The sequence below is a fragment of the Antrostomus carolinensis genome, unplaced genomic scaffold (genome assembly GCF_000700745.2).
Source record: "Antrostomus carolinensis isolate BGI_N321 unplaced genomic scaffold, ASM70074v2 scaffold20444, whole genome shotgun sequence".
Lineage (NCBI taxonomy): Eukaryota > Metazoa > Chordata > Aves > Caprimulgiformes > Caprimulgidae > Antrostomus > Antrostomus carolinensis.
In genome coordinates, this window is record NW_010313080.1 from 1 (window position 1) to 56,700 (window position 56,700).

The 56,700-nt window shown below is 40.2% G+C and overlaps 2 protein-coding genes across 2 annotated transcripts in view; both read right to left on the reverse strand.

Annotated features, from left to right (window-relative positions):
• Positions 1-7,581: 7,581 nt before the first annotated feature.
• Positions 7,582-46,332, reverse strand: CERS3 (ceramide synthase 3). Its single transcript, XM_010167237.1, is given in 11 exon segments — positions 7,582-7,917; positions 23,200-23,356; positions 25,255-25,361; positions 27,065-27,193; positions 27,474-27,566; positions 28,761-28,811; positions 29,655-29,712; positions 33,828-33,946; positions 35,938-36,055; positions 37,644-37,826; positions 46,304-46,332. Coding segments are annotated over 11 exon segments (1,176 nt in total). The 3' UTR covers positions 7,582-7,785.
• Positions 46,333-54,132: 7,800 nt separating this feature from the next.
• LINS1 (lines homolog 1) overlaps positions 54,133-56,700 on the reverse strand; it is a 7,433-nt gene continuing 4,865 nt past the window's right edge. Inside the window, exons 5-6 of the mRNA XM_010167238.1 lie at positions 56,088-56,268; positions 54,133-55,033 (exon numbers count right to left, since the gene is read on the reverse strand). Coding sequence (XP_010165540.1) covers positions 54,133-55,033; positions 56,088-56,268 — 1,082 coding nt within the window. The remainder of the gene's footprint in view (positions 55,034-56,087; positions 56,269-56,700) is intronic.

Sequence of the window (56,700 nt, forward strand, 5' to 3'; positions counted from 1 at the left end):
TTCTGAGTTCAATAAATGCTGCGCGTGCCCTGCGGTGTAGTGTGGGTTAAAGACATGTGTCACTTCTTTTTGGGGGGGCTTTTGCTACAGTGTCCTGTTCTCTGCTCAAGCACCATCCTTGCAAGATCCAAAGGATTCGAAGGGAAAAAAAATAAATCTCCAAACATACAAATGCTATCTGACCTCACTGCCCTGTGAAACACATGAAACATTCTTTGGTTGCTGAATAATTCCTCCTTTAAAATAGCAAAGGAACTAGGTAGGGTTGGTGTAGCCTGATAAGATTTAGCACAACCTGATAAGATTTAGCTCCTGCTTCCCACAGATTCTTCTCTTGAAACACAAGGACTTCTGCATTGTGTGCAGCCTACAACATAACCAAGGAACTTCACCGTATGTCCGAGCACTAGAAAGTCCTTCCAGCAGCTTTCTTCTGCTGTCCATTGTAGAAAGCAAACACACAAATCTCCTAGGAGCTCGTCTAGGACTCTCAGGAGTCTCAATCCACCAGGAAAAGCACAAAACCAGCGCTGAGATGGAAGGGGAGTCAGGCTTGTCCAGCAGCTGCAGGTGAACCATGGGGTCATTGCCACAGCTGCAGGTCTGCTGGCCCCCACTGGTGGCTACCCTGGCCCAGCCCCAGCTGAGTCCCTCCCCGTCCCCTCACTCACAGACTGGGAACTTTCTAAAGGAGCGTTTCCCAGATCCTGCCTTGGGAACTCATCGGCTGGGCTCAGTCTGAAACCGCTGGCGCTGAGGGAACAGGAGTTGTCCTGGCTACAGAGCTCATCTCGGAGTCCAGGCGAAGCTGGCTTCCACCGCTTGGAAAGAGCTGATCCTCGGTATTAACTGAACTACTGGCTTTTTCCTCCTCCTCTTTCTCTTGGGGCTTTCTTTTTTTTCTTCCCAACCTTGTTACTGCTTTGCTTTGTGATTCTTGGTGATGTCAGTTCTGTGTTTAAACTGTTGCTGTGTTGCCCCAGCCGTTTTTCTCCTGTTTCTGTCTCTCTCTGCTCCCTTTTCTCCTCCGGCTCAGCAGCCCTCTCATGCACTAAGGTGGTTGTAATAACCACAGCTCATCATCTGCCTCTTCCTGGTAAATCTGGCCTTGGATCGCAGGGTTTGGCATCAGTGAGCCAGTCTTTGCTGAGATTTTGAGGAGCGCAGGGGACGGGAGGCAGGCTGCTCGCTGTGAGTGAAGTTTCTGGCTTGAAACGGGAGGAATTGCTTTCCCACTGATGTCTGTCAAGAGATACACGCCCAGTCTGGGCAGAGGCAAAGGCAGAGCTGTGTTCAGGTGAGTGTCCTACAGACAGAGGATCTCAGCTTCCAGGGAGGATTCTGCCCTGGGCTCTAGGAAGAGGAAACACTGTGCCCTGCTCCTGCTGGCTGGAGAAGGCAGTGCCATGCTGCCCTCATCACTTTATCTGGTGGCTTGAAGTCTGGATCCAGTTCTCATCAGCATCATGGGAAAAGCTCCTATGAATTTCAGTGGGAATTTAATAATCTCTTTCACTGCTTAACTCTTATTTTTTTTTAGAGCAGCTTCTTTTGTGGTAGGAAAAATATGGACTTTTCAGCACCTGAAACAACTGCCTGGGAGCTGTTTCTTCCCACCCTGGCTCAAAGCAGAGTAATATTCTATGGCTACAAGGACATGCTTCTTGCACTTCAAAGTCACTGTGGATAGAGCTTACACTTGTTATTCTACTTAATGTTTCTGACTTTGAAATGATTATGGGGTCTCCTCTGAATGCTTTATGGGGTAACAAAACTCCAGAAGAACAGGGCTCTTTCCAGCTGAGTAAATAGAAGATATTTTCATAAATCTTCAGATTATTGGAACATCAACAACATTATCCTACATGGGTTGTTATGACTTTGTATTTGCAGAGTCACACGTTGAAGCTGAGACCTGTGCTTTCAGCCTTGTCTTCTATTAAGCCAGAAACTTGAAGTAATCCCACAGAGGGTACTTCAGTTAAATCAACTCTCCGAGCCCCACTTGAAGGTCTCTGTAGTCAGCCAGGGTGAAGATTACATGGCTTTGATCACCTCCACTTCCTCGATTGGGAATCCCATCCTTTGATAAGGGATTAATGGGAATCCTCGCTGCTGCTTCAGATCTTAACACATGTGGATGACAGGACAGAAAGTGAAACTAGGTGGGTTTTTTTCCCTGCAGGAGTCCTAGTTTTCTGGCCAGCCATTTCCCCTCTCCCCCCATTATGTCCCAGTTTACACTTCAGCTGGCAAACGTGCAGTTAGTGCAACACTGCTGCTCCTACAGGTTGGAGCAGAGATGGGGCATGGAGGAATCCCTGCTGATGAGGTGAAGCAGCAATGCAGGTGACCAAAGACCTGAGTGGCAGGATGGCAAACACGAGCTGGGCAATGGGAATTCAAAGAAATGATCTGAGGTCGAACTAAGTAAGTTCCTCACTCAAGGTGTGACCAACCCCTGCAGCACAGAGCAGCTGGTTGTTGTCCACATGAGTGGCAAGAACATCTAGAACTGCAACTGGTCATGGTAACACCCTTCCTCCCCTAAAACACGTTTCAGAGCACAAACCTATCCCTGCCTCGTGGAAGAGGGATTACCCTGGGTGCTGGTTTGGGATCCACCTCTGAAGATTTTGGTGATGACTGCTCTGACCTTGTTTGGAAACTTCTATAAACCAAGTAGCATCATGTGGAAATATGGAGAGAGAGAGTGAGAGAAAATGCCCCCCACAGAAGAGCTGGAGAAAGCAGCCTTTAGATGAGAAATGAGTCTTCCATGCCTACATCTGTAAGAAAAACCTGTGTGATGAGTTGGCTGACTTTTCTTCTCCTTATTCACAAAGCTCTGCTCAGGAAATGTCATCTCCCTCTCTGTGGTGCTGGTTACTCACAGTGCCACCTCGCTGTCTGACACACGTGGGTTACTCTCCGTCTCTAAACCATGGGCATCAGGTAGATTTCATAGATTTCGGAAGCAGAAATCATGTTCTCAGTGGGAACACAGATGTCCTGTGTGACCTTCAACAAGTCAGAAGGGTTTATCTTCCTCCAGGTCCACACCTCGGGCAGCCAAAGCTCAAACTCCAAGAAGCAAACCCCTGGCTCCAGAGGGCACGAACAGAGTGGGAGGGAGCCCATAAAACTGGCTGGGAAATGGGAACAGACGTTGTGCAGTGGGTTTGGACATGACCAGTGGAGCCAGCTCAGAGGTACGTTCTGGGCTCATTTGGTGCTCCACACAGAAAGGCTCCTGGCTCCTGGGCAGCTGATAGCCATCAAACCAACTCTCTTTGGCGTTTTCACAACCGTGTTCTCAGTCTCAGCGTGGGCATTCGTGTCTGCCCACTGGTTAGCTCTTGTTCTTCAAACCCACAGCTGGGGGAAGTGCCTGTGGAGATGGTGGTTTTCTTTCTAAATCAGCAAGTTGGGTTTTTTTTATTCTTCACAGTTTGCAAGTTGTTTGTAGCCAAAACTCACATATCCCTGTTCAATTTGTTTTCCATCTACTTTATTCTTACTCATGAGCTTAAAAAAAAAATATAAATCAGATAATAAAACCAAAATATTCTGCTACAGTTCATTATTTGGGCTGAAACACCTTCCCTTATGTTTGTTTGCCCACAGGAAGAGATGGTAAGTCAGAACCTCTGTGATCTTCCTGACTAGGGAGGCAGAAATGGAAAGAATAAGAAATATGGAACAGCTTTTCAGCTGATACAAATCAGCACAGCTCCCTTGTCTTCAGCAGAGTTCTGCTGCTTTTGCCAGCTTAAGATCCACATCTGAGTTGTCTCAAGTGTGTTTACGATGAGCCCTTGAGGTATTAACCCTGCAACTGGGTGACAGCACCTCAGTCTCTGTATAAACATAAGCACTCCTGGGGGGGGGAAAAATAGAATTATTTCTGTATTTGCATATTATTCTAACTTTTCTCAAATCCACTTCATAAGCAGCCCTAATGCACACAACAAAAAAACAAGTAAAGACACAAAAATGTGCTGGCATTCTCCAGTGAGTAGTTCCTAGTGTACACAGAACGACTGTCAAGTGCTCCAGTCAAAGCATAAATCTTGAATAATGCAAATGATGGATGATCTACTCATTAATTTTGCTTCCTCTCCATTCATTAATTGTCCAGAAAAAACAAGTTAATCTACAGGAATTGCTGTTACCTCTTCAGGAGGCTGTGGGTCATCCAGCCTTTTCCAGGCAAGGGAAAAACTTGAAAGAGTAAGGAATTAGTTCCTGAACAGGCCGTCATCGGAAAGCGGAGAGGAGGACACTGCAAGGTGGGGAAAACAGGGAAATCCTTACAGAGATACCTATTTTTAAAAAATATTTATTTATAGTGTGTAGCATAACTGAATAGAAAAATTCAGTGGTATTAAGAACAAAAAAAAAGATAATTATACTGAATGATACGAACTGACAAAATGAGTTTTGTGGAGTAAAGGAGATCTGTAAATCCAATCCAGAGTAGGTTGGGAACTCGATGTAGTACAGAGAGAGTATCTGGTATACATGGACAGGAGGAGCTGAACAAAATTCAGAGAAATTACATGGAACAGAAGAGTTTCCGCTGAGTCTAATGGACTAAGATTTCATTTTCGATCTATAATTTTATCATAAATATTTTTTTAATTTATTTTGCATGGTCAAAGTGACACAGCAAAACCAGATGCACAGTGCCCAAGCATTAAACCAGGACCCATTTTGTGAAATGGTAAAAACGATGTGTCAGAGTCCATCATCTGTGCCTGCAGACGTCACCTACAGCTGTCCTGCACTTGCATTTTGAGACTCCGCACAATAAGATCAAAAAAAATGTTAAGGGCACTGAATAGACCACAAATCTCCAAGCACCATGACATGGATTTCTTGAGCACAAATTGTGTTCCCCATGACCTCAGCTTCTCGTTGCTGAGTTTCTACCAGTAAAAAGTGGAAAAGGAAACATACAAAACTTCAGGAATGACAAATGTGATGTTAACACAGGACACGTGTCCAGTCCCACTCCTCTCTGTGCTGCAGGTATTCACCCCCAGGACCTCGTGGTTCACGTTCAGAATTTTTAGGTCTCATCACTTTGGTTGGCCATGACAGCAACCCCATGGAAGGGCCCCATGATGTAGGTATTTGCTTGTTTATTGTGCTTGGATTTAATCTTCACCTTCCAGATGTTATTTTCTTCCATATTCTTCTGTACTCACCCAAAACTTGCCTCAACATTTTATGCTTGAATGTATTTATCTGCCTTTTACTCTTCCTTTAAGACTCCAGTTTCACATCAATTTAAAACAACAGGTCTGGTAATCAAGTTGGATAACTGCAATCCAAAATTTTTCTTAGGCAAAACTCCAATAGAGTTAATTGGCTTCAGTGGGAGACTTGTCCGAGTAGGAAGGGCAAGATTTGGCCTCAACAAGACTATAAATTCCAGTTTAAAACTCAGTAGTTGTTCAGAGGCTCGCTCCCGTGACAACATCATTCTTCGTGTTTCCTTTCCTGAATTCCTTTCTTAGTCAGAGCAGGAAAGCTTTCTGGCACCAGAATCAAATGATAAAACCCTGGCCACCTCCCAAAACCCCGTTATGTCTTGTAGAAACCATCGTTGTCTCCACTGCTCTCAAAGGGAGCGTAAAGCCTCCAAGACATCAGGGCTCTACGTTTTGTTAGGCAAGGCCAATTCTTTCCATGTCGGCAATAAACAGGCCCTGATAAAAACTCTCCAGTTGCTTTAGATGGTGCAATAAGTACTTACACTTCCAACAAACCCACCCTGCAGTATTGAAGGTGTTCTCCACAGCTCCATAAGGAAGCACACTGCTACACAACAACTCCTGAGGGAATTCTGCCCTCCCAGCACTACTGAACTACAACCACGGGGTCAGGAGTCCTGTCCCACCACTGCATGTTTCCCATTCTTCTCAGAAGCTGTAGGTCATACTCCTTTCTCAGTCTAATTCTCTTTGTGGTAAAACATAAACATTTGGGGTGTTACATGGTCCAAAATATAAGTTAAAAAAATCAAACACAGCCCAGTAGAACAGAGCACAGGTAGGTATGTTCACACTGCCAGCCTCTGGAACAAAGCACTCCTGCATTTTCTTGCAAATACACAGAAAACACTTCTTTCTTCATATCTGAGATCCCAAACATTTCCCATTCTTTCAAAATGCTTCAGTCACTAAATTACATCCTTCTTTGCCAAGGAAACCTTGAGAAAACAAGTCAGTCATATAGTGCTTCCCGTAGGTCACCAAGTTCCTGCCTCAGCAGCCTGAAGGGGAAAAGAGCCTTTCCGAACCAAAAGCTCCACGCTGAGGCTCTTGTAGCCGTGGTCCCCCTGGTCTCTATCAAGCTACTGGATTTAGTTCATCAGATGATCTCAGCTACTGTAGAACCACATGGAGAGTTTCTCACCTCTGAAACTTATGACACAAATCATTTATGACCCTGTGAGCTAATGCATCTGGAAACAAGACTGGTACCACCCTGTTGAAAAGGCCCAGGCTCTCCTTGGAAAGCCCCGGGACTCGTAACGCGGCTGCACTCTGCGCTAGCGTTAGAACAAAAGTGCAAACTTCGGATAGAGGCACTTCTGGTAAGAGGAGCTGATAAAACATCCACTGTTCCTCCGCTCCTTACAGCATAAACAACAGTACGTGGCCTAAGTCACGTACTCACATCCCAGTCTGGCTCTAGCTGATGTGATTCCCCATTTTCCAAAAGAGCAGAGATGGAAATACAGATCCTGCTATCACACGAACACACAGTGTGACATTCCTTGCTGGCCCCACGCTCCCCAAAGCCCAGATACACGCGGTGAACACACAGGATCCACAAAACACAACTGAGCAGACTCGCTCCTGAGAAGACAGTCATCCAACGCTGCTGTGTGAGACAAGCTCACGAGAAAGGAATGGCTGAGGTTTATTTTTAACCTTCTGGGCTGTAGATTTGTCAGGAGCAGGGAGCGTTCAGCAGTTTTGAAGACAAGAAGTGCAAAAAAACCTGGGAGGAGACTCAATTTCCATTCAGTATCTTCCCTCCCCACTGCACCTTCTGTTCTAACACTGGGCCAAAATTACTTAAACCTGGAGCTCGCTGGAGAATTGAGTGAGTTTTGCTATTTTAACAGTGACTTTCTTGACAGATAAATCTTAGAACACACTATTTGAGCCATCCATCACACAGCATATTTTGGAGAAAGACTATCCTTCTACAGTGAAGTCAGCTCTTCACAAGCAAATAGTTTTACTTCCTCCATGTTATCTTCCACTGGCCTCCAGGAAACAAAATCTAACTCACAAAAAAAATATACCCATCTTAATGAGAGTTTAAACTGAAAAGTAAAGACTAAAACATTAGTCACTGTACACCACCGTCAAATTTTTCCCACACTGAGTAATTTTGGTTCCTAATGGAGTTCGTGCTACTTACCTACCACAAAACATCTGTGAATTAAACTGCTTGGTGAAATATATCAGACTGAAAACAATGTTAGAATCGATGGGACACTAAGAGATCTGATCCTCTTGAGCTTTGACCTGAGCACTGTCAGGGTGGAAGAGTGTGTCCAAATACTTAACAACGATTCAGAACGTGGGTCATTAACACATTTTGTCACATTATGTAATTATCCCCTCCCCTCTAAACTGGGCTTTTCTCCAGGTCCAGTAGCCAACAATAAATCAATCACAGTCTCTCCTAAGCCTTGTGACTTAAATTCTATCCTGTATGTTGGGTTAAAAACAGAGCAGAAACCACTGCAGGAGGGGGCTAGTGGTGACTGCTGTTTAGGAGATGTTTGCTTGACCCACAGCCATTCTTGTTGCCATTCTTTGTGGACTCCTCTTCATTATCTGTGACAGAATCTTCCTCCTCTTCATCGCTCCGCTCATCTTTCAAGTCCTAGGGAGAAGAAAGCACCGTGAGCATATTCCATACTTGCTGTTTTCTGTCAGGTAAGTTACCAGACTGCTGTTATCAGTGCAGTACAAACCTTCCACAAAGGCCTACGGGTGTCAGACAAGCAAGTCGTTTATTTTAAACATGAACTGAGTATCTGGATCTTTGCAATGATTTTTTAAAAATAGCCAATTAGTTTCATTTGTCAGGTGCTTCCATTTGTAATCGCAAAATGAAAAGAAGGTGCAGAAAAGTTCCAGAACATGAGACATCCTCCCCACTTGGAAATTCTCCATCATCCTCTGAAGACAAAACTCCTCTGTCCTTCATTTGCCTTAGCAAAAAAAAAAAAGGGCTAAAGGTAACGAATGAAAGGGGAGCTCCAAATACACTAGAAAGTATCCAAACTGCCCCCTAGAAATATTCTCTCCCCCCAAATGGAGGCTGAAATCTGAGGAGAGACCAGTTAACAACACTTAATCTTGCAGAACCTAATGTTCTTTAGACAAAATTTCTTCCATGACCTTGGCTCAGTCATTTGACCTCTTCTTGCTTGTTTCCACTTTCCCTTGTAAAACATTACTAGTAATCCCTGGGTGCTGTGGGATTAATTAACAATTGTGAAGTGCGGGGAAGATGAAAAGAATATTGTATAAAAGCTAAATATGATGAATACACTTGCCCAAACATAGGAGTTGAGAGGCTGCCTGCTTCTGACAGGTGTAAACTAAACAGTGACTAGTTGTGCCAGCATCTCCTGGTATTAACTTTGCTTTAAGAGACTTACTGACCCTAAAATATTTTTCCCTGCTTGATGGTGTACACATCACGTCAACATTTGCAAAGGGGAGGCCACGTCTCTATAGAGCTATCACAGACATGTTGGGTACATCATCCTGCTCAGAAAATTGCCAGGGAGGAGGGGATGGCTCCTCCATTAGCAGGGATGAAAGGGGGTCAGTGAACAGTCTGCCCTTATGAAAATCCCTTCCCAGCTCTATAGCAACAGCTTCTAACCTTTGGCCATCATGCTTTAACCCCAGACAGTCAAACATGGCACTTGCTAATGAATGTTTCCACCACAGAGAGAAAAGACATCATGTCTACCCAGTATTTCACAGCAAAGGTTATGGAGAGGTATGACAATTCCATGCTTTTTGGCATGGTACATAAAATATACGATTACTCTTACTTCTCAGCTCCTAGCATAACCCAGGACCCTACAATGTGTTCAGAAGCTTGGTTCAAACAATTGAGGCTTTGGTATTAAAACCAAACATCTGTATTTCCCTTTCAGTGCAACAGCCTTACAAAAGCAGTACCTGCCTCCCCAGAAGGACCTTCCATACCAACTGATGACCTGTTTTTCAGACTCAGGGTAGGATGTTCTACTTAAAGATGCCGTAAATCAAGTAAAAACTTCCTTCTGTCTAAGCAGGTGACTGAGAACAGAAATGAGATCAAAGCAGGTACCTAAGAAACTTTTCTGACTTCAGCAGTTCGCTGTGCAACTAGGAGCTGCCACTGGTTCTCTCTTCCAGTTATTTGGAAGGTGCCTGGTAGACCTGATACCCTCTGGTTCTTGTGTTGGAAGAGATGGGTAATACTCATAGTGCATCAGTCCACCTCTCACTTAAACCAGGAGCCTTCCTGGTGTCTGGGGATCACAGGCTGAGCCCTCACACTGTGGCTGACACCCATTAGCACCAGGGCATCCCCAGCCACACTGGGGACTGCTCCATCACAAATATTCGATCTCTTTGTCACCTGTCTGGACCTCAATTAAACAGGCACAGGCTGCACGTTCTCACTGCTCCTGGAGTGATGTGCCAAGGTCAGAGATGAGGCACAGAAAGGAAAAACACATGTTGTTCCTGCCCATCCTGTATCTGCTCTTGGAATGAACTAACAATTCCACTTAACCTGCTGCTCTGAGGTCTTTCTTAAGCACCAAATTCATACAGAGAAACTCAAGGACAGCTCAGTAATAACTCCGCCAATTGCAATCTTGTATCTCTTTATATATTACACTTGTAGTAAAATGTATGGGACTAGAAAGAAAACTAAAGCTTAAACTCTGTCTCATCAGAAACTATAAACTTCCTGGAGAGTTTCTTTTGCCTTTTCCCTAACAACACACAAAGGGTATCAAAACAAACAAATCTTACTGTAAATACTGTAAAATAAACTTGGCATGCCATCAGTTAGAGAAAAGGAAAGACAGCCTTTCCCACACAAACAATTTATGAGGTTCTGCCTCTTTCAGATCACCTCTCTCACTCCTGGTAGTTTTGCAATTTGCATTTGCAGTAAAAGACAAATGTTGAGGGTGTGAGGGGAGGCTCGTGACTTTTTTTGCCACCATAAATGTTTCAGCAAATAAAAAAATGCAAAGTAAAGCTCAGTACAGTGTCTGATGCAGAATCTGCTGGACTCACTGGAATGACTCTTCATCTTCCTGAGCAGCCTGTGGCTGAGGCTGTGAACGTGGGGAGGGACAGGGGAGGAGCACTTTGGTGCTCTTTCTGAACAGATTTGAGTCACGAGAGGTGGTGAGTGCAGATTTCACTCCGAGTACCTCACTGTGGGCCACAGAAGTTGCTGGTCCTCAAGCACAGACTCCAGAATAGCTGGCAATCTGCTTTGCTTTGAATGATAGCTGATACACGACATCAATTCCTGTTTCCTATAGGAATGAGCTGGTGTTTCCAGCATGGAACTGGAAACTCAGATAGGATTTGCTTCCCAGTTTTAATGCTGTCAAGCTGGATGCTCTGATTAAAAGCACTATATGTAGTAATTAAAAACAATCTAAATATTTTTTCCAGCACACTGGAAATCCCTGCGTTTGAGATAATGTCTTACATATTTCAAAGCAGAGGGAATTAATTTTCTTTGTATTCTGAAGCAAACATTGCAAATTTACCTAATTCCAGGAAAGAGTGCTGCTTCTGAAATCCTAATATTAACCAAGAAAAAAATGCTGCTAAATCAAATCTAAATTTTTATTATATTTTTAATCACAAACCAAGTGCCTCTACAAATTCTTGCTTTAAAAGAGTCTGGCCATTTTTGCCTAGCTTGTTTAAGTGAGAGAAACACAACAGAAGTCATGACAGAACAGAACTTTAAATAGCAATAGCTTTGTCTATAACTAGAAAACCAAACAAACTTGTCTTTGCAAACTGTTTAACAGACTGCTATAAAATATATTAAGATATCTTAAGTGAAGTTTGTGCCTCTTGACTTTGACCTTCTGAGAATAACAAAAAATAGAACATTTCTAGGATTTGCCCTGCTTTAATACCAAGATGTTTTCTCTGAGCCCCTCACATCATATATTACAGTTGTGTTTTCCAACTCAAAGACTCTGCTCTTACTGTCCCTGAGCAACAACAGATGAATATACTATCAGAAACACAAGAGCTGGCAAACTGTGAATCCCACAACTGAGGCCATCATTAATACTCAATACTTTGCTTTAATGGCATCAACTGCATTTATTATCTTTCAGATGGTTTAGGGTAACAGACAAAATGGATGTGTATATTTTACGTTCTGGATGACTAACCAATTTAATCTTTCTAAATGGATGAATGGTTTCAAGGTTTATGAGAAGCAACACTAATGCTATAAAGTCTGCAAAAGAGCCATTTGTAGTGAAGCCAAAGCCGCAAACTGTTATAATCTTTTTTCCTTTTGTTTTAACCCTTCCACCTGCTGCTCAGTCTGCCTCTTGTAGTTAAATGAACCCTATTTGTTAAGGTAGTTTTGGCTTCTTGCATTTCACATTTAGAATGTGTATCATTCCAGTCATTGGCACCACATCTTATTACATGAACAGAGACTTCATCAAAGAAAGAGACTTCTTGAGATTAAGAGATGAGCAAACTTCATAGGCCACTTCCCAGCCTCTTTATAAGCAGAAAGACATTGGCCAAATCTCCACCTAAACTAACCAAGAGTTTTCTCCAAATTGTGCAAGCATGTCCCTCAGTAAAGCCCTCAGAAATCACCTCCCTCGTGACAAGCTCTTGGCGCCGCGCTCTTTCTGCTACAGCTGATGAGAGCATTGGGAGGAGGACACGGCTGTGCTAGAAGACAGATGGAAGCGTGGGTTTCCTGTTCCTACACGCTGGTGAGACCATCTGAAGCTCACTGGTAGAGAAGTGGGACTGGGCAGACACGACCCTTCTCTCCTGCTCCCCTTTACCGGGCACATGGAATCTGTGTCCACGTGCGTGTTGAACTCACAACAGAGCCGTGGCTTCGTACCTGCTATGCAGCAGTTAAAGTGGAAAGTGTAAGAGCAGAGGGAAAGACAGTGCCAAGCAACATAAAAAAGCGGCAAAAATATATTGTAGCAACGTGGATTGATCCTATAAACAGTGAGGAAGCCTTAGCAACGTGCCTTCTGATCTCTCAGAAGGGGAAGGGCACTTGCTAGCAAACGCATCGTCAGGTCAATGTGGCTCACTGCAGATTGTCAAGTCAAGGTCTCAGAACAGCAGCTGTGGCTATAATGACACGCGCTGAAACAGAAACAGCCACCAAGGCAGCATGGAGAAAAAGAATCTGGCTGAGAGGCACCTGAGCAGAAGATGTTTCTGTGGTGAAGTTCAGTCACTACAACATTTTTTTCACAAATCAGCTTCCAGCCCAGCTTTGCCCGGGTTGTCCCTGACGAATGCACACACTTTTTCAGAGGCAGGCAGTACCTCCAGTTGGCATTACGAAGGGCATAGTGCAGTGTCTTGTCTCCTTCCCTAATTCGTGGCGTGAGTTTGGGAGCACAGAGCTGGGAGGATGTTTGTTTGTGAGCTTTCTCAGCTAAGCAGCTGAATGCAAGAGGAGGATGCAGGCTTGCTGTGCCTTACCGCGGGCATGGTCCGTCCGTAGGGGTTCAAGCTCCCTCTCAGCGGTGTAACTGTGTCTGTGGGGGGCGAGAGATGTCCCAGGCCTGACTCATCTGCTGGGATCAACACTGACTCAAGGTGTCTCAGCAGCGTAAGGACATTTCAATTTTGCCCCTAAATTAACCAATTAATCTTTTTGGTTAAGCGTAATTTATGTCCACAGAGCTAACTGGATTTCTTCTCCCAGCTACAGATATATAAAAGCAATTCCTAGCTGATTCTGGAATTTTAATTATGTGTTTTCTGATTTAGTGAAATTTAGATTTTTGGATTTTCTGATATTTATTCTTATCCTTCAGTTGGAGTTTCCTGACTCTGAAACATATCATACCGAAATAAAAATATCCTAAATCTTATACCTTAATTCTACCTTAAGAATATTTTCATTTAAATATCTACAAACATATTGACTAGATCTTGATTTTTCAGTGTAAAAGACAATGCATTTCACAGCACCTGCACATATGGAAACAGCTTGTGCTACAAAGATGAAAGATATTAGTCAGGTCAGCAACCACTGACTCAAATAAAAGACATAATAAACAAGAGAGATAATAAAAAGTCAGTCCAAATAGATAGAAGGGGTACTTTTCTAACAAATAATACTATAAAGTTGGTGAATCTCTGAGTTCAACATGTTTAATTCAACATCAATAATTCAACTCAGCTGACATATGACTTAATATGTCTTTACTTTCCTGTGGAGACTAAGCAATATACATTTGGATTCAAGCAAAATGTTCTGTATTTCCAACCTGGAAGATTTTATTGGAAAATATATTTCCCTTTTCAGCTTATACACACACTAGGCAACATGAAATAATGTTGATCTTCAGTGGAAGATGCGCTGTTGGACTCTGCTTTCTGCAGTTTTTAAATGAAGATGCAGACTTTCTAGATTAATTGTATTAGACATCTTGTGGCCAAAACTCCTCTTATTTAATCTCTCTTTCTTCTATGCAATACCCATTCCCTGAGCTTTCCACTGGGAGTTTTCAAAGGGAACTCAAACAAGACATGTGAAAAACAAATTAAAAGAAAAGTTACTGTGTAATTCCACAAATATTGAAAAGAATGGTATCATAAAACTAGCTGTTACTATTAGAACATGTCCCTGATTTTGACTGAAGGAATAAATTTAACCTCAGAAAATTTCTGTTGTCACTCAGCATGACACACCTGTAACCGGGGCTATAATACCCTGACTGTTCAGAAGAAATAAATCATTGTTTACAGTTAATCAGGTACTCGGTGGTTTCAATAAAGTCTGCTAGCTGTGTTATTGAAATCCACTAACTAAACCTTGCACTCAAGTGTATGTGGCTTTACGATAATGTCAAAAGCCCAGGAGGTACCGAGTGAGTCATAACGTCCCACTGCTTTCTGAATTATTCCAATTTTAAATCCACAGTTGGCAAAGAAACAAAGAACAACATAATAGGCATTTGATGCTGTTCTCCAGAGTGAACTTTTTTTTACCCTAGGACAGAACTCGTGTTAAGCCAAGGAGTTCAGTGGTATGAACTCCTATCAGAACATGCACTTTTATTCCTTATAAATGCTTTTTTGGCTACAAAACAGCTGATCAGACACTCGCACTTTTCTCAGGGAGGTATGATACTGCACTTCAGATGAATGTTTTGAAACAACACAGCTGCTAAAGAATATTCCTACAGAAGCCTTATAGCACTATTAAATTAACCTGAAACCACAAAGTACACAACCATGTAAATGAGAGGCACTTCTATCTAATGTGTCCATTAAGGCGCTCATTTTTCTGTTTTAATTGTGAGGAGGCATTCCATTCTTTATGTTATGTATCTTAAGGTTACCCCTGTACTTAAATATTATAAATAGAATTTTCAAGTCACATACCTAACAAGTAATGTCTTTTCCTTTGACATTCACATCACAATACTTAAAATAATTTCAGTATTTCTAAACATGCTGACACTGAGGTTGGATCTAGAATACTTTAATTAGTACCTAACGGACAAAGTGTCTAAAATAGCATTAGAAGTCCCCAAGATTTGCGTGCTTAAATCACTTGGTGGGGGATTTATTTCACTGAAGTTCAGAGTTCTGAAAGTCAGGTATCTACTCAGAGACTGTTACCTGGGGCTGCTCTGTAAGCAGCAGAAAGAGAAATGAGTGTCCCCAGAGGGTGACAACTGTGCCTGGTCAAAAGTTATTAGAATTGTGTTACAGAGAGACTGCTCCTTCTGAGATTTCCTCCCTTCTTCACATACAACAAGGATTATGGAGCCCTCCCAGGTCGTCCTAGGGAAACATATTTTCTTTACATACAAGATAGGACAATTTCCTTTCTCAATTGATATTAATCTATCATTAGCTACCTTTATTTCAAGCTTCTTTTTTTCTTTTAAATCAATTCAACAAACCGCAGTACTGAGAACCTCTCTGAAAGTGTGAGAATTACTCACCCTGTAACAAAGTCACAATTCAAACCTCTGCAGCATATATTAAAAATAGTAAATGAAGGCATCAAAAGTTCTGCAGAAGGCCTAGGGTTTGCTCTGTGAATTGATTTTTGGCAATTGAAAAAATAAATACATATGCACACTATTATACATATATCTATTTTATAGATGCATATATAAAACTAGCAACAAATGGAACATTTCATAAATACCCTGCTAGAAAATTAAAAGATATCAGCAGTTAACAAGGGAAGCCAGAAAAAACTGTCAGCAAATGCCTCTCAGTGAACAGGAAGGTAAATCAATGAATAACAAAGTAAAAACTTTACCAATGTTTGTCTTTTACCTGAATTGGGAACTTTCATACAAAAAGAGTCATTTAGATCAGGGATTTACTAAAAGCAGAGTTGTCTTGTGCCAGATATACATACAGAGAGAGGGGTGGGAGTGTTTGGTCAGATCCACTGCTGGTAAAAACTAACCCAACCCCACTGACTTTAAGTCAAGCCATGCTCATTTATCCCAGCCCTGTGTCAGCCCTGCAGACTTCAGCCGCACCAGCCGGGGCAGGAAGCTTTGCCTTCAGAATTACAGAGAGCTTTGATTTTCTCTTCTTAGAGGCAGTGGTCACCTGTAGCTCCTGCTGAAGTCAAACTCAGCACCTCTGGAAACAGTAGATTTTTATTGCAGCACGTAAGAGAGCTGCACAGCCCCACTGACAGCACAGCTAACAGAAGAGAGGCACGAGGAGCACCCACACCCCCAGTTTGTGGGGCTAAGGCTGGAGAACTGAGTCTGCTCTTGCACAGTCTTGTGTGTGCATGACAGGGCTGAGGAAGGGTGCTTTGTCCTGACGCTGCCACCCCAGCATACCTTCTCCAGTGTACAAGCCCACCTATTCCAATCAAATGCTCAGAAATTATTTTCTGCAGGTTCTCATTAGTTCATTCCTCCATAATGGTCATAACAGTCCTTAAGTTTTCTAAACCTAACTTGTTTTTTTATATTTTTTTTTTCAAGTGAAAGGAGGTGTAGAATTATGGGCATTCTAAACAGAGTTTGTTAAAAAAAAAATGAAAAATTAAAATTCCAACAAAGAACATTGATGCCATTTTGAAATCTGAGAAGTATATTTTAATGTATAATATAATATAACATATTTCCCTGGAAGTCATCACTTTGCTGCTGACCCCTTTCATAATCTGGATTAAAAAGTAAAGATTTAAATAGCAGTCTGTCTTTGACAGTGCCAGGAAATGAACTGGTTGAGGCAAAGGAGACCAGACAGTGCTCTTGGATTGGCAGAGAACATTTGCACAGTAGAGAAGAAGCGGTGGCTTTTCTTCTTCCACAGACTCTGCTGGGCTACACACTTTGATAACACACATCACTGAGGTCAGCCTTGACTTCAGATCCCCAGTCAGGGTGGGACTCCAGAGCTCCCCAGCGCGCGCACAGTGGCTTTTCTCCTAAATACCAGCCAGCAAACCTCTTACTCTGTCCTGCTTTCTTCTGCCTGCCTCTCACCCCTCCTCCCTCAGATGAATTTGGCAGGATAAAGTGAGACATGTAGCCAGGCTTTGGGCTAAACCAGATTGCTGTAGCAGAATGGGAAATATGCAGATGAAAGAAAGTCATAACAGGAAGTAATTTCCCTTTACTAGAGCATGAGCCTTCGTGCTGCTGACCTGGCTGGCTAGCTCCCATCTCCAGGCTATTAAAAACCTCATGCCCAAAGGCAATAATTTGAATCAACTGGGAAGGTTCCCAGATAGACTGGTTTTCATCTCTAAGAGGGAAAACTTTAATTTGTCCTATTTTGCTCCCTTAATAAGCCATCCTCATGAGAAAGTCTGCTACAAATATTTATCTGTTGAGAATCAGCAAATTCAACTTCTCCATAACCATTTTCTTTTAAAATGGGGGGAAAGGCAACCCCTACTCATCTAATTCCATTTGTTTTGTGTTTGTGCTAAACCTTTACCCAGAGAACTCGATCTCCAAAGCAGGACATCAGTGTGTACCAGCCCTTCCCAGTCTGGAAAGTAACCACAAAATCTCCAGTGAAAGCTTTTCCACAACTTCCCAGTCACACAGAGTCATGGAATTATAATGAACTAAATTATAATTATCCTCTAAAATATATTATTGCTTTTAAAATGACTACTTGGAATTAAGACAAGCACATCTCTCTAGTCCATTTTATCAGCATTCTGATAGCCATTGGCACAGAACAGACTTAACAAAGCATTTAAGTAAAAGAAAACAAAACTTAGGTGCCTCTAGTTTAGGAAACTAAACCCTGTCTTCTGTTTAACTCATAGAACGACATTTTTCTGAAATGAATGACTTCTCACTGAATGTGTTAATTCTCATTAAATCCCATTTTCTGATTATAGATGTCCTGAAAGTAGATTTTTTTTTTTTTTACTGCTCCACAAAGAAGAAGAAAAAAAATCAGCTGAAAGTGTGACTTTTTAGGAATCCAATAAACTGCTGTGCATGCCAAAAGTGAATATACATTTCATGTCATGCTTCATTTTCACATCCCAGTAACTGCACGGTGTATGGAGGTGCAGTGCTGCTGTGCATGACCAGGGTCATGCGATGACCCTTCGCAGCTGAAGTTAAAAATCAGAATTTATTGGCTGGGGCAATCAGGCTCAGCTCACCTGTGGTGTGTCCAGTACACACCAAACACCACGCAGCTCAAGTACATGAACACTGGATCCAATTCTATTTGCCACAGAAGAGATTTAAAAATATAATCTCTTTAGAGGCCATTCTACTTTCATGTTACATAGAGTGAGTTTTCTTCCTCTCTGCAGTTTTCAAAATAAAATTCCTGTTTAGGATTAGATATCTCAAGTTATTGCACAGTTCAATGAGAAAGTCAGCACTGCCTCAGCTGTCAGAAGAGCCGAGTGTTCACTGGCACAGCACTCCTGGGTGAGCGGAGGCTGAAGAGTGACTCTCCTTTAATAAATGTAAACCAGTAGCTTTTAACCACTGTGGATCCATGGTCTATTTCTAAAGCATATAGATCCGATTCTAAAGGTAACTAAAGCAAACAGAGCAAGTGCTAAAGGCTTAAATTTGTCCTACAGAAGTCTGTACTTTCATGGGGAAATGTTTAAGGACCTGCAAACCAAAAAAACCCCACCCCACTGCTTTAAACAACGTGCTGTGAACAAGAAAATTCTCACCCAAGTTCAGCACTGAAATTCCATATTCCCAGGACCCATGTGGTTACAAAATAAATATGAGTCAAATGAATTATTAAAAATAAATTCAATGCAAACAGATCAAATAGAAACAAGTAAGAGAAAAAAAAAAATGAAAGGATCCCAGGGAAGTGAAGTTCTGCAGAAGTGGAGGTGAGTCTGAATAACTGTCAGGAGCAGGTAGTAACTGTACGACTTAATTTAAAAACTTACACAAAGGGTTATAGCAAGTCACTAAAGAGATAAATTCACAAGAAAGAGAGAAAGTAACATAGGTCAGCACCTCTGCAAGTGTAAAGAATCATTACTCTTCAATATAAGTAGTAAAGGCATGTTTTATAAAAGCCTATTATGTTTGTGCTCCAAAGGATTTTCAGGCCTCGCCTACACATTAATATTAAAACACATTAATATTCAAACATGTCAAGCCTTCTAGTCTACAGGCACACTTTTAGGGATACAGTTTTAGTAGTATATCTTCTTTTGATACAAAAAAAGGGAGTAACTCATTTAAGGAGTCTTTATATGGCTAACCACTTTTCATGGCAAGGACTCTACTGGTTTCCCCGTACCAGTATGTAAGAAAGAACACTAACTGGAACTGGAAGAGATGTCTCGCTACAAGAGCAATCCTCAGACAGAACAACACGCTGAAGTAGAACAACAATTGCTGGAAATAGCAGAAGTATCATAACAAGTATTTCACAGCTCTCATTTCAACCCCAAAATAGTATTTTCTTATCATTTTCAGCTCCCCCTACTCTGTTGTTAGTCATTCTTTGAATGCTAACTCTCACTGTTCCCTTGGGAATTTGGACCAAATAAGGCACGAACAAACCACGGACAAGGATACACTCAACCAAAATCCTTTTAAAAGCACTTTTCACTTACTGAGTGTGAAATATCACAGGAATATTGAAGATACATAGGTGGCATCAGTTAAGTTTTAAGAGTGGCAAGTCCAAAAGCCTACTCTACACCTTTGCAGGGTCTTTTCTGCTTCAAAACTGCAGCTGATGACCCCTAAATAATAGTGACCATTAGTAAGCAGCTCTCTGCCTTACTCAAAGGCAGTCTGCTAGTGACAAAACAATTAAAAGTGAAAGAAAACATATTCCTGGTCACATTACAGCCTGTTAAAAACCTGCCATTACCTTCTGCCATTGATGGACTTTGCATCAGCCCTGAAGTATCTGAGTCATGTGGACATCATGCCCATTTCCTACAACTCACACATATTTTTCAAGGTTTAAAGCACTGTAGTCTCAAAGCTTTAACTCAGTGTATAATGGTTTTAACATATATTTTACATCTTAATTTGCCATAATAATGTGGCTCTAAGCTGCTGTCATTCGCTCCCTTTTTCTGACCTTGGAAATAAAATGTTTAATCTCCACGGGATTTTCCTGGCGAGATACTTTCAATCAGTGCATATGTACATACTTCTCTCTATGTTTTTTCAATTTTCCTAAAATATTCTCCTATGTGCAGACATGATGACTAGACATGTTTCAGTGGTGCTTGAAACTTGATACAAGTGGGTAATTTAACCATGTAATTGAACAATATTACAGAAACACACGGAGTTTCCTAGCAACAAAAGGCCTTGGACATCAAGATGGCAGCCAGCAGTTAACATTGCAATTGCCTGACTTAACTTGAAAAGAAATTACACTGAGGAACATCCTTCTTCCTCTCACAGCAGAGCTGATCTAAGATACATGGCTACAGGTGTGACCTTGAAGGGCTTTTCTTATATGCGTATACTTTACACATATACAGGGTCACAAAATGTCATGAGAAAGGACATTTGGGTTCCTTTTTGGGCATTTTTATGTTTTCCAGAAGTAAGAACAATCTCTGATTTGAAAAATGCAATACTCCTGTCCCCTCAAGTTTAATTCCATAGAAAACAAAAAGCTTCTTAATGCCATGTAGCTGAGTACAGCTTAGTGTGTCGATGCAGAATTTCCCCTTGTTAGGGCATTTCTGGAGGACTGGGCCAGGGGAAAGGTGGCACAAGTCCCATGAGCCTGGAGACCAGTGCTGCTCTGTGCTACCAGCTCCAGTGCCAGAGACTCCCATGCCTGAGAAAACAGGACACAAAGGGACAGAATATGATCATCTCCTTCCTTCTTTCCTTTTTTCCTCATTTTTATTAATCTCTGGCTGCAGTATTTGGAAGGAGGGAAACCACAACTTTTTTAGTCCAATTTAGTTGGAATAAATAGACTAATAGAACAAATTGCTCTTTTTTGCTGAAGCAAGTCAGTCAGCTGAGCAGTTATCCCAGAGGACTGAGAATAATTGTCCCCTTTATTAGTGCAGAGGGGAGGTGACACCTGAGATGAAGAGCTTCTGACCAGTCAGTGTCAAACAAAAGCCATCTCTTCCTGAAGGGGAAGAGTAAAGCATGGAAGAAGCTACCAACCCACAAGGCTGCAGTACTCAATGTCATTTCTGCATTAATTCCTGCCTTTAACAAAGCCTCCTGCCACAGTCTGCAGATAAGAGTATTGAATCTAGAACCACAGCTCCAAGCAAGACGTGACACAGCTCTGTGTGACCCTCTGAATAACAGCAAAGGGGACTTGGTGGGTACGTAACATCCTGGAGACTTGAGCCTTCCTGTTTACATGCCCTACTGAGTCCCACCTTTCATCTCTGACCCAGACAAGTCCTTTAACCTGGCCTTCAACAAGGGACAACAGCACTTCCCACTGAGAATAAACACATTCAAGCCCACTGACTTTTGGACAGCGCAGTGATGTGGTCCAGAAGGATACGATCTGCCCCTTGGACAGATGCTAGGAGATGTTAACTGCTGCACTACAGTGGCTTTCACTGGTGACCCAAACAACTCAGGGTGGCTCAAGGCACAGAGGACACTGAAAAAAAATTCCTTACACCCTTGCTAGGCTCAGAGCTTCCTTCAGTTAAACAACAACATTAGTCCCTATTCCCAGTTACATCATGACTTCATTTTTCCATCTGAAGCAGCTAACTTGTTGCTTCAAGAAAAATGTCAAAAATTGCCTGTTTTCTGAATGAAAAGTTAAAGAGTCTCGGGCAGAGAAACAAAATCCTTCTAATACAAGGATGATGGTTTACTGGCATTTCACTAAAATAGCAACAGCTATTTGTGTGGAGTATGTCTCTAACAAATATGTTGGTATAAAAATGCTGCCTTGCAAACACCATTCTTTTCAACGTTGCTTTTACAGCTTTGGAGGCACTGGCTGCTTTCACAGCCAAGTTTGCCACCGCTATGGAAAACAGGCTGCACATGCAAGCCAGCTGAAGTCATACGGACTGAAAAGGGCTGAAGCTGCTGCTGCTACCACTGTAAAATGTTATTTGGAAACTGTCTTCTTAGAGAACTGTATAAGGAATCAAAAATCCATGGTAGGGATGCAGGCTTGATGCTTTCCCATTTTTTAGCAGTGACTAATACAAAAGAGCTCTTATCTCAAAATAAAACATTGCTGCCCCTTACAAAGGCATATAAGCAGGCAGGGCAGAATGGCCTTATATAGCTGGCCTAGTCATGTCCTCTGTAGCTGAAGTCCTTCTTACATTGTACTCTCATAACCTCAACCAACGTGGATGGAGACCTATGCCAAAGCCTTCCTCTTACTCAGCTGGAAGGCAGAAGGATGTCCCTTTCTATTTCATTGGAAGAGTTATGTGAGAACAGCACAGAGACAAGATCAAAATCAAAAAAGAAAATGAGAAGTAAACCACTAACACTCAATAAACCAGCCCAGAAATAACTGTGGAATTAATCTGAGTTAAGTGACGTGTAAGAAATACGAGCTTTCCAGTGTCTAAGGAACACAGAAGGATGTTTTAGAAGCAGAACAACCCAAGCCATTTCTTCTACAGATTTGTTCCTTACATACAGCTGTTTGCTGGCTAACAAGGGTTGGGTTTGTAACTGCAATTTTCTTATAGGAAAGACATTGGGTGTCCTTATGATATCCAGCTGTCATGTCTGCATAAGATGTGAAGGAATCTAATAATCTGATAATTATAGGATGGTTTCTGTTATCAGTCAACAATTAAATATGGGTAGAAAGGAATATCTCCATTTCCTTAAGATGCCTCACAGCATTAATTGCTTCAGATAAAAGGACAGTCAGCTCAATTAAGTTCTTGCATCTTGATCCTCAAAGGAAATACCATTTTTCAATAGCACAACTTAAGTTTCACCTTAACTAGCAAAATACATCTGTCAACGCTGACCTCAGATTGAGACAAACTTGAAGAACTTTGCAAGTTTTCCTCAGTACTTGAAGAACTCATCACTTGCATCTCCTTTTTTTTTTTTTTGGTATGTCCCTACAAAGTCCAGTGAGAGAAGATCACTTTCACTCTGAACACAGAGATTTCTAAAGAGTTCTGCACCATCTCAGGGCTTCTGTTTTTGGGAGAGCTCACTTCTTATTTACTATCAGAGCAAAATATCAGATACAGGCAAAAAAAGGCTCTAGTTAATTTTTTTTTATATTCTGATCTATGACCTTAGGTGTGACAATGACAGGTAGGAAGCACATTTAAACATCTCTATACTTTGTAGATCCCTATCAAAACTGCCAACATGAAAATTCAGGAAAACAATAAGAAATTCAGAGTAAACCTATTGGAAGTATTAACTTCTGTTTGATTCTTCACACATCTTTCTGCAGAAGCAAAATTGCTTACCTTTAAGAAAATGAACTTTCTCAAAATCTTGAAAATTAAGTAACCCCAGTATAAATGTAAGCCTTGAAGGATCAATAGCTGCCCGTTGAATAAGAAATATGCTATGACAGGAGTCGTGGAGTAGTACGTAGGCAGATACAACGTGGCACGAAGAATCCTAAAAAAATAAAGGTTACTGTTATGGTGCCAGAATCCTTCTCTATGCTTAATTTCACATTCCAAACTAATTAACTATTTCCACAAAATATTGAAAAGCTCTGCAAAGATGACAGATTAATTAACAAGCCCTGCCTTAACTAGATTACGCATCTCTATTGAAACACAGACTTCAGCAGATGAGAAATTTGAGTCTTGCATGGAAGTATTTTAAACAAGCATATTGGGTCTGGCTGAGATGGAGCCAGTTTTCCCTGTGGCAGCCCCCAGAGTGCTGTGCTTTGTACGAGGAGCTCGAAAGGTGTTGATAACACACCAGTGTGTTGGTTACTGCTGAGCAGTGCTCCACAGCATCAAGGCTGGCTCTCCAACATTCCCCCCTCACCAAGAACAAGATCTTGGGAGGGGACATAGCCAGGACAGCTAACCCAAACTCACCAAAAGGATATTCCAGACCATATGACATCTGCTCAGAAATAAAAGTTAAGAGAAAGGAGGAGGAGGGGAGGGCATTTGTTATTATGCTCTTCCAGAGCAACTGCTATGCATACTTAAGTCCTACTTCCCAGGAAGTGGCTGGATATTGCCTGTTGATGGGACATAGAGAATAAATCTTCTGCTTTCCTTTGCTTCCACACATGGCCTTTGCTTTGTTAAACTGCCTTTATTTTTTCCACAAGGTTTTTTTCCATCTTATTTTCTCCCCCGCCCCATCCTGCTGAGGAGGGGAGCGATAGAGCGGCTCATGGGCACCTGACATCCAACCAAGGTTAATCCACCACATTTTTTTCACTTGTGAGCTCTGTGTGGTCTAGACACTACACAACCCAGAGCTTAACTATGCCATTTTTAAAATGCAAATTCTTTCTAATCTGAAATCCACACTCCAGAGAAAATCCTTGTCCATCTTCAGACTTCACTACTTCTATATTATTTGGGGCTTTTTGAGTTCCTTTAATCTCATCATGTTTTGCTTTCAAGCTCAAGAACTCAAGAACAAGAAACTCAGTGAAGAAAAATGATTGGAGTTCACTTGTATAGTTAATAAGAAAATAACAAATAAAAAACATCAGCATTTCTGAAAGAAAATACTACAGGAAATTAAAACCTTGTGTTGATCAATGTTCAGAACTATTAATTTAACCAGCTTGAGTCTCTAAGGATTTATCCACATGCAGGGAGGAGCATGAAGGCAAACTAGAGCAGGTCAACAAAACTGTGAATGTGAAACACATTAAACACTTTTTAAAAGCTAAACATGTTAAGCATTAGGCACACTAAGCACCCGTGTGGATACCCCAAAGCAGATTAAATCATAGCACTCCAAAGCCATGCAAGTATTTAGCAAGTTATGATTTATTTGCGTTGACTTCGTAACTTAATTGGTTCACCTTAACTTTTCTGAACGCTCCTCACGTGAGTGAGGTGATGTACTGCACAAGGACTAGGTAATAAGTAGAAGGCTCTACAAAATATTTACTACAGTTATGTGGGAATTACACTGTACTCTGCAGCTACAGCAGGAGGAATGGAATGAAAGGGAAAATTATTTCTCCTAGTTAAGTAGCTCAATCCCCTTGAAAATGCAGGAGCTCATAGTGTGTAACTATAATTAAGGAAAATAAATTAAATAATACATAAATAATACATACATTAGGTTAGCATGTTTTCAAGAGGATGATTTAAAAACCTATTTTTACTTCAATTAAATTTTTAAATAAAATGTCAGTTTTTGCCAACTCTTCTCACTGGCTTTTAGTAGCCAACAATAATGAAAGTTCTGCTTCTGCTCTTTGAAGTGCAATCCATTCCTTTCCTTTTCCCATCACAACCAATACTAACCTCTCGATGAAAATGGGAATGAAATAGAAGCCTGTGACTACATTAAATATTGCTTACCAGCAGGGGAACAGGATGATTCTTGTGATGAAGAACACAATAGAAAAGATGACAAAGAGCATATTGCAGGTTTTCTCCCAGTGAGCGTAATTAAACATTTTGGCTGCCTGCATTGAATAAAAACCATCAAACGTATTACAAATATTCTCTGAAGCAAGTTCCTTTCTGCATTATCATAAACAAGGACTCATCCTCCACCTAAGCAGGAAGAAAATTTTCTTCTTGTTTGACATGTAAAGTAATCATTCTACTGATACCTAATAACGCAGTATCAAAACAGATTCTTTGTTTATATTTCTCCTTTCATCTCAAAGGAAAGGACTCTGTATCAAAGGTCTAAAGAACAGCTCTCTGATCAGAATGTTAAAGTGTCATGGAAACACAGAGTGCTCTTCCAAACAGAGGTAATGCCTTGTCCCTGCACCAGATTCAGAATGGGGTCAAAGAGAAGCTGTTGGCCATATCTCCACTCTCAGGAAGGGCAGTGACCCCTTATACACAGGCATTCTGGTGCGTGCGTGTTACTGACCCTTCTCTGCACCTCATTCAGCTTCTGATTTCTCCTTTTTGAGAGCTGGAGGTCCTATCCCACTAATAAAGATTATAATTGCTGCTTCTCCCCTAGTTGAAGTGTACAACACTCCATGCTTCATTTAGGAATCACCCTGGGCACTGTTGAATGAAACAGCTGTTCTCAAGTGTGAACAAAGCTTCAGGTGCCAAGCCTAAGGTTTAAACAGCAGCTCAATATATTTTTGAGTGGCAGGGCTGAATTAAGCTATTCTGGTACCCAATTTCAGTTTCCATCTGAGTGCTGTCCTACCAGTTGTCAGCTCAACTGTTTGTAAGGTCACACAGTTAACTGGACCACAAATCAGTTCAGGATTAAAAGTAACCCAGCAAAAACTTCCATGTATGCATTTAATCTCGACCAATCCCAACTGCATGACCCCACAATTACATGTTCCAGTACAATCAGGAGCAGAAATTAACAGACAACAGCCTACAAGGGCTGATTACACTGGCATTGCCAGCAAAAGAGGTGATGAAACTTTGCTCTTGACCTCGGTGTTCTAAAACCAGGATAATTCTATTGAAGGAAACACAGTGTGCATTTGTCTGCCAAGAAACCCAGCAGCAAGTCTTTATGACCAGAGTGCTGTGTGCAGAATAAGATACTTCTCAATCTTAAATGTTTCTAAATATTGATATTTAATTCAGGGAAGGGACTTCCCTTTCAGTCCAGAGGAAGAAACTTTTCTTCTGCCAGTAGATACCTGTGATATCTTTCTTGTTCAGGGACAGCTTCAGTGTCTCCAGCCAGAAGTGTAAAATGTAGATATACCCCTTGGGTCAACGCAGGGGTGTGAATGCTGACAAAATTAAACCAGTTAGGAGAAGTAGCCAAAATTTTGGCTGGTGAATTTGCTTGAGAATTGGTATTGTGACAAGCTGCTCACAGGCTAGCCAGCTTGGTCTAATTTTAACAGTGAAACAAGAATAATTCAGGGAGGCAGCTGTATTTCCAGTCCCTGTTCTGTGCTGAAGAATTTATCTTCTGCTCTTTCCTCATAACAGATTCTGTAACAGAGTATCAGCTTAAATTATCTAGAAGCTCTTTTTCATTTTACAACGTATGAATCTGTGAAGCCATGTCCCTGTGGGGATAGGAAGGGATCATATGAAACTTGTGGCAAAAAGATTAAAACATCACTGCACATAACCTGGGCAACAACCAAAAACACTTGAAAAAACCCCACCAACCAAAAAAAACCTCAAACAAACAAAAAAATATGCAGGACAGGGTTACCTCGAGCCAGAAATCTGCAGTATCGTGCACAAACATCACCAGTGTTCCAAGACGCACGTAATTGCCACACCAAGAGCCACTCATCAACCCAATGGCTGCCAAGTGATGAACGACATGAGCCAGAAAATCCTGTGAAGGAGAGAGGAAAAAAAGGTAGAGCCAAGCAAGTAGGGCCCTTGAGGGTCTCAGTGTGGATGAAGTGACAAGCAAGCCTTGTCACACACAGAGGGATGATGCCCTGGCAGCCAGGAGAGCACGGATGTGGGCAGGTGTGCCAGGGATGGACTGATGCTGCCCTCATGTGGCTGCACCAAACCCAGGATCAGGACAGTGCTTTTCCTTATCAACATTTTTTTGCCCCCCCTAACAGAAACGGAGATTCTACCTACAAACAAGCATGACCACTTGCCTTCCTTTTGTTGTCAATCCCAAGTGTAAATAAGAGAGACCAGTAAAAACTAATCTCAGCCATGTAGTACCAATACTGGGATGGCAGCACAGTCTGAAATAAAGAAAAACACAGTTAACTCAGAATAGCAAAAGTGAATGCCAAGTGAAACGACTTATTTTTTCCTTTCCTCACTCCTTTTGCTCCTCTGCTGAGTCTTGCTTAAAAAAATTAAACTAAATTAAATTCTTGTTCTGGGCTTTATTAAGAAAGATGTTCTGGGAGCCAAATATTTTAACCTTTACTCAGACCAAACTCAGTTTCTGCAGTTCCTCCCCCACCTCTGAATTTCAACATGCTTCTTCCTATGTTTTTTGTCAGAGAACTACATGCAGAGTGCTTCTGCATTTAATTACAAACAACTGCAAATAAAATAAGCCTTCCATTTTGGTGAACAATTAACATTTTAAATATTCACACATCCCATGACTAAAATGTCAGCTATTTATGCTAAAAACCTATACATCTGCTTAGGGCTAAATGCTGAGCTTGGCTGCTCCCTTGGCTCAATACATTTCCCAGGTGTCAGGAAGTAGGCTTGGTTATCAGGTCCCATGAGTAAGAGAGGCTGGGAAAACCCAGCTGAGAAGTAGGGTTCTTTTTAACTTTGGTCCCTGAGTAGGACAGGAATAAGAAGGCAGTGTGGTGGGCCACAGATATATAAAAATAGGATTGGGAGGCACATAAGGACCTCTGGCAGGTGGGCAATAAGGCAGTTTGCTTGGAGTCATCTGTTATGGGGCTGTTAGTAAAATATTTCAGGAAGAAACAAGAGCCTTGTGACCCTTGGGAACAACCAGGGTATTGAGTAGAGATCTCCAGAGCAAGGACTCACATTATGCCAAACCAAATCACCGCAGCACTCCCTCCACCTCTACTACTGGGCAACAGGGCCCAGCAGGCACACAGTCCGTGGCATAATCCTCTACAGAACTGTTCTGCAGTGCCTTGAAGCATCGTGAGGACCGGTGCAAGCTTAGGGGTCCTGCACTGAAACCTGTAAGGCTGAGAGCATGTACTGGTCACCAGGCCTGGCTCTGGCTGGAGAGCTGAGTGGTAGCACAGGCAGATCACGGAGAAGTTCTGCAATAGTCAGCAGAAGGTACCAAAAAAAGGCAAAAGGTTTGGGTGCTGCACCTCTCTAGGTGGTGTTTGTTGGGAGGGAGAAGCACTTCTGTGGATGAGCCCTTCCAGTGGGGAAATACTTGGAATGCCTCAAGGCCAATGGCCCAATGCCAATAAGCTTACCTGAAATGGATAGCCAACCCACGTCTGCCATATGTCGTAAAACCAAGGTTTCTGGGGAAGACAGATTGTTCAGAAACTGATCAGCACAGCAACAATAAGTCACCTTAACTCAAAATCTTCAACACTTAAAATTTCTCTAAGTGGTGCAGGCTAAGAAGCTAAAATCTTGATAACTGTTCTTCACCAATTTATAAAGTGATCTTACATCCCAGCTTTTTGGCTCCTTTTCAGGACACCTGAAACATTCCCGTTTATAATTTCATCATGCAAAGCAGTTGATGTGTGTTTTATTACTGCAATTACTCAAGGTATGTTGCCACAGTGATTAGATCTTGCTCTGTTTACCAGCCATACACATCACTGGCTCATGATGATAAACAGTGTTTGGGGAGAAGAGCCAGATGAACGTAGACATGCCGAGAACTGTTCTGTTGCTCAGGAGAAGCATTAATGACACCCCAGGCAGTTGCAAGCAGCACTCTCCCTGTTACTCCCGACTTCTGACTCAGCAACAACACCTCAATAAATAGCCATGAAAAACACCATTGTTGTGATGCCCAAAAGCGCTGCCAGGAAAGCTTTACGGCCTCCTTTGAGAAAAACATGGCCACGTGATGCATTTGTAGGTGTTAACAAGGCATGTTGTAAAACCATCTGTGCGACTTCTTAAAGCTTTCCTTAAAAATACTGATTATTCGTAAATTCCTTTATCATGCAAGTTCAAAAGAGAATTTAAAAATTAAGTAAAACCTCAGTGTATATTGCAGCCTATCGTCTAGATTACATACGTACAAAGATCTGAACCCAAAGAGCCACTGAAGCCAGCGAGTCTTTCAATGCGCTTCAAAAAGATCTAGAAATCAGTCTTTATTTTGTTCAAAAGAATTAACTTACATCATATAGAAATATAAACCCAGCAATGGAGGATGCAAGATAGAATGAAAATCGCCAGCTGCAAAATTAAAATGAAAAAAATAAGAAAAGCATTATATTTTTAATAGATATCATTCTGAGTCAGAATTACTGCAAATCATTGTGCACCACAACCTTCACATCAATGTGCCCTCGAGCTCTAAATTAATGGCTATCACATATTAACTATATCTGAATTATTAACATTTAAATGCTTAAGCTTTGACTAATTGCTAAAGTAGTAAATTATTTTACATTATGACAATATAGGTATTTAGATGGTGATTACAGCAGTGATCTTCCAGCCAGGCACGAGCTGATCAAGAGAACAGTCACAGCAAATGTAACAAATTCCCTAAAAATTAATGCTTGATAACACCAATGTTTCCTGCTGTATCAATCCCTCTAGAATATTCTCACTGGACTAAAAACATCTCGCAGTTCCCTGACTCCAGAAGGTCTTACAGCCACATAGCACATACCTTCCAATCTGATCAAACACTGTGAATGCTGCGAGCACCAGCAGTGACTTGTTTTAATTGCTGGGTTAATTTCTTTTTATCTCTCTTAACACCGATTGTTGAAAACAAGGCAGCCCTATGAAACTTTAACAACAACTACAGGATTAGTTTATGTCTTACTAGAGAGGTCTGAACTAACTATAAACCTCAATCACTAAGTTTGGCATCATTTCTCCTGATCTAAGCTTTTTGTGGCTTAAATTGATATCCATCGAGGCAGATAAAACTTCCAGGGTTTCACCACCCATCTGGTAAATCAGCAAAGTGAAAGATGTTCTCATGTATCTTAACAAACTGAAACTATGTCGATGCTTATATCTGTCAGAGCAGGACGCTGTGATTTGGAGCCAGCAATCAGCGTTGTAAGGACTCTGGAGCCTGCGTGGGAGGTATTGTCCCTGGGATTGGGTGCGGCTGGAGACTCAGCTGGAGCTTTCCCACTCCCACCTCTACAGGTGATGGAAAATTTCTTCCTTTCCACTCTTCTCCTTGGCAGGCACAAGCCTGCCTGACCTTTCCCAGAGCAGCTCTTCAAGATCAGCAGGAGAACACGTTGGGACTTTACATGCTGAGAAAGGTCGTGATCACAGAGAAAAGCGCGTGGCCCCAAACATGGGAAGAACATTTTATAGAACAAGAGGTATCCTGGAGGAGAGCAGCCTCCCAGAAAACCTACATTTGCTAAATAGGAGAGAGAGTCTCAAGGACAACACTTCACTAATGGATTGAGAGATGTATAAAAATGTGATTGTGGTCTTTGGCAAACACTAATGAAGTGCCATATGAGAGAAGATGATGAGAACCTATCTGGTAAAAGCAGCCCCTCCTTTCTGAGCCCTACAGTACCTGGAGGTTGACATCCCAGGTGGAAGAATGCAATGCTCAAAGACTGAGACAACATTTTACAAGAAAAACAAACAAACAAAAGATGAGGACATGCAATGGCGGAGGCTAGACAAGATAATATGTCTCACACCTGCAGAAGTAGTCAAGGAAACAATTATAAAATTGCCACTTGATACCCTGGTAATAAACAATCATTTTACTTTTCAATTTTAAAGCATCTTTTCTCAGGTGATTTGAAAATAATATTTCAGAACACCCACTGCACAGACAGAAAAATTCCAAGGTACATGGTAGAAATTAGGAGAGCAAATGGAAGGGGAGAGTGGAACCCACAAGTAATAGCTGGCTCAGAGTTAACCGAGAGATGCTATGAAAAACAACACCATGGCACGGGACAGACTTTTTACACAGGGACTGATTCAACCTTCCTGCCTCCTGTTTCACGCAAGGGAGGTGTGAGTAGTCCAGTGGATACAGCAGGACTCATTCTGTGTTGGTTGTAAAGTGTAAGTGGTTTTCTGAACCAGATCCAAAGCACAGAGCACCTAACAAGACTGTGCCATTATTAGTCCCCAGCCCTACAAATATACGCGCTTGGCAATAAACGCTCAGTGCTTCAGATGAACTCATTACACGGGCAAGACTGCCAGAGTACTACCTCATTTTGCATTTAGCCAAGCTTCTTTATGAATTTGGTGAACAAAACCTAAAGTAAAACTCATCCAAATTCACTAAATTTTACCCAACAAGTGCCTTTTAAGCTCTGAACCCAGATACCAGGGAGAGCACCAAACAACAGCTATGCAGAAGGAGTTTTTTTTAATTTAACTTTAGGAATATTTTATCTTTAATTGATTTTAACAAAAATTAATTTAGAAGGTGAAGCTAAAAGCTGGTAAGCCTTTTAAGGCAGGGAAGGTTTCACACAAAGGGCTTTCCAAACCCTCGTGTTGCTTAACTGGGAGCATTAATAGCTTAAGCATGGTTTAGATCTGGCTCATAAGATTTTCGTTGTGATTCAGAAAAATGATACTGGAGATTGCAGGCTTTCAAAAATTTCATAATGCTGATTATTAACGTGGAATAACTCTCTCCCAAATTTGTTGCATTGAGAATTATATCCAATTAAACTCACTGACAAGGAGCAGAGCAAGGCTCACAAAATTGCACCAGAAAAACCTGTTTGCTTCACTCTCACTCAAGCTGCCGAGCAAGTTTTAATTTCCATCTTTGGCTGTGTAGTGCTAGAGACACACATCCATGGCAGGCAGGTGTTTTATCAATAGCAGGAAATCTCATTGTCACTCATAAAACAAAGTTAACTGATCCATAAAACAATGGGAGAAATAAACTGTGGATATCTGTTTGCCAGGGCAGTTTACTCAACTCAGGCTTCAGAGTGACACATCTATGTCTATCAACTGGATTTATCCCCAACAGAGGACATCATCAAATCAGTATCATATTGATTCACACTAGAAATAATCTTGGTAAAGTAGTCAACTTTGAGCTTTGTAGCTGTACTTTTAACCCTCATTCCTTAAGCTACACTAAAAGAGGTTAAGTATTATAATCACGTGAATTTCTGCCAATGTAATTATGCTAATCAAAATTCAAATATAGAGGACATTAGGAAAGTGTTTTACACGGGTCCAGTTCATTTCAAGTAAAGCCGTGTCCATTTGGGGATTTGCAATTTGTATCAGATTTTGGATAATATTGGAATAGAATCACAGAATCCCAGACTGGTTTGGGTTGGAAGGGACCTTAAAGCTCATCCAGTTCCAACCCCCCTGCCATCAGCAGGGGCACCTTCCACTAGACCAGGTTGCTCAAAGCCTCATCCAACCTGGCCTTCAACACTTCCAGGGAGGAGCAGCCACAGCTTCTCTGGGCAACCTGTTCCAGTGTCTCACCACCCTCACAGTGAAGAGCTTCTTCCTAATATCTAATCTAAACCTCCCCTCTTTCAGTTTAAACCCATTTCCCCTTGTTTTGTCATTAACTGCCCTTATGAAAAGTCCCTCCCCAGCTTTCTTGTAGCCCCTTCAGGTACTGGGAGGCCACTATAAGATCTCCCCAGAGCCTTCTCTTCTCCAGGCTGAACAGCCCCAACTCTAAATAGTAAAATGTTCAGGTGAGTGGAAGTTCTCACACGTTTGTGAAAAATCAGACTGCTTTTCCAGTTTTCAATCATACGCAGGAGGTTTTGAAACTTTTTACATATTCATTATTATCACTCAAAATTTCTCAATGGCCCGCTCTCATCAGCGTCTTTGAGCTCGTGTTTTGCACAGTACCCCACGTTCAAGCCGTGATTCCTATCGTTTAGTTAGGATGTCATGATTCCTGCTCTTGAACTGACTTCTGTACACATAACAGCATCTCAAAATGACAGCACAGGTACGTAGATAAACAAGAGGAAGTAAGCATTTTTGTTCCCCTAGAGTTACTGGCAGACAGAAAAGTATTTTCCTATTCTCTGTATGTTTTCACTAGGCACTATGTAGCAAGTGTCTACAAACAATTCCATTATTACACAATGAAGAAAACTGTAAAATATTTTTGAGGGTTTTTTTCCAGGAGAAACTGTTAACCTAGTCTTTTAAAGTCACGCCATTTGGAGAAATGCTACTAGGTCCTTTCAATTAGATTGTGTATGTACAAACCAAAACCCTTGTCAGATAGACCCAGCTTTCTCGAAATGAGTCCCCCCCACTGAGGACCTCAATAATTTTTTTTCAAAACAGTAAAATCCATAGTAATCAAAAGCATTGTCTTTTCTTACAAAGCTTCCTGGAATTTCCGAAGCACTGTTGGGATCTCAAGGTTTCGCCGTCTCCTAAACCACTTTTCCACCAAACGGACAGTGCAGTTGCACTTTTTGGCAAGGCCTTGAATCTCTGACTGGAAAAAAATGGAATAGTGTTAGCAACAAGATGTACTCCAACATCATTTTCATTTATTTTGTAGTTCACAGATCAGTTTCCCACTGTTGTAAGGTCTTCATTCAAAAGTATTACTAATATTAGCTATTTATGGGGGTTTACCTTGCAGGCTTCCTGGTTTAATTTTTGAGTGACACTTAGAGAAACCCTGGATTTTCGAGACTCATTTATATAAACGAAGCAGGTATGAAAGGAACAGACCCACAAACTGTGCTATTGCCTTTGTGGTGGCTTCTGATAGTTTCAAAGATGCAACTTCAGCTGCAAAGCAAGAGGTTGGGCTGGAAGGAAAAGTGCCACATATCAACACACGTGGACATTGTATCTAATATCTCACCTAATTATAATTAGTTATTAGATTATATTTAAATGAGTGTTGCAGGCAAGATGGTGGGACTGGAATTAAGGTCACCTGAGCTCTGTTCTCAAATCCACTGTACTTCTGTGGTACAGGGCAAGTCAGTTAATCTTACTGAGCAAAATCCAGGCTGCCTTTTGACACCTAAATATAAACAAAGACTAGAGCATTGCCTAGAAATGCATCTAGCTATTCAAGTGCAGCAGTCAGGTGTCTCTGCATTATGTGTGCTCTGGAGGTGAAGTGTCTGCCCTGCAGCCCTGCTAGCACGTGCTAAGCACAAGACAGTGCAGCTCTTGCATTTCTAGGTGCTCAGCGCCCTGTGTGTAGCAGCCTGTAGGCCTCCTCCCTCTCCTCCATCCCCAAATGCAGAAGGTGTGGGCTGACCTCCCCTGGGACTGCTGCAGGAGAGGACGCAGTGTTGGACTCATCCCTAGGGAAGCTCTTTCCCCACAAGGTTAGTACACAAATAGTAGGTGCAGCAGTGCTGCCTCCACCAAGGTAAATCCAGTTAATTTAGTCTCCTGCCCTCAGAGAAAGCTCTGGTATGTGAGCAAAGACACCTCAGCTGCTGGGGAGGGCAGGAGTGCAAACAGCCCATCTACTTGCCATGCAGGATCATCGACTTTGTTTTGACAGACATGCCCTCAATGGCCAGCCAGGCCTCTGCACGCTCTCTCAGACACACTGGTCACCTAAAGGAGGCAGCCTGAATCTTACCCATGGACCAAAGAGTATAAAAATGCTGCGCTGCCTTTCAGAGATCAATCATCAAACTGTGCTCGTGCAAAAGGAAGGTATGAAACAGAGATGGGCATACTTGTCTAGATAGAGAAGAGGTCATATGTGAACATCTGTTCCTGATGACATCAGGCAAAAGACCCAGTAAGAGGATAGCAAAGTTAGGGATAGAAAGCAAAGTTCCACGTATCAATAATTAGCAATATCCCTCATTACTGGAAAGCACATATTTCTTTTCACAACCAGTGTAGGAACACTGCAATTGTTTGGTAACTGTAGTGAGGTAAGTGCACTTCCTGAGGCTGCATTCACAGCAAAGTACCTGTTTCCCATCAACAACCAAGTTGCTTCATTTTTTGAGATGGTAAACATTTGCTGTTATTTTTTTTTCTTTTTCAATTTTGAAAACAAACAGCAAAATAATAAAAAGATTGCTTTTCTTTCTCACATAAGCCAGGATTAAGTATGCAGCAATACAATGGATCAAAAGGCTTCCATACCAGCGTTCCAATATTATTGCTTTGCAATAAATATGATACCACTTTCCAGCAACAGATGTCAGCTGATATTTTCTCCAGGCAGAATGAGTTGGAACACTGATCTTCACTGGAAATATTATTAACAGTCTAACGTAGAACAGCATGTCAGAAAATTAAACATCTTAAATATATTTTCTGTTTTGGATGTCATATACCCTTGTCAGCAGAACAGCAACAAAAACCCAAATAAATTAAGTCATCTGTCAATCAGCTGGAACTCATCCCCTGATGTCATTGCTGACAGCTGATTGAAACAATAAGACTTGGGATTTTCCATAACCAAAACGAGTTTAAAAGAATGAGAATCCTTACTTGGGATGGATGTTTTGAGCACTCCCGGAAATAACTCTCTAAAACAGGATTAGGCTGTGGCTTCACACGTCTTACATTCTTTATACCTAAGGCTTTTGCTAGAGGTATAGCAACATATCTGAAAAGACATACCGTGAAAAACTTTAAAAATACAACACAGTTACAAGACCTTAGCTATTCTCATACCAGGATATGAAGAGAAATAAATCTGAAGAAATTTATCTGCCATAAAATATGATAGTGCACTGTGAGAGAAAGGAAATCTCCCTCTAGCTAATACCAAGAGAAAACCATAACATAGTAGCAGTTATGCAGAAAAGCAGACTCAAGGACTCATGTTTGTGGTCATAAAATGCTATAAAACTACAGATCCTGATTTTTGCACCCTTGTGTTTTTCAGAGGCATATTGGAGTTAAGCAACAGTTAAGGGAGAGTGAAACAAGACCAGACGCTCTCTCCATGTGAGCTGAAAGATTGCTCTGGGATACCTTCTCCTAGTGGCAGGTAGTCACTTAGGACGTCACTTCACCAGGCTACCACTACCAGAGGGACTGGATTTGGCTTGCAGCCTCTAGCTTGTGGCACACAGCACCTCCCCCAGAGACTGAAGGCTTCTCTTTTCTCTTCCATCTTCCAACACAAATTGCTGCAGAGCTTGCCAAATGCTTTGCTCTTCTATTTGGGCAGGCTTTTCTGAAAAAGCTCCCCTCGCTCCTGCTGATATCAGCAATTGATTCCTTATTACTCATAGCAGTGGTCAGTTTTCCTCATTCATGGGCAGATTCACTGCAGGCCAGATGTGTGGGCTAATTATTCACACCAGTGATTTCCAATAGCAGCACAGAGAGACACAGCTGGGCAAGAATTTACTCAGGAGACACTGTGAATGGTTATAAACATATGATCCAAATTACTTTTGATCTCTAACATGAATGATTTTATCTGGTTCTGGTTTAAGTCTGTCCAACTTACGACATTCCAAATTTCCTCATTCTATCCTGAAATAATTATAAAAACTTACTAATCACATTCTTTAGAGGGGGGAAAAAAAATCAAGCAAAAAAAGGCACAAATAAATAAGTCAAAGCACTGAAAATCTTTATATATTTGTAGCTTTCTTCTGTGGAGCCAACCTCTGCCTGTCCCATAAGATTCCAGCTGCAGAAGCAATCCATCTTTCAGTGTCAAAGTAAGAAAAAAAAGAGGAATCTGTATTACTAGATCTGCATAAAACATCCACATGAAACTCTGAGATCCCTCTAAGCTTCCTAGATTTGCTAAAGGTAGACACCTGGGATCTATCAGCCCCACACAAATGTTCTGGTGGAGGAGCAAACAAAAGGAGATATTTAGTTTAGGGGAGAAATACCTCTACCCTTCCACCAAATGAGAAAAAGCAAAAGGAAACACAAATGGTTTTGTATTAATCGTACCTCTAGTAAAAGGAAATAATCAGAATTATCCAAAAGCTAGATAGAAATATTTTCCTTCTACTTTGGACCACAGCCACGTGTTCCTAACACCGAAAAAATTCACCAATTTTTCACCTGCTGTATTATCTGTAATAGATCTTTCCAGCAAACCACCAACTAATCCTCCTTTATAAAAACATAAAGAATATTGATCTAAAGATATCTTATTTTTTTAAAATGTTCAGCATTAACCAGGATTAACATTAGCATAAAACTGCATTTATATTTCTTACCTTTCACTGAAGAATCGGATAATCAGCAATACAAAGGCATATGGGATTGTAGCATATAACTGATGTGGTTTTGGAAAGACAAGTCCATCACGGTCTACAAAATGTGCCCATGTGCAATTGATGGGCATCCAAATATTCTCCCACCAGAACCAGCTGTTGAGTGTCTTTAATACGTACGCCATGCTAAGCAAATAAAGAGATAATTAAAAATTATTCTTGATGTATTAAAACAAAAGGCAGGAAATAAAACACACTGAATTTTGTTGTGTAGAACGGTGGTTCCCAGCTGGCAGGACATTTCCTAAAGATAAGGTACAAAGAGCAGATGAGGTTCAGGTGCCAAATCAAAACTAGATCAGGAGCAAACAGACCTAGCCAGTGAAATCAGTTTTCTCAGGTGAAAAAAAAAAACCCCAAAAAAACAACAAAAAAAGGAAAAATAATCAATTACAGGAAGTTGAACACCCCTTGGTTTAGAGCATCCAGGTGGGATTATAATCCATCAGAAGACAGAATAATAGAGCTCAATTTTGAGCTGGTACAAACCAATGCAGGGCCTTTGAAATCTGCAGGGGGGGAGGCAATCTGCTGCCTCATTTCAGTCATTCACTCTAGACTGCTTAATACCTGGTCAAATTCTTTGCAATAACTATTTATAATCTATCATGCCAATACAAAAAAGATACGAAAGAGAACTGATCTTCCCAAGGCTGCTTTTGTAAATTAAATGCAAGTGGGTGAAAGAGTGGAAAAGAAATGAGGAAGTCCAGGGTGTGACTCAGTTCCGTAATTATGAAGCCACTTTGCTGTTGAATTACTGCTGCTTAATATGCTAATGGCAATATACACCTTGATCCTCATTTTGCAAACACCTGTGCACAGGACCAAGTATAAAAACTATAACACACAGTGAGCTTTTTTGGGGATTTGCAGGAAATACTATGATTTAACTGTGACCAAATTCTAGATCAGAACAAAATATCTAAAAATCAGCTCTTGAAGGAAGAAAAAAAAAAATCACTTAAACAAAACCATTTCATTCTTATAAAAGTCTCATTTTTAACCTTTGTATTCTACATCATATATTTAGAAACTTCTGTTATCTTTTATTTAGTTGTAAGGACTTTACAGTACAAACATGTTATACAGCCTATAAAAATATTCTAAAATTGAATAAAAATAGAAGTTACTATAATGTTTTCCATAAGGCTGAAATAAGTAAGTTTTCTATAATTTCTAGAAGTAATAAATTTAAATCACTTTTTCCATACTAAGCTTTCCTGTAAACCAGAAAAAAAATATGAGGAAATAACTGATTTCACTGAACCATGGTTTTGATAAGGAAATAGTTGAGCTGGGAGAATTTCAACCAAGACTCCATAGTGTTAGACATCCCATACATCCCATCGGAAGATCTCACAGTGATATTTTTATATAGGATGAAGTGATGAGAGCAAATCATGCCGAGGACAGACAGTAGTTCAAGCCCTTTCACGTTCCTCTGTATTAACAGACACACTGGGAATCAATTTACTGGCCAAGCACAGTAGTCAGTATTGAAATATTAATAACCCAGCCATTTAATCTTTTTAAATGCCAAAAGGGGACAGTAAAACTCTACTGAATGAATTGCGTGTGTATTAGCAAATGTAAAAAATAAAGGAGGGAGAAATCACAATTGTTCCCGCACTGAGACTTTATATGCCAAGTTTCAGCCTAGAGCAGTTTTTTTACTGCTGAATTATAAACTCCTGGAAGTAGGGATTTATAATGGGGCTGCTAACAGACCCTTAACTACAGCCAGCAGGCGCCATGATAATGAAGCAGGGCTTTGAAACATGACATTTTAGGTCAGACAGAAAGCCTTGCAGACAAACTGCCCTAGAAGACCAGGGGAAAGACTCATTACACAGTTCTGCTTCCTAATATATCTATATTTTTAAACTAGACTGTGCATTGCAAACTATCACAAACTGTTAACTGTAATAAAAATAGGTCAGTCTACTATAATACAGTGTAAAAAAGCACTAAGAATTGGATTATGGTGAGATGGGTTATGAGTGAATATGCACCCAAAACACTTAAACCCTAGAAAAACCCAGCAGTGGAAATTTTCATATCGGATTCTTGGGCTCTCACTAATTTATGTTTTCCTTCCACTCACAGATGCCTTACCGTACAACTACCTTTTCACATCTTAAACTAGTTAATGCATCTCTATTAAACTAAGCTCATAAGCACATGCTTAATCTTAAAATTTAAGGGAATTCTGAGATCTGGTCTAGAGTCCACAGATTTCAGCAGAAATCCTTCCTCGTAAACAGCAAATAGACTCATAGAAAGGCTGCTTCTCTGAAACTCTTTCTTCTGTAATCCCCTGTATTATCACAGTGGATTAGACCATCCCTGATGAACATTGTCCAAGGAATTCTTAGAAACCTGTTGATGAGATTCCATAGCTGCCTGCAGCCTATTCTTATGTTTCATTACCCTTAAAGTAGATGTTCACCCTACATCCAACCTATGTTTTCACTGCATCAAGCCATTCCCTGGGCAATCTTGGAGATTTACATCTTCGTAATAGCAGCTGTTTAAGTAGTTGGGCTGTTCTCCTGTCCCACTTCAGCTTCAGTCCTCATCATAAGGTTCCTGGAGCACCTGGAATGTGAGGAAGTACTTCCAAACACATCTGGGCAGCAGTGAACTGAGCATTTTACAGTTTCTCTTCCTGCCTTCTTTGCTCCTGAATGGCTGACAGCTGTGGCTGTGTGATTAAGTAGTTTTATTCCTTCTTAAATCGTTGAGATTGTGAAACATAAATAACTCCATGAATACTATTTCACCACATACATGATACATAAGCAAGGTTACTTTCTCCTGTACTACAAAGGAGCTGTGGCCCTTCCAGCGTGCTGGGACTCAGCCCATGAAACCCACACACACTTTGTATGTTTTTCTGTATGAAGAGAAAGTTGATACCTGACAGAAGCCTCCATCTCAGGAAGCACCACTCAGGGCAAATTAACTGGGAATAGCTCAGTTCTAGCTTTGCTTTTTATCTCCTCCACAAATACATACTTGCTACTTCCTAGAAACGTCAATTAAAATTAGTATTGGAACTCAATTATAGTTTTGAAGATGAACCCATATATTATCCCATTCCCTCTGCCAAAGAAGTTCTTTCAATGCTCCCATTGCATCACCAATACAAATAATCCAGCGTTAGGGTTTACTCGCCACATGTACAGTGACACTGTCCCAAATACTAGTCCTCATTATCACCTTTCTCCACATTATGATTTGACTGCTTCATTCTGAATTATTTACTTTGAATCCTTTTGACCCTAAACAATGGCTGTGTAAGTTGTGACGGAGAGGCCAGAGGATGGAGTAGACAGACAGAAAGCACTCAAGTCATTTGTCTCTAGCAAGAATTCCTGTTAGAAAAACCATAGCTGCCATTTGCTAATCTCTCCTCTTTCCTATTACCAGCTGACTGGGACAATTGTGGCAGAGTGACTTCTCAGACCTTTAATCCCACATCTGTGTCAATTCACAAGGCAGAGAAGGCAAATTCTGCTCTCAAATGACATTAGATTAAAGGCACATTGCCACAGGAGAGAAAATTAAAATTCCTATTACTGTCTACATGCTACTTTTTCTGGAAAAAAGGTTTTTTCCCCCCCACAAGGACTGTTGTTTTGGCATATTACATGTAGTCCAACATCAAACACCTCGATGTATTTTAAATGATGCTGTCTATACTATTTAGTTTTGTTTTTAACCCAAAGATTTTTTGTCAGACTGTTAAATCCTAACAGACTAGGAAGGTCAGTAACCCCTTGGCCATACAATCTTACCCTGAGAACACCTCTTTCAAATACCCATAGTGTGAGTGGGAAGGGGAAGGCATCCGCTACAGGTCCTCTTGTGGAAGGGACTCTTAAATAGGTTGAAGTCTTCCAGGTGTCCCTTCTGCCACCCAGGGGCCATGGCAAGGCAGATGGGCATTTCCTCACACATACAGCGCCTGAAATCCAGGTGGGAAATGGGAGAACCAGTTTCTTAGCACATGAACAAGTGGAATGTGTTTTGCAACAGGCTCATTGTACACTGCCAAGATATTTTTGCCTCCAAGAAGTGCTATAAGTGCAGTCCTTGAGACCCATGTTTATTTCCCTAGCACATCAGTGTAAAACTAGACACTTACTTTTGTCAGGAGCTGGTTACCACACAAAGGCATGTGTTCCAGTGTAACCACAAGTGGTGGAAACCAGTTCCAGTGCTGGGATCAGGCTGTAGATACTGGATTTCAAAGGCAGCTGAACTTTGTAGTTTGCATAAATTGCCACAAGTTGTTATTCTTCTTCTCATACACACACTGGCTTCCAAAGAATGGGCAGCAAACGCAAAAGCCCAGCTTGTCCTGATTTGGGACCAGCTCTAACAAGAAACTTGAAAGCCTACCCAGCCTGAACCTCCTCCTGCTAAAAGTGCTGAGCTCAGAGATATTTTTTCCCCTACAGCTCATAACAGTACCAAGCAAGCACAAGATGTGTTGAACGAGAAATGACAAGTTGATTGACCCATATTCTGCCCAACCTACAGTAAAAAAAACCTCCCTGCTTCTTCACAGATTCTTATCTCTGTACACCAGCAACACCAGTATTATTTCCATTGACAAAACTGAAATTGTCGCCTGTGCTCTAGAAGGACCTAAAAGTCAGTCTAACAATAAAACAAAGCTATTTGAGAAAACTGGAAATTTCCCCTGCATCTTGGAAATTGAATACTCCAAATAAAGAACCGTAATCACCTCCTTGCTAAGGAAGGATCTCCTCTGTAGCCTAATTAGTTTTAAATGGGCTAGTGCACAAAACAGGAAAATCAGGAATGATTACTTCAGGAACTGCATCCTTTATAATTAGAGGAAAGCCTACACAGTTGTGAAGTAACAATGCGAAGTTTCTTCCAAAGCTCTGCTCCTTGGATCCTTGATATATTCAGTTTTAAAACAAAAATCTTCTATTTTTAATACTTTTAAGCAAAAAAAGGGCAAACTTTGGCTTGACAAAAGTAACATGGTTAGGTTTTGAAAAACAAATTCAGGAGCTGCTTTGAAGTGGAATTTCTGGCTGCTGCAGACTGGGAATAAATAAAAAGAAACAGAGCCAAAGCTTTGATTGTGCTCTCCACGCAAAAGCTCTTGCTTGCAAAAATTGCATTTCCAAAAGCAGAATAAAGAGAGAGTGATATCCAGGTTTGAAGGGTGGGTTGGGAGGATTTCCTGTCCTTATTAAATGGATAAATTAAATCCAGTGGTTCACTAATACAAACATGCAAGTGAAAGAACCCTTAATTTCTCTAAGCATCTCATCAGACTGTCCACTCAGTGTGACTCTGGAAGTGTAACAGGGAAAGAATGAAACCAGAAAAAAGCAAGAGTAACGTAATTCACCTATTTCTCTCCTCATTTGTTAGAACTGGTAAAACTGGTGCAGTAACTGTCGGGAAAAATCAAGTCTCCCAGGTATCACAATGGATAGAAAAGCTGTCCCAAGCTGTTAACTAACATTCAACCACAGTGGTTTAAAAGAGTAAATAAAGATCGGATCCAGCATATCACAGGTTTTGGTTTTGCTTAAGACTAAACAATACGATTAACACACAAGTTTCAGTAGCAGATTTGTGTTCTGCTACAAACAGAGAGCACGCTGGTTAAAGAATCCCAACTGCGATCATCACCATGAAACAGGTGAAAAAATATGGGACTTCCACTTGGTTGCTAACAGTTGTGCAACCTTTTTCCTACTGAGGATAGCAGAAGGTCAGCCTAAGAGACACCTTTAAAAAAATCCCAATAGCACAGAAAAGTGAATTTTAATAAAATCCAAAAAATCCCCACATGTACAAACTCTGACTTGTTAATGGTTTAGTATTCGTGCAAGTGTTGACAGTTGATACCGTGCCATACAGCCTTTCAAATGTACAACAGCTGCTTTATACGTCTTCTGGACACACTTGCAACTTGCAAGTTTGAGAAATCATAGCCTGTGATGCCAGATTAGCTTCTCCATTGATTATTTTTTTATGCTAAAAAAATTATTAGTCCCTAAGGCAGTAAGAGCAACCCTGACATCCACCGTTTTCTTCCACGCAACATTCATTCAGTCATCAGTTGTTAGTTGTAGGCATCTGCCAGTTGGAGACACTGCTTATTCCTGCTTCTTGGCACTGCCTTTCACATTTGATCCAGCAGTTTTGTCCCTAATTGGCATAAAGGGTTTGAACTACAGTTTATGGAGGAAAGACCTAAATGAAGAATATTGGGTTGATGCTTCCACCTCTTTGCATCTTATCTTTTCTCATCTTGTTTGTCCAAATGTGAAAACACGATTCTAGTTAAATTCCACACAACCTGAGCCACAGCTTGAATGACATCTTACCAAGCCTACACATACAACCAGTGACAGCACGGAATTAAAGAGCTGTTGGACTTGGAGGTTCTTATGATGAAACACTGAAATACTCCATACACGTAAAACAGATGAATTAAGATTGCTGTGAGACCTTTAACTTCAAATTTACCCCCTAGCTTGTATAAATCACAACTGTAAACAGTTTAAGTGCCTCGTTATAAGGTAATTAGAGTATTTTACCTCTTTTACTATTCTATCACACTGCCTTGTAACTTGGCTACTGTATCATAGCAGGCTAAAATAGCACTTTGAATAAATCTCAATTAAGGTGGCAAGTGAGTTTTATACTTTTCACTGTTCTCTAGAGGAAAAAAAAAAAAAAAAAAAAAGAGAGAACCAGACCTGTTTGAAATACTTCATTTTCTGGGTGAAGGTTACCATGCTCTCTCTACTTAAAGGTAAATCATTTTTGAGCAGCTAAAATGGTTTTAGCTGATTGCAGGCAGCTGAGGAAAGTGAAATACAGTTCTCACACTGTACAGATACAGAACAAGCTATGTCTGATTTAAGCTTTAAAAATCCATAACATTGATAGAGTTGGATAAAGAGCTATGAGAGAACTCAAATATCAGCAATAATTTTGAGGAAAAAATAGTTCTTTGAAATAAAAAGCCTTATCCAAACAACAGGTTCTTAATAGACACTTAATTCATAAAAAGTTTGAATAGACTTAGAGGGACACCAGTTGCTTCAAGAACTTGTTAGAAATATTTGTCAGAACATAAGGAAAAAAATCTTACTAAGTATGACACTTTTCTTCAAATTATTACTATGGGGGATAGATGCAAAAATGATTTTTTTTGTAGCTTACCAAAATTTTATTTGGAAAAAAATAAAAAAACCCCCTTATGTCTAACTTAAAATGCTAAATTATATAATGGAGATTTTACCAGAGTTGTGAGTCTTCTTGGTCACTTATTCCAGAGAAGTGCTAAGGGCAGAGAAGAAGAGAGCAGTGTAGAGTTACACAGTGGCCAGGAGAAGCATGTTAGTAGAAGTACAACAGTACCACAAAACATGGGAAGAGAGCAGAATAGTAAGGAACTAGAGGGAGGACCTGAGGGTTGAGGCAGAGGCAAAGGTTGTTGGCTTCTCCACCTGCACAGAGGATGACTCAAGGTTTTAAATGAACCCTTGGGAGTTAGGGAAAGGGACAGGGCTGGTGCATTTGCGCTCTGGAAAACCATCCTGTTTGCAGCTTCCTGAAACAGGGTCTTTAGCCATCACATACACACAGTGGCTCAAGCTTCTACATTGATTTTAATGATGTCTACATCTGAACCAGTAATTAAACCAAGTCTGTTGTGCCCCACTTGTCTCAGTTCTCCTCCTGTGGGTTATCCCTCCTCTGCCATTTAACCTGCTCAGACATCCTCCACCCACAAAGCCAACTAGAGGAGGAGACAGAATGCAACTGGTGTTTCATTATTTCAGCCACTGTTTGGCATCCTTTTCATGTCCTAACACATGCAAGAGAAATCTTCAGCCCAATGTGTACCAGCATAGCCTCTTCATCAACAGTGGCACCCCAGTGGAAGATCTGACCCAAGCTAGTAAGCTAGCTAAAAACAGGTATACATTACAAAAAGTAAAAGGAAAAAAAATGGATGAGGTTCCTCCATCTGACTGTTACAGCATTAATATGAAAGAACTCTTTCTGGTAGCTTGATTAAATTTATTATTTACAGCACTAGCTTCAGACCTTCAATAGGTAAGTCTTACAAAAAACACTGTTAAACTGAATTTCTTACAGAACAAAATTAGAACTAGCTTTTTCAAGGAACTTCAGTTCAAGGGTTTTTTATGCAATCACATTTACATCATTAGCTAACATTATTTTTCCTGTTAATAAATCTTCCTCCCTTTCAGTTGCTCCTACAAGCATTTAATAGAATAATGATACAAGAAGTAGAAAAGCGAAACTACTACTGTAACCTGTACTGCTTTTCTCTAAAATAAAAATCAGTTCTTATAGGCTGGAATACTTCGTGGTAACATATAAAATCTCATTAACGTCTATCCCACTGTTTATCTGGAGATCCTCATAAGAGTTACTCTAATTTTCCCTTATAAAACAACGTTAGAGACCATCGCACGCTAACGATTCAGACCATAATCTGATGTAGGGAGGGGGGAAAAAAAAAAAAGAAAGAAGAAAAGGAAAGAAGAAGAGATTCCTACCTTTATGATGTTGCAGTCAAAGAGAACATAAGCGCCTTAGCAGGGAAGAGGCATTTACACTCACTACTTTGACAAAGGTAAACACGCCCTATCTACAGAACTCTTTCAAATTCTTCAGAGACCCACCCAGCAAAGCTGCACTTCAAGATTTCTGACTGAAGGCAATCCTGATGTCATATGTATCTACTGGGTGAAACTCGGGAGTAGCGATGCCAAGTGCCTTCCCCTGTGCTTGTTTCAACACAGTGGATGAAGAAATGTTTGAAGTCACGTGGTATTCTGTTGCATGATGAGAATTTGTCTCAACTTACAATGCTCTATACGTGCACAGGGGGACGCTGTGCCTGCTGATTGTGCAGAAGAGGAAACCCCAAACGCACCCCTTTACACTGACATTTTTAGATGGATTATTAGATGAAGTATAGGGGTTTGGGGTTTTCAAATAAAGTTAGTGAAAGGTTTCTGCTCCTATTGACCAGCCTCAACCAACTAAATATTTTACAGAAAGTGTTCCAATTCCTCAGAAGATCTGAAGAGGATTTTTTTTTAAATTTCAGTGTATGTGTGGTATCTCTAATCAAACAAAACACGTAGATTTTACTTAACCTTATGTGATTTTTTCCTATTTTTTTTCTTAAATTGCAGGACTAAGGAATAAGGCCGAAAGTCATTCCTCACCAGCTCTCCCCAGTTTCAAATAACAAGTACCAGCATTCAGAAGTGTTGGCATTACTTAGCATTCTGGTGGGCAGGACACTTTAATGGTGTTTGAAAGGAAGGAAAGAACCTCACTGGCAAGCCAGGAGCAGAGAACCTCTTATTAGCCCTTTCTTCCTGCCTGCGGTCAGCAAACAGCAATCCATGAAATAGGAACAGACATGTCAAAGTTGAACCAAAGTTTCACCTCGCCCAGCACACTGTCTCTAAAGAAAGCTAATAGCAGACGGCTGTAAGAGTACAAGCACAGAATAAACACAAAATACTAACTGATGATACCTGCAGCGTTCAGCAGTTTGGAACTCACAGACCTCCTAAACCACGGATGGTGTCTGTGTAAATAACACTGGAGAGGTTTCCCCCTTCGGCCTTAATTTCCACAACAGAGTATATTGAGTATTTGAGTATATTGAAACTTTCATTGTAATCCGTAAAGCTGCAATAAAAGAGGATGTGACCCAGGCAATATTTGGATCCTGTTAATTTTGGTTAAGTTTGGTTTTGTTCACATAGGGTTTTGGGGGTTTTTTTTGAGTTATTATATTTTGCAGCTATTGCATGTCTTCAGTCCTTCCATAAAACTAGGAGTGGTATTCAATAAACTGATGCACCAGAGAAATATTAAACATGAAGGATTATTTCAGAAAGGTAGCATTATGGTCTTGCTGTTGCCTCAAATTATCTCCATGCTTTCCCACATCTTTACCACTAGTATGAAGCAAGCAGAAGGTTTAGGAACACTTTGCCAATGAGGAAAGCCTAGAGCAAGCTGATTCATGTATCACTTGGCTAATACCGTGCCGGTAATGCAACAGGTAATTGGCAGAAACACCTCTTTCTTATGCCTCAATCCACAATTTCTTCACTGTTACAGTAAATTGCAAAAACCACGTTTGTGTGACTGGAGCAAACGTGGAGCTGCCACAAATAAGAAAATGGGAAAAATGTTTTTACATACTTTGGAGCATTTGTTAGGTAGCACTCACCTCCTGTGTAGGACTCTACTATTAAGATTAAAGATACTGCATGGTAAATAACAAGCCAACCATACCCTCTTGATGAAAGCTGCCCACTGACCTTTCAATTATCACTGCACTTCCATGGTACTTATCCCTCAGGTATCGTAAATTTGAATGCAGCAAACAAAAAAACCCCCTACCTTAGTCTGTAGTCTCACTGAGATTAAAAAAAAAAAAAGAAAATAAAAAAATCTAAGTGTTACTAATTACTTGAAGCATAACATCTACTCAATAATACAACAATTAACTATAACTAGCTAATGGAGGCATGCATTTGACCCAAATAATTATTTCATGTATTACTGGAAATCATGTATAAGTTATCAGTGAATAAAATATTAAAACAAACCAAGAAAAAGTAACTTTTTTCTGTTTTCCAGACAGTTAAATACGTAGATTAAATTACAGTGAATCCACACAAGTAACAAGAAGGTGGATGACAATCGGATAAAAGGTGATGTCAGTAGTAACACTGGAAGGCTAAAGACAGAGGAGAGAAGTAAAGGCACACTAACACACTCTACTGCTGACCCAAGCTGCCACCACTTCACTAAAATGCAGAGAACAAGATTATTAATAAGCTTCGAATATGCCTTAGGGAAAAAAGCTCCAGGAAAAAAAATATTGACATTACCTGGGGACTGCTGCTTCACTAAAATGCAAAGAACAGGATTATTAATAATCTTCAAATATGCCTTAGGGAAAAAAAGCTCCAGGAAAAAAAAATATTGACATTACCTGGGGACTGCTTTCTAACCAATTTCTCTCACACACTGAACAATTGAGGGATATAAAAACCACAATTATGCTATCTCTTTCAGCTTGTTACAAAGTCTTGGCTGTATTCCATTTAAATACTGAACATACAGTATATCAATAAGCCTCTAGGACAGCAATTAAGAATGCTCTCAATATCCAGAGGCACAGAGATGTATGTGTGATTTAGTGAAGAATTAATCTGGTTACAGTTTGGTCAGCATTCTTTATGCAAAATTCTCGTCTGTTTTGTCTTTAAATTATCCTTGGTGAGAAGATTTTTTTTCCTTCCCCTCGATTTAGCATCACCTTGTCCATACTTGTCAAATTCACCTTTCTAATAACCAGAAGCACTAGAACAATTGAAATATAACTGTGTTTCTATAAAAGATACTTTCACTAAGCATGTTTTAACACACCTGAAAAGGTAAATTTAGCAAGAAGAGTAACTTTGGTTGCTCACATTTGCAGTAAGCAGTGTGTTAAAACCTGTGTGCTACTCACAAAATCTTAGCAAGATCAATTGTATCTAAGGATTGACTTCTAGAGTTCACCCTTTCCACTGCAAATACAGCACTGCTGACTCACCCAAATAATACCCCCGTGTGCTACTTCTATCTTAGGATGCAGGAGACTGATACACAAAATCTGGCAGCAACACTAGAGGTTTAACAATTAGTCCAAGCAATTCATTCAGGGAGTTTTTAAATTCATTTCCAACAGTTCAAATAATATAGGATTAAAAAAAAAAAGATGCTTTGTTGATCCTCGGAGCTGGAAGCGCTGGTTTAACAACTTTATGAAAATAAACCTCAACAATTAGTAACACTCGCACATAAGACAATGTTGCAGATGTTGATCACATTACTTGGAAGACTCTTGAAGCATCGGTCTTTATCCATCCACAGAGAACCCAAGTGCAAAATATGAGAATTTGCCTGGTGGAAATGAAAGGCAATCCCTCTGATATTTCACAGCCAGCAATTCCCCGCTCTGCATCAGCTCACAATCAAAAATTACAGAAAACTCATCATACTGGTCAATATTTTGAGTTTAGGTGAAGAAATACTCCTTTAGAGGGACCAATGTTCTATTGAAGATGATCAAGTACTAGATTCTCCCTTGAAGAAATAAATAAATAAATGAATTAATTAGTTGACTTTTACATTTGCTAAATAATGGGTCTTTGTCTAATTGTCACAGCAGTTGTAGTGCTGTCAGCAGAAAGAGAACACCATTTCATACATGATTTTCTTGAAGGATACAAATACCATCAAGGAAACCAAGTACTGGAGGTAACTTTCCAGAAAGTATTACTTTCAATTTCAGTTAAATCCCCACATGAAATAGCTCTAAAAGTTCTGTAGTAACAAAGTTTCTCTAAGAGCTGACAAACTCCAAAAGATTTCATTTGAAGATAAAGCCAGCAAGCAAAGGATGAACATTGTGAATGCAGAAATAGGCACACAGGATTTTGGCGTTTGACAAAAAATAATAATAATAATAAAATCTTTTTTTACTTAATCAGTACATGCTGTTTTGCAAAATCAGCTTGAAAATCTTATCCATTGTTTTCTACGTAGCTATTGCTTCCTTCAAAGTAGCTATGGACACTGGGAAGCTCTTTGAAGCTCCACAGAAAGTCATTGTGGTTTCAACTCTCTAGCACCAGGATGAGATGGGGCAGATTCCTGGACAGCTGTGATTAGCAGCTACAACTCCTGACACACTTTCAGGACACGTACATACAAACCTTCCCTACAGCTTTTTAAGGAAGGCAACGTTCAGCAGTGCAATCACTTTTGATGGTGGCTGTGTTACTTTTTCAAATATTTCACAATTTTTTCAAGTCTTCCCCCTGAAAGGACACTGCTGACTGACAAAATTTCCATTTTGCAGCACAGGTAAGTAGGGACCAGAAATAACTAAGGTATTGTAATTCTCCATGCAAGCTTTTTACCACAAAATATATTGTTGTATTCCTTCCTTCCTTGCTGCATGTAAACCAGCAGCAAGGCAGCTTGTCTATTAAAGTGTGTCTCTGAATCAGCAATAAACTCATTTGCACAACATTTTAAAAAGACAATGACTTGGAAAGATCTTAAATCTCTGAGATGCTTCTCAACCAAGTCCAGGTCCGTGCCTGCTGTTGAGCTAGTGATAGTAAAAAACTGCCTGCCATCCAGCCTGATACATGCAACTGGCTTTTAACAAGATTTCAGAGTGAACCAGGTAGCCTGAAAGAGTTGTACAAAATACAACAAGAATTTATAAATTTGTTTGGACAATGTTTTAAGGGAAAATATACAGAAGAAAAATTGTAATGACCACAGTATTTTTGCTCCTACTGACACTGAAAGGCTGTGATAAATACTTGATACTGACTTCAGACAGCATTCCAGATTGACTTTGGAAGAAGTATAAACAGTGATCATCCTGCGGTGACAAACCAGGGAATAACCAAAGTTCCAAAGTTTTAAAGAATATCTGAAGCACAGAAATTCACAAGGTTCGTTTTTATTCTTGTATTATAGGATTAAAACTTGCATTACAACACTACAACTACTACTTGCAAGACTTGAATAGAAAGCAGTCAAAAATACTGGAGGAAATCCAGTTTGAAGAACCACAAGCATGGAACCACCTGGATTCAGCTGTAATTGCTATCAAGCTCTACAAATATTCAAGTTCAAAAATACTCTTTAAAATGCACATCCTGTAAGCAACTTCTAGTGCTAACTGCTTACCTCATGAAAGCATAAATTTATTCTACTGAAGTTGAAGTAAACTCCTCCAAACAATTGCACAGACATAAATGGAGACTGTGGACACTTCAGGATAAGTCCTCAGCTAGAAAACTCTCCAGACAGGTCACCTGATTTGTCCTGTGTCTTGCTTTGAAATAATACAAGTTGTTAGTTATCAGTATCTAAAGGTAAGGCACAACAACCTCCTAGTAATAACTGACCTACTTCCTAAGGTCTAATTTAACATTGGCAATAGGTCCTGCAGATGAGTTAATTTGTTCTAGCAAATGAAATAACAGCCCTGCCTAAATATTTTAGATAGTAAAAACTCAACAACAAAAAAAAACAACCCAAACCCCAACAAACTCCGACCATTACTGACAAACAAGACTAGCACTTAACAAAACCGAAATTATCACCCCATTCTAACTTTCCCACCCTGCTTATCTTATCAGTGTCTGAGAAATACTGTTGTGATTTAGATACATCCAACTGGCAAAGGATAGACCAAGAAATGCTGAACAATACCATGTTCACTCAGAACAATGAAATTACTCAGTTAAAATAAACTAGTCAGCAAAAGCTAGATTAGAAAAGAAGCGAGGAGAGTGGAAAGGATTTCACTGAATCTAAGTATCTACCTACTTACGTTTCAAATCGTGATCTTGAGAAACTCTTGCTCAACTGCCTCGCCAAAGGCACTTCCCTCACTTGAACTCAAGAGTTCCCAAGTTGTCTAGAGTTTCATCTTTGAACACGCCCAGGGGCATTTTAGTTGTGACAGAAACGAACAACTCAGCATCTAGAGCATAACCAAGTTCAAACAGTAAAGAGAAACCAGGTATTCTTCTGCCCTGGACAACTTGGAGGTTAGTTTTTAACTAGAGTAGCTACAAGCATGAATGGAAAAGTTGCAATTCGTTGACATTCTCACCCACTGCTATGCACAAGAGTTATCTCAGGAAGAAACCAAAGCACAGCGTACGCACAGAATATTCAGATCTCCTACACGCCAACGAAGAGGATCATCCTTTGGCAGTTGGATAACTGCCAAGCGATTACAGCTGTCATCCTGAGAGAATAACACTGAGGTTGAAACCTTCCTGCCTGAGAATTCATATCATTCAAGTGTCTCTGGAGAGCACTGCAATTTCCACCTAAATTATCCCATAAGCTTTACCTCATCTTCTGCCCCTCCCCGTAGCGTTGATTCACCAGTTCAGAGCTCAAGAGCAATCTAGAAGATGGCCACAGAGATCTGGGGGTCAGAGTCACCTGCTCCAGAGACTGTTCATCTTAACTCAGTAGCGATTTTAACATCAAATAGCTATTTACAAGGAAGATAGCACTTACTTGCTTCTCAATCAGAACAGAGCACTTACCTTCAAGAGATGATCCTAAAAGGGAAACTGCTTCTCGCAGTTCTGATGAGGTCTGAGATTTTTACGGCAGTCCCTGTGGTCAGTACTTTCCCATTGCCTAACCCTCGTAAGATCACTGCAAGCTGCATGTTAAGCGTAACAACACGAGGTGGCTTCCTGCTAAGTGCACACACTGGTTTGGATCCTGTTCTGAATGAACTCTCTCCAGGCAAAGTCTTAGACTTTTGAAGGTTCAAATTAGATCTAATAAAAGATGTAAGTATAAGAATTTAAATTCAAAAATCCATCTCACTGCTCTGCAGACGCTTAATTTCTAGTTACCTGTTTCTGATTTAACACATTTATTAGGTATATATCCTATACTTACATGGAATAAGTAATGGGTGTGAGGAATTGTTGGAATTTCACTTCTTCATTACCTAAGCTTGATTTTAGATATAATGCTTCACTAAAATGTTCTATAAATAGGCAATATATGCATTAGTCCCACATCTACCTTTCCTTTTAATTAAAGGAATATGCTATAAAATATTAAGAAAAATGAAATTCAATTTTCACTGAAATCATAATGCTGCTGATTAGATAAGGCAAAGAGTAAAAGCTAAAAAAAAGTACATCCTAGATATCAGTTAAGCACTTCAGCCAAGAAAAGTGTGACATGGCTTATTGTGTTTGTGGTAGCACATCTGAATGTCCACTTAGGGCAAAGCACCGATGCAGAACACACGGCAGAAACATCAAAACTGTCCCCAACTAAAATATTTTATTTAGCTCAACCTCTAAGCAGTCAAGTGATGCATTAACACTGCACTCTAGTCCATAAATCACTGCAAATCTGGCAATGACTTCATACACAGAATAGCATTAAGTATAATTGACCATACTTTAAATATCGTACATTGTTGATATGCTTTCACATTAGTCTTTTATTATCAAATTTAAAATACATAACAATCAATCCTTCTGTACCATACACTGATATACATACCATGAATAAACCTAGGACCCTGAGGTAATGGATCTCATCACTGAATGCAATTGCAGATTTTTAAGGTGTCAACCAAAACCACGTTCAGCCTGTTTCAGGTTAAATACACTGACAGGTGCAAGAGACACGAGCTTTAGAAGTCACTAATCCCATGGAAATGTTCCCTACTGTTCTAGTTAATTAAAAAAAATAATCAAAAAATCACAAACACCTCTTTGGATTATTGCAGATTCACATTCTTACTGATCTCCTCAATGTGGCTCAGTAGCTTCAACAACGGAGACGGATTATATGGGAAAAGATTTCTTCTTTGCAACCTAGAAATAGCTTTTTGCAGTTCTTCCAAACATTTTGTTGCTTTGTAAAGCATTATTCTTAGGGGAATGATGTTATCCGAGGACACCATACAAGTCAAACAGGATGAGGTATTAGATTCCTTTTGTTTCAGAGGCAACACTTCAGACTTGAGTGTATCCCATTTATCATCTATGTGGCTGCAACCAGTGTGGCTTATCCTCATCTCACTCTCATTATTCAAAGGCACCTGCTTTGTGTGTACCAAGCACTCTTTGCCATCTGATTCTAATTCAGAGTCTTCTGAGCTGTCATAATTAACAAGGCTTTGAAGAGAACCCAGCACAGATGTACTATCAGTGCATACTAAGGAGTTAGACTGGTTAGACTCTGCAACTTCATTATCACCTTGCCCTGTTGTAAACACTAAGGAACCGTGAGAAGAAGCCAAAGATATCAGAGTCTGTGGTTCTGGGTCACAAGAAGCATTTTGCAAACTCTCATCAGTCATAGAGCTTTGTTTTTCTTGAGGAGGTAGCTTGACAGAAGAAACTGACTGAAAAGTGCCATGTTTGGTATCAAAATGGTTACAGATATCTACAAACCGATGCCAGTCTTTTCTAAGAAGCTTTAAATATCTTACCAAGTACTCCAGAAAGCAAGTTTCTGATGAAATCAAAAAATCTAGAAGTACTGTGGAATCAAATGCTATTTTTTCTAGAAAAAATAAAAATACACAGTGAGGATTATATCCATTTGTGTGAGTAAGGAAGTTCCAGGTTTCCTCCTCTTTTTGGCTTAAGTTATCAGCAGCATCATGCCATAACCTGAGAAATAAGACATAAAATGGATTAAATTCAATGGAAGCTAATAGTTTGGGGTTTTTTTAAATAGCTACGTCCAGAAAATCGTATTCTTGCACTTTTTTTATTTTGTCAAAAAGTAAAAACAAAAAAAATATATATTTTTTTATATTAGAATGAGAAAGAATGAAAGCAGGTGGGGCAAGGGGATTGGACAGTTTAGGAAGCCAAAGCACCTCAAGCAGGCCTCCTTTAAGCAGCACTGCTCCTTAGGAAACATTCTGGAATAAACACTTACTTTCAACACATGAATTGTTACTTAAATATTCTTGTAAACCTCAGTACAGATTAACTTTCAGGGTGCTAAGCACACTGGAAAAGTGTGGCCTACTTTTATTTAGGTGCCTAAGAAGAATTGTGTGTATCTACTTGCACTATCTTCACATTTGAAGTTTGAGGGACCTTTTGTAAATTAGGATAATATCTTGTAGAGTAATTTAAACAACAATGAAGCAGTGAATGACCAGGACAAATTAACAAAGAACACATTTCAGTTGTTAGCAATAACAGTTTTTATCAACTAGCTAGAATTAACATGGGTCCAATCCTTGGGGGGCTACTTCACCAGAAGTCCCTGAATTCTTGAAGTTTAACTATAATCATAGAATCATAGAATGGCTTGGGTTGGAAGGGACCTTAAAGATCATACCCCATTCTTGTCAAACTCCCAGTGTTGAAAGAAAAGTCTCGCCTTTTATCTGTGTCCAATCACTATGTAAGATTGCGAAGTCAATTATTCTGAATTACAGGATATGAGAAAGTATTTAATAGGAAACTGTTGCACAACTCCCTCATTTCAATCCAAAAAACGCTTAATCAAATTATCAGCAAAGTTAACAACTCTTACACCATATGTTATTACATTAACCTGAGGGGTGGGGTAGGGTTTTTTTTAATTACTAAAAATTTTTTCTTTATACTAAAGTAATCAATGGAAATGTTATATATATATATATATCACAATAACCTCATTAAATTACAATTCTTCATAGTTCTGTCAAATAAAATGTACACTAACCTTTCAATTTTTAAATAAATGAGTAATAAAGCTCTAGCAGCTTCCCACATATCATCATCTTGCTCTATGAAAATCAAGGAGAGCCATTCACAGGGATGTACAACTGGGTGAGATTGCAGAGAAGACTTCAGATGACTCCTCCAGAAAATCAACAGCTGGGACATGGAACTTTGAAAGCCTTCTGAAAAAAGGAAGTAACCATGAATTTTGCTATACATTTTTTACTAAACATACACTTTTTCTTTTTAATTATCAGTTCATTAATACATTTATTAGCTCAATTGATTTAACACAGCATCAAATTTTATAGATTAGTTCTTGCTTCTTGGTATCAAAGAAATCAAGAACTATTTTGCAGAAAACCATAAGCAGTTATCAAACCTTAAATTCAATGTGAACGGCTACTCTAAACATACCAATGTTAACAATTATAAATAACCTCCAGAAAATTAATTTACTCGTTAGGTACAAGATTCTCCTGCAAATCTTCATTTTTCCCCCTCCCTCTAAACACTGCATTCCTAGGTGGGAAAAGCACCTCAGAACTGATGTCATTTTAGTACAGTGTCTTACTCATAAAAATAACTTTGCATTCATAGGACAGAGACTCTTT